The following is a 67,236-nucleotide window of genomic DNA, read 5'->3' as shown; positions in this document are numbered from 1 at the left end:
CACAATTTTTTGTACAAATTTGCTTTCACAAGAAATGCTCTGGGGACAAAGTCAAGAAACAGACAAGGAACGTGTAGTGTGAGCAGCAGTTTGTCCTTTTCCTTTCCCTCGGGTGGCAGTCCATGTGGTGGATATGTTTTAGTTTGTGGTGGGCTGTAAAAGCTCTGCTGTGCCTGGTGCCCTGAGTGCGGGTGCTTGCCTTGCAGGGGACTGCCGGGACGCAGCAGGGCAGCTCCAGAGCCACGCAGAGGTAGGTCCAGCCCGGGTCCATCCTGTTGGTCCCATCCACGGGATGGAGAGATGCGGGTGGCCACAAAGCAACGGCGCCTTGGTGACTCAGCCTCTCTTCCCCTCTTGTCTAAGCAGCAAGTTGATTTCAGCTGGAATGTGTACGCAGATGGAAAGTTCTTATTCTATGATCACTATCTGATAGAGCAAATAAAGGCTGGAAAGGAGCCAGAAATCCAGAAGTTCTTTTTTCTGCTTGCTATTTGTCACACAGTCATGGCTGACACTTCTGATGGTGAGTGTGGCTTTTGCTTAGTTTGTTTTCCTTGTGTAGCAGAAAACAATAATTCAAATTCAGTTCCATGAGGGAGACATCTGCAACTAATGCTGATACCATAAGGAAGGAGTGTTAGGCTGCCTTTTAAATTAAACAAAACTAAATGTAGAGGTGATCAGCTATTGAATTCATGAATTCATGGGTTGGAAGATTCAATTACAACATGGAATATGAATATTGCTTTACTCCCATCTTTGTAAAATCTCCATGAAACCAACAGTGTCCCATCCTTTCTTGTTCTCAATGTTTTTGGGGTTGTTTCCACTCACTGTATTGGTGTCTCTGGCCAAGGATTTGTGTTTTGGAGCTTCTTTTGAAAATGTTTAAATGACTGGACTGAGAAATTAGGATGTTGAGGTGTAAAACGTGGAGTTTTGCTTTAGTATGTGAAGGGAAGCAGGCTGAGGACTGCTCCTGTTTGGGCAGTACGGTAACAGACTGGGGCGTTGTGGTCGCTGCTCTCGGTGTGCCCTGCTGGTGGGTGCTGCAGCAGTGTCCAGCTGCACCCTCAGCTGTGTGCTGGCTGCATCCTGCAGGTCAGCTCCACTACCAGGCAGCCTCCCCGGATGAGGGGGCGCTGGTGACGGCCGCGCGCAACTTCGGGTACGTGTTCCTGTCCCGAACGCAGAACACCATCACCATCAGTGAGATGGGCGTCCAGAGGACCTACGATGTCCTGGCCATCCTGGATTTCAACAGCGACAGGAAGAGGATGTCTGTCATTGGTAAGCTGGCTGCCACCAGCCTGTGTGGAGAAGGTCACTTGTTTAGGGGTGAAAAGGGATGTGCAGAGGAAGCTGGGGTCAAGAATTACCAGTTCTGGGGCACGTTTGAGCTCACTGGAGAAGAAACACCATCTTGCACTTTGGTACTTGGCAGTAGGCTGAAAAATCCAATCTGAAATGATTCCTCCATGTAAGGGTGCCACCTCTGCTGTTTCCCTCCACAGTAAGAGAGTCCGGTGGCAATATCAGGCTGTATTGCAAAGGGGCTGATACGGTGATTTATGAGCGGCTGCACCCCAGGAACGTCAAGAGAGAAGCCACAGAAGAGGCCCTTGATGTATGTTTGTATGCTCTTTTTAAAACAAAAATTGTTTCTTTCCAACAGTAGTGTTACTAATTTCCTTTTCCTAAGCTATTAAGACAAATGGAAACCTGCAATTGGTTCTGAAAGTTGGACTTGGTCTGTCGAACTTGTGAAATGCTCATGTTCTTGCCCTCGTGTTTGGATTGGAAATGAAGAGTTTTCTTTTTTGATATATGTGGTTTTAATTATTTTTCAGGTCTTTGCAAATGAAACTCTCAGGACACTCTGCCTGTGCTACAGAGACATAAGCCAGGATGAATTTGAAGAGTGGAATAAAAAGTTTCTGGAGGCCAGTTTAGCTACAAGTCACCGGGATGAAGCTCTGGACAAAGTGTATGAGGAAATAGAAAAAAACTTGATTGTAAGGAGCTGTACATTTTTAGTACATTTCAATTCTTATATTAAGAGAAACATGTTTCAATGCTACTAACCACCTGTGTTTCAAATGCCTTCCAGCTGCTTGGTGCAACAGCTATTGAAGACAAACTACAGGATGGAGTTCCAGAAACTATCTCCAGGCTCTCCAAAGCAGACATTAAAATCTGGGTGCTTACTGGTGACAAAAAAGGTGGGGGTTACTTACAGCCTAACAGCTAAAAACAGGAGGATGTTTGCCTGTTCATCTACACTGTGGCATTGAAAGGGAATTCTCATACTGAAATGTAAATCAGAAATTACTTAAGATCACTTGAGGTGATCTTAAGATCACTTCTGGCTGCTCCTAACAATTGCTTGTGGCAGAACTTTCAGTAAATACTTCCCTCTCTTAATTTTTTTTGTAGAAACTGCTGAAAATATTGGATTTTCTTGTGAACTCCTAACAGAGGAAACAGCTATCTGCTATGGAGAAGATACCAGGCAAGTAAAAACACACAGGAGTTAGTAAGTTTTCAGGATTTTCAGTCTGGGACTGACCTAGTTTAAAGTTTATCCTTGACTTTTCAGTACAGTATCCCCCTCTCTTTCCAGTGCTCTCCTTCAAACGAGGCTGGAAAACCAGAGGAACAGGGCTGGATCCAGTCCACATTCCTCTCTCAGAATGAACGAGCCATTCTTCCAGGGCAGCAGAGACCGGGCTCTGATCATCACTGGTTCCTGGCTGGTATGTACAAAGGCTGTTCTCCCGAGTGTTTGGGGTTTTGGGGCACCACCAGCCTGCAGTGTCTCTCACTGAGGACTCTGTTCCTTTGTCTGCACAAGCAGTTCATTAAAATGCCAGAAATGGATGCTGGGAGCATCATGACCTCAGGTGTGTTGTCAGGCAGTGCCTGGAGTAGGACTGGGAAAGGTGCAGAAGAGAATACAGTATGTTTTATTTTTTTCACAGAATGAAATCCTGCTGGAGAAGAAGAAGAAGAAAAAGAAACTTAAACTGAAATTCCCCAGAACAGCAGAAGAGAAGAAAAAACAAACTGAGAAAAGGAGAAGGGCAGAGGCCTACAAGGAGCAGCAGCAGAAGAACTTTGTTGATCTGGCCTGCGAGTGCAGGGCTGTGATCTGCTGCCGTGTGACACCCAAGCAGAAGGCCATGGTGGTGGAGCTGGTGAAGAAGTACAAGAAGGCCATCACCCTGGCCATCGGGGACGGGGCCAATGATGTGAACATGATCAAAAGTAAGGCAGCTGTCAAGCTCTCCCGCTAGGACAGATCTCCTCTGGCCTGCTCCTGCGGTCTCTCCACTGTCCCTCTCTGTCAGAAGACTCTTCCATCTGCTTTGCTGCCGTGGGCCTTTTAGCTTCTGTGCCTGTTTCCCTTTCTGAGGAAGCACTTTAGGAAATGGTTAGTGATTTTTCCTGATCTATTTTTTTTTCTGTAGACATTCCCTGAGCAGGAATCTGTTCTCATGCTGTGTGTTACAGAACTGTAACGTAAAGACCAAAGCAGTAGCTTGGTTACCCCCTGCCTGGTGGCATTAGCCATCCCAGATTGTACCTGCTCTGCTTTCCAAGAGATGCAAGTGAGGAAAAAATGTCTAGGATAGGGTTTCTGTCCCAAGGGTGTTTGTAAACTGCCTGCCCAGTTTGTTCAGCACTTTACTCACTGTCTCATCGCTTGGTTCTCCTTTGGTCAAATTTCCCAGGTGCATTCTGACAGAACAGGCACCGACAGACAGTCCAGGTGACAGTAGAAATGGCCCTGGTGGTGTTCCTGTCCCTCTGTCCAACCTAGTGTGTGGTGTTTGTGTCCCTCACCCAGCTGCCCACATTGGAGTTGGGATCAGTGGCCAGGAGGGCATGCAGGCTGTCATGTCGAGTGACTACTCCTTCGGACAGTTCCGCTACCTCCAGCGGCTGCTGCTGGTCCACGGGCGCTGGTCCTACATCAGGATGTGCAAGTTCCTGAGATACTTCTTCTACAAAAACTTCGCTTTCACGCTGGTCCACATCTGGTACTCGTTCTTCAATGGCTTCTCTGCCCAGGTAGGAAGGTGTGCTCATGTGGGATAACAACAGGTTAACAAGCAGGTGCTTCTGTCAGTGTGGAACAGCAAAGGCTTAACCTGGCAAGTGTCAGGAAGGTGAAGTTGTCACCAGTGATTTCTGCAAGAGGATGTGATGAGTACTGAGCGAGTTAGTTACAAGCAGTTAGGTATGATTCCAGAGCACTGAAGTCAGGATCACTGTTGTACAGGGAGGAACATTTGGAAGGAGTGGGGCAGCTTAACACAGACTAAAGAGCTTCAGCAGAGCCTGAGCCAAGGTGCTGCTGCCTTTGGGTGAACACCAAGAAAGGGAACTTAGAGCTGTAGTAAAAGCACATGTGAGTTTTCTCAGGAGCTGGAGGGGAAGGATGTAATCAAATGAAATCACCAAGACCTGCAATTGCCCCTGTGTTGCAGACAGCTTACGAGGACTGGTTCATCACACTGTACAACGTGCTGTATTCCAGCCTCCCGGTCCTGCTCGTCGGCTTGCTCGACCAGGTATCCCCATGTTGTTACAACAATGAATCCAAGGCACCTGTCACCAGATCTAAGTTACACTGGTTGTCCATGAAACGAGGTTTGGTTTTGTGGCTTTTAAGAACGCCTTCCTTTTGCATTACTCTGTGCAAATCCCTGCTATTGGAAAGAGAAAGGATCTGCCATTCCCTTTGGGACACTGTATAGTTCAGCTTCTCACTCTCCAAACCTCAGGTTGAGAACAACAATTCACAACTTTCTTTTTTCTTTTTCCTCTTTATTAAGGATGTGAGCGACAAACTGAGCCTTCGTTTCCCCAGACTCTATATTTTGGGTCAGAGAGATTTACTTTTCAACTACAAGAAGTTCTTTATAAGTTTGCTCCATGGAGCTGTAACTTCACTGATCATCTTCTTCATCCCGTACGGAGCCTACCTTATATCTATGGGACAAGACGGAGAAGCCCCTGCAGATTATCAGTCCTTTGCTGTCACAGCAGCATCCTCTCTGATATTTGTGGTCAATTTTCAGGCAAGTAAGCTTAGTTCCCTGAGTTCTGGTGTTCTGAGAACGCTTTCTGCTCACTGTTCTAAATTTCTCTACTAGAAAGGTAACAACATGTAAGAAGTAATTGACATTATTTGGAATTAAGAAACTCATTTGGCACTTTTGTTTGCCTTTAGATTGGCCTGGATACATCATACTGGACTTTTGTTAATGCTTTTTCAGTATTTGGGAGTATTGCAATTTACTTTGGGATCACGTTTGACTTTCACAGTGCCGGAATCCATGTTCTCTTCCCTTCTGGCTTTCAGTTCACAGGTCAGTCCTGGTGCTTTGTGGTTCTCAGTCCTGTCTGATGTAGCGTTGTCATAAATTAACTTTTGCTCCTTTTATTCCCAGGAACTGCTCCGAATGCTCTGCGGCAGCCATACCTTTGGCTTACCATGATTTTAACCATTGCCATTTGCTTACTGCCCGTAGTGGCACAGCGCTTTCTATCCATGACAATCTGGCCTTCGGAGAGCGATAAAGTGAGTGAAATCTGGTACTTGGGTGAATGTGGCAGGTGTTTATTTACAGGGGCTGGTGTCAGTGCTAAGGTGTGGGCTCGTGGAAGAGCCCATGGCAAGGGGTAGGACGAGATGGGCATTAAGGTCCCTTCCAACCCAAGCCATTTTGGGATTTTGTGATAATGTTAGAGACAAGTGAGTGATGGTGCCCTTCAGAGAGTGACACAAGCCTGGCTTGGGTCCCGTGAGCAGAGTGGCTGCAGGGCTGGCCAGAGGCAGCAGCTCAGTGGGGGCTGTTTCCTCGTGTGCCTGGCTGAGATCTGGTGGTGCCCCCGAGACCCCATGAGGCTGCTGAGTGCCCTAGTTTGGGTTTAATTTAGGCTGGGCTGAGTGCCAGGGTTACAGTTCAAGAGTGTAGGGGATGGATTTGGCTACCTGCTCTGCCTTGAGCCAGCACACAGCTATGAGAACAGATCAGCTGTGGTGATGCTGCCTAATGCACGCCCCGCGGTGTGTTTGCGTGCGCGCAGATCCAGAGGAACCGTCGGAAGTACCTGCTGGAGGAGCAGCAGTGGAAGCGGCGGCAGAGCGCGTTCCGCCGCGGCGTGTCCGCCCGCCGCTCCGCCTACGCCTTCTCGCACCAGCGCGGCTACGCCGACCTGATCGCCTCGGGGCGCAGCATCCGCAAGCGGCGCGCCCCGCTGGACGCCGTGCTGGCCGGGCCGGGCTCCGGGGACACGCGCGACACCAGCTGAGGCACTGCCCGCCTGCCGGCCGGGGCTGCTTGTCACAGCGACTGCACACAACTGTTCCGGGCAAACTCAGCGTCTCGTTCAAACACCTGGCATAAGGATGTGAAGATTTTTATGTCTTATCACAGGAGTTTCTGGGTTTGGACTCCTGGGAGCACAGAGAGGCCAAGAGTTCTCCGTGGAACTACTGATCCTTGTGTGAGTGCTCTGTATGACAGTGAAGGATACACGTGCTGGGAATGGAAACCCAGCAGTGTCTGTTTTTAGTGATGCCTGGAATTGCAGACTTTTCACTTTTGAATACTATGCTGGTATAAAACTGTATCTACATTTCATCCTTGTCATTGGAAGCGATTTCGCTTGTGTGCTCCATTTCATTAACTGCTCAGACATGATGGCATGTGGGGTGCTCGGCCCTGGAGAGGGCCCTGGATGCTCCCATCCGAACTGTCACCGCTGAGCCGGGATGTCTTTGGTGATAAACTCCTGACCGTGTCGCATTGGATTAGGAATCAGGATAGATCTCAGCTCTGGAAGCTGCCCCTGGAGCTGGCACAAGCGATTCATTTCAGTTCTGGACAGTCAGTGATGGATAACTAGAAATCAGTCACTTTCATTGGAACGTATTTCAGTTGCTGGTGCCTCAGTTCTTACAGTGTAAAAAGTGGTTTTATCAGTCTCTTTACATTTGCACATTCTTTACAGGAGTTGATGTGTTTGAATGTTTCACTTTTATCTACTTCCCCCTCCCGAGCTAAAAGCTAATTATTGAAATGGTTTTATAGTAACAATTATGACCTACAGCTCTCATTCAATGGAATGTACATTTCAAAAGTGTAATGCAAATAAATACGCGATAGTGCACTTCCTTGCAATGGCTCCGGGGGTTAGACCGGACCGTGCCGACGTGTCAGCACCTGGCGGGGAGGAGACGCGGCCGGCTTTGCCCGCCCGTGTGCGGAAGGAAGGAGCGGAAGGGCAGGGCCGGCTGACGCAAGGCGGCGGCGCGTTGGCTCAGCCCGCCCGTGATGCAGTTCCTGCGCCGCGGCCATGGCGGGGGACGTGCTGGGCAGGACGGCGGCGCTGGCCCTCGGTGAGAGCCCGGGCCCCGGCCCCGCACCCCGGCCCCCCATCCCCATCCCCTCGCAGCCCCGCCCGGGCCGTGTCCCGGCGGGCCGGGCCCGCAGCGCTGGGAGGGCCCCGGGAGCGGCCGCGGCGCCGCGCTGGGCCGGGCCGGCCCCGGGCACGGGAGGGGTCGCTGCGCTTCTCGTTCGGGTCCTGGCTGGTGCCCAGGCCCCGTCTCCTGCTTACCTGCTCAAAGCTGTGCCCGGGAAGGAAGGGCTGCTCCTTCTGGGTCCCCATGTGCAGCTGGTGGCTCCCGAGGGTTCGGTACCTCGGGAACCCTTGAGATTTTAGCGAACGCACTGCATGGATTGGTTTTTTTAATGAAATATAGGATACAATTCTTATCTTGACTGACCGGGTGGTGCATTTGAAGGTTTATCACTGCTGATAACCAGCAAGATTTGGTATAATAGAAAGGGTTGGGTTGGAAGAGGCCTTTAACGATCACTTCTTCCAGCCCCATGCAGTGAGTAGGGACACATCTGTGTGTGTCCATTTTCTTTCTCATAATCTTTTGAGTAATTGCCCGTATTTGTCACGTATCCCAGAAGAGCTGTATGTGTCTGAACGAGAGGGCAACGACTCCACTGGTGATGGAACGCAAAAGAAACCGTTCAAGACAGTGTTGAAGGTGAGTCTGGAAAACACATGCTTTGTGTGGAGTGTGTTCTGGGGCAAGTGATGGCCCTTGTATTTTTAAATCTGAGTTTCATACCTGTTTTTGCAACCTGAGCAGGAGCAAGGTGCCTGCTCAGGCTCTATAAGGATGATTTTGGTTCATTTTGGTTATTTTTTCCCCTTTTTTAGGCATTGATGACAGCAGGAAAAGAGCCATTTCCTACAATTTATGTGGATTCCCAAAAAGAAAATGAGGTGCTGTGGCATTGAAGGGTTTCCTAGTGGGAATTATTCTCTGCATCTTGGTGTGAAGGGACACATTATAATCTGCTGTCTTTTGCGCTCTCCTTGAATTCTTTAGAGATGGGCCATCATTTCCAAATCACAGATGAAGAATGTCAAAAAGCTATGGCACAGGGAGCAGATGAAAAATGAAGCTAAGGAGAAGAAGGAGGTAGGTTTCAAAAAGAGCAGAGCACCATTGCTTTCAAAAAACATTACAGTGTCATCATCATTCCTGCCCCTCTGAAAAAGCTGCAGGTGGTTCCTCACTAGTGTCATTGTTGCACGTGTTATTTACAACTGGCCTGGTTACAGCTATTTAATAAGTAATTTTATTCCAACCAGGCAGAAGATCTCTTGAGAAGAGAGAAGAACCTGGAGGAAGCCAAGAAGGTTGTTATCAAAAATGATCCCAGTCTTCCAGAGCCCAAGTGTGTGAGTATGGTCCCGTGCCTTGGCATGTGGTGTGTACTAGGGCATCTGGTCAGCACAGAGATTGTGCTGCTCTGGGCTGGGGTCTGGATGAACCATTCCCCTTGTAATGGCTTTTATTCCCTGCCTCACAGGTGAAGATCAATGCTCTGGAGGCTTACAGAGGGCAGAGAGTGAAGATTTTTGGCTGGATCCACAGGTTACGGAGGCAAGGTAAAGCACAAGCACGGTTGAGCTCGTGCAGGGAGATAGAACAAGAATGGTCGCCTTCAAAATTTGGAAACAGAATGAGTGTGACAGCACCTGGTCTCAAATTTTAAACCAGTCAGGTGCCTTCTTTGGTTGTTCTCAATGATCACTGCAGCACAGTTCCCCCTAATGTGTGGACATACACACATTTCTTAGTTCAAATCCTATGGGATTTTCAGTTTGGAGGCTAGTCCTGCAGAATTTCCTTAACTTCTGTGTTTTAAACTAGTCCTGCCAAATGAGGAACTAACCAGCAACTGCTCATAGTGAAACCAAATTCCTTCTCTTTTTAACTAGGAAAAAATCTGATGTTTATTGTCTTGAGAGATGGCACAGGGTTTCTTCAGTGTGTCCTTTCTGATGAACTGGTAAGTGGTGATGATTGTGTTCTGTTGTGAATTTAAGAGTTCAGACCTCATCTGGTGTTCTCCTCAACCTACTGACTCAGTTGTGTTACTGTTAAATTGTATGTCCTGCCACTGCAGTTTGTCAGTGTGAGAGCTGTTTGGAAGTGACTGTGTGCTAATGTGTGACTCCAGTGGATGCTGTAGGAAAGTGAGGAATAAAATCTTGCTCACCTGTGCCTCCGTCTGTCTCGCTGCAGTGCCAGTGCTACAATGGGCTGGTGCTGTCCACGGAGAGCAGCGTGGTGGTGTACGGCATGCTGAACCTCCTGCCCCAGGGCAAGCAGGTACGGGAGCTCCTCGGGCTTCTCCTCCTCCCTCACGGGTCCCTGGTGTCCTGAGGGAGGCACAGGCAGAGGTGGGAGGAATCATTGCGTTATTTCAGAGGGAATTAGGGCTAGAGAAAGAACAAAGCTCCCAGAGCTGTGCTGTCTAGTGTGAGACAGATGAACTGTGGGACTGTTCTGCTTCTGCCTGAAATGATTTTCCACTGATAGACAACTCCTAGACTATAACATGGAGAGCTATATTAAATAAGTGGCATGATTTCACTTTCCTTAACAGGTTTATTCAGTTTTTACTTTGTGAGGCTAAGAATTTTTTCACATCTCTTTTACCGGGGTGTGTTTGTAGGCTCAACCCAAGGTTAGGTAATGTAAGCCCCCACTATCACACTTTGGTAAAAATCTGTGGGTTAGCCTTTGAAAATCTGCATTTCTACCCTGAAAATTGCAGTGAATAAACTGGTTTCAGTTGAACTTAGAGGTGGAACTGCAAATGCCGCTTGTCGGGGTGGAAGGCGGCTGTGAGCACACGGGGGCGCCACTGAGAGCAGAGCTCAGTCGCGCTGTTTGGGTGCCGGGACCTTATGGCCCGAGCAGTGCCACCCCTGCCATGGCAGGGACACCTCCCACCATCCCAGATTGTTCCAAGCCACATCCAGCCTGGCCTTGGGGGCGAGGCAGCCACAGCTGCTCGGGGCACCCTGTGCCAGGGACCTCGCCACCCTCACAGGGAAGAATTCCTGATACCCCATCTACCCTGCCCTCAGTCCATCGGAAGCCATTCCCCCTTGTCCCATCGCTCCAAGCCCTTGTGAGAAGACGTCCAAGGGGCGAGCAGGGGACTTTTTCCCCAGTGTTGGTTTCTGTCCCACTGGCAGGCTCCAGGAGGCCACGAGCTGAGCTGTGATTACTGGGAGCTCATCGGCCTGGCCCCGGCAGGAGGGGCTGACAACCTGCTCAACGAGGACTCAGAGGTGGACGTGCAGCTCAACAACAGGCACATGATGATTCGAGGTGAGAACATGTCCAAAATCTTCAAGGTGCGCTCCATTGTCGTGCAGGCCTTCAGGGATCACTTCTTTGCCAACGGATACTATGAAGTAAGTGTGTGTTCCCTGGTCAGCAAGTGACCGCTCTGGTGCCCTGACTCACCATGTGCTCAGTTCTTCACTCAAGCAGTGACAGCCCTGTTCTCCTGCAGGTCACACCACCTACCTTAGTGCAGACGCAGGTGGAGGGAGGCTCCACCCTGTTCAAGCTGGATTACTTTGGTGAAGAGGCGTACCTGACCCAGTCATCCCAGCTCTACCTGGAGACCTGCCTGCCAGCTCTGGGAGATGTCTTCTGTATTGCTCAGTCCTACAGAGCTGAGCAGTCCAGGACCCGCAGGCACTTGGCAGAGTATGGACAGTTGTCCTTGGTTCTTTTTAAACAGCTTGATTTCCTTTATGCTGTGGGAGTAAAAGAGGTTTGGGTTGTCGGTTTTTTAGATGAGTTTGTTTCATAGCTGAAGATGTGTTGCTTGTACGCGACTTTGCAGTGGTGTGGCTTTGTTCCAGGTACACTCACATCGAAGCTGAATGTCCTTTTATAAGTTTTGAGGATTTGTTGGACCGTCTGGAGAACTTGGTGTGTGATGTCGTAGACAGAGTCTTGAAATCACCTGCAGCGAGCTTACTGTACGACCTCAACCCGGTAGGCAGCAGCAATGGGATCAGCCAAGAAAATAGGATTTTAAGCCTTTCCTACTCAGCACATTCCTTTGGGAGATGCAGGGCATGGCAGTGAGCTTACTTACTATTTGTAATGGCAAGAAGAATATTAAACATAATAAGAATGAAAAAACTGCAAGGCTGGTAAAGACCCAAGCAGGGAACTATGGGGGAAGATGCTCCTTGCTAGCACGCTCCAGAAGCCAGCAGTGTGCCAGGATTTGTGGAAAGCGTGTGCTGTGCCAGTGGAATAAAACCCTCCATCCCAGAGACTCGATATCAACCAGCTGGTGCTTGCTGATGGAGCATGAGGGAGTGATGAAACAAGTAGCATTTCAGTTCCTCCCCTGGAATATGAGCCTAAAGCTCTGGAAATACTTCCTTATCTTTTCTCCCAGGTGATCTATGGGATTTACTGGGCTTGAGATGGTTGTGTTTGGTTCTAGCTTTGTAGTTCTGAGCTTAATTTGTTAATTTAAGTGGTAATTTAATGGCCTGTGAGCTGGGAAAGGTTATGGACGTGCTGATCAGCTAGAAAAGTATCCCTTTTAAAATGGTGCTCCTGCACCTGTGTTTGCTCTTATCCCCAGGGTTTCCAGCCCCCCAAGCGTCCCTTCCGACGCATGAACTATGCTGAAGCCATTGAGTGGCTGAAGGAGCATGATGTGAAGAAGGAAGATGGCACTTACTATGAGTTTGGGGAGGTATGTCCTGCTGGGATGTAATGTCCTATAGGAATGCAGCTGTGGGTTGGGATTTGATCTGATGTCCTTCAACATTAGGATAGAAACCTGTGTTGTCACCTGTCATCAATTCCCTGGCCACACTTCTCCAGCATGTGAGACAGTTGTTTGAAGGAGCTCAGGAGAACTTGACAGCATAGCCAGGATTTTCTTTCCCCTTGGTTTTCTGTCCCATATATTGGAGAGACTTAGGTTTTAATGGAACAGATTTTTTTTTCCCAGACGTGTGGGTTTTTTTTCCTTCTAAAATAAGTTTTAAGAGTTTAGGTATGTTAGGATGAAAGCGTGGACATGTGCAGTGTGAAACTGTCTCGTTTCATGCGCGCTTCATGTGGGGCTTGTGTGTGGGCATAGTTTTGGTGCTGAATAAGAATAAAGCCTGCTCTGACCCTAGGACATTCCCGAAGCTCCCGAGAGGCTGATGACAGACACCATTAACGAGCCCATCCTGCTGTGCCGCTTCCCTGCAGAGATCAAGTCCTTCTACATGCAGCGCTGCAGCGACGACTCGCGCCTCACCGAGTCTGTGAGTGCTTTTACCTGCTGGGGTAGTTGGAGCATGCTTGCTGTGAGGACACGAGCGCTGCAGGAATCCCTGCCGCGTTTCGATGCGGGTGCCTTGGCACGGCTGCCTGGGCCCAGTGCCCTCTGCGGTAGCTCAGCTCTAAGTGGGCCGTGCTGTGGTGCCCTGCAGGTGGATGTGCTGATGCCCAACGTGGGCGAGATCGTGGGCGGCTCCATGCGCATCTGGGACAGCGAGGAGCTGCTCGAGGGCTACAAGAGAGAGGGCATCGATCCCACACCCTACTACTGGTACACGGATCAGGTCAGTACAGCACCCCTGTGCTGGGCTCACACGGCACCTGGGGCTTCTCCCCTCCTACAGGGCTTGGCTGCTGCAAATTACTAGAAAATGTGTCATATCCCTCCCTGGATTTCACAGAGGAAATACGGTACGTGCCCTCATGGAGGATACGGTCTGGGATTGGAGCGGTTCCTGACCTGGATTCTGAACAGACACCACATCCGAGATGTCTGTCTCTATCCACGCTTTGTCCAGCGCTGCAAACCTTAGCCCTCCTTGGGAAAAACTCCTGGAAAACTGAGCAGCCGATGCTTGGGAAAGAATGATACACGCTGCTGTACTACAGCCTGTCTGACAACAAGACTTCCTGCAACCTGTTGCTAATTCAAATACCAGTTTAGGATGTGAAAAGGAAAAAAAACCAAAACCTCTTTTTTAAAACAAAATACTAGTAATTAACTGGAAAAAGCATTAGAAAAATTGTTTAGGTGCATTTATGCTCTTGAGTCATCACAAAACAAAGATCCTGATAAGTTGTCATTTAGAAAACAAGATACACTTCTGCTTTTAATTTCTGTGACTTAAAATATGCTGGGCATTTGATAATTTTATTTGTAAATTTGCTTTCATTTTAATCTCCTTCCTCTTGGGGTTTCTTGTTGGGGAAGTCAGGAGTTCAAGCTCCTGAAATTCCCTAAGAGTGTCCTGCGAGAACGGTATGGAGAGGCATGAACAAATGATAAAAATAGGAATAAGTACCTTGAGCACTGCACGTTTATAGTTCCTGCTGATTTTAATGGGGTTCTCTGAGCTGATTCAGTAGCAGGGTGTGTAGTACAGTGCACAGGACTCCGCTGTGAGAGGGGCGGGTTGGGGCTGGGGCTTTGGGGTTTTTCCAGATTATTTATTATTGCTCAGCGGTGCTGAGGCTGGCGAGGCAGGCTTTGCTCCCTTTCCCCAGGCTGTGGGGGCAGCTGCCGTGGGTCCATGCATGCCCAGCTGCACGTGTCTGTTGGCTCCTGGGCACGGGGGCTTGTGGTGCCTTTTGCTCCCTGTGTGCAGCCAGAAGTGACTGACTGAGACCCGGAGGAATAGCAACTGAAACACGCTGGGTTTCCAGACTGTAGTCCCAGCAGGGCTTTCCCATGTCATGTTCATAGAGCAGCTCCCTGTTCCCTTGTGCTACTGCAGCTGAGCAGCTCCCCTGGCTGTAATGAACTTATCAAATAGGGATAATGAAATACTTCATGTGTTCAGTCATTGGTATTGTTTCTAGTCATAAAGCAATTCCTTTACCAGAGAGAAGAAAAAGGTAGGTGCATCGTTTGCCACCTGCACTGAGACTTGGGCTGCATTTGCCATTCACTCCTGGAATTGTTGAGCTGTGGATACCCACATTTTTGTAATAAGTGATTGGTTTTCTTCATCTTGCATGTTATATAAACTGGTCTAAATCAGCAACCAATAAATTATGGCAACAGAAGCTGGTGTGCAAGACAGTACTTGAATGCTTATTCCTTTTACTGAGTCTGTGGAGCTTGCTGCTTGATACAGTGTGGACAAAATCCCACTTACCCAAGAGCAGTAAATGTATCCCAAGAACTGGCATGAGCTTTTTTCCCTTTGTAAACAAAATCCCCACTAATCAACTTAAAAGCATGAATTTTTCTAGTTTGGAGGGACCACCTCAGCTGCCCAGTGAAATGTGCTGGAGAGAATCAATGTGGTGCTGATTAAGGCAGCAGTGCTGGGAAGAGCAGCCTGGACTTTTGGCACCAGGTAAAGACTTTATAAAATACTTTCCTTTTAGTGCCTGAAGTGATGGGAAGGCAGGAGTGTCAGGAAAAGATGCTTCTAGAAAAACATCCCTTGTTTGGGATGAGTTCTCAGTCCTTAAACCTGACAGGGCTGAGCTGCTTTGTAAAGGTTAAAGGCCTCCTTATCAGGGGAGCTGCTAGAGGAAGGGCTGAGGACTTAAGAAGTGCTCAAGGAAGAGGCAGATCAGATAAGGAGCTTAAAAGGTGACCAGATGAAAGATGCTGTGGAACTTACCAGAGACTGCTGTGCAATTCCCTCGGCAACTGCTGGAGAGAGGTGGGCTGGGATCTGGGACAGATGCTGCAGCTGCTTGGAACACAAGAACCTGCATTTATTTTTATTAGACAGGGAAAACAAGCCTGTAGAAGAGAAAAAAATGTGTAGTCAGAACTTGGATCTCATCCTCACTTTCATTTTCCTTCACAATATCTCCAGAAAGTGAGATTGGTAATTGGATTAGGAACTGGTAAACAGGACTGGCAGCACTGGTTTCAGGACCTTTCAGCTATGTCCCTGGCAACTTTGGGATGACTATCCTTTAGCTTTGATTAGATTACCACTTCTGACATGCACTATTTTATATTTATCTGTGTTAAAGTTTACCTGGCCCCGCTTTGTAGGGCACTTTTGAGGAGAACGTGGTGCTGCCAGCCTTTGGCACTGAGAACTGGCTCTGCCCTCGGCCTGCTGAGACGTGGGATGCAAGCCACCCACATGTGCAGGATAAGTGCTGTGGTGTTTGTTCCTTTGTGTTTAAATTGCAGTATCCTTATCATAGAATCATCAAGTCCAACCACCAACTTAGCACTACCTCTGGAATTCCTAAGCCACTAAACCGCATCACCCACTGCCAGATCCAGATGCTTTTTAAGCACCTCCAGGGATGGTGACTCCTCTAGCTCCCTGGGCAGCTTTTTCCAGTGCCTGAATTCCAGTGCCTCAGTTTCTACTGGGAATGGAGGTTACCAGCTGAGCTCCGTGCTCCTGTGCCCTTGTGTCTGACGGGGCGCAGAGCTGAACCCTCATCTCTCATGAGGCGCCCGCTGAGAAAGCCCCCAGCATTTTCTACAATAACATTTTAAATCTCTTTTTAGATTTTGCAGTTTTGCAGTTTAGAGCGTCACTTCAAACCGGGGATCACTCGCCTTTGTTCCGTAGGACTCCACGGGGGCTACTGAGGGGAGCCGGGGCAGCGCCCCCTGCGGGACACCCACCCCGGGCCCGCCGCCTGCTGTCCCCGGCCCGCCCCCTGGGCCGTGCGGGTGCCGAGGCGGTGCCGGGGCGGTACCGGGGCGGTGCCGGGGGCGGTGTGAGGCGAGGGGCGGCGGCGGGGCTGTCTGAGGGAATGCGGGCGGCCAAGATGGCTGCCGCTGCCGCCGCTGCCGGGCGTCACCGTGAGTGTGAGGGCGCCGCCGCAAAGGCGGGAACGGGGGCCGGGGGCAGGCGGGCGGCCTAAGGGCCGGCCGGACACCGCGGGCGCTGCGCGGACGGGAGCGCCGCGGCACCGGCGGCACCGCGTTACACAACGCCCGAGAGGCGCCTTTCATAACGCTGACCGCGCTGGGGCCGGCGGGGGCCGCGTGGCCGGCGGGCTTACCGGGGCTGCGGGAGGGCTTCGCGGGGCTGCGCGCGGTGATGGCGGCTTCCTCCCCCTGCGCTGAGGGGGCCGCGGGCGCGGGGTCTCCGCGGGCACCCCGCAGGGCTCTGTCCGGCCGAGGCCAGCGCGCCCCGGCCCCGGCCCCGCCGCTCTCCTGTGCGGCTCTTCTGTGCGGTTCATTCTGCTGCCCGCCGCGGAACCGCGCTCTGAGCCAGCCGCTCTCCTGTGCGGCTTTTCTGTGCGGTTCATTCTGCTGCCCGCCGCGGAACCGCGCTCTGAGCCAGCCGCTCTCCTGTGCGGCTTTTCTGTGCGGTTCATTCTGCTGCCCGCCGCGGAACCGCGCTCTGAGCCAGCCGCTCTCCCGTCTGTCTGAAGGGGCTCGTGCGGAGATGCTGCCGGTGCCGGTCGCTGCCGGCCGGTGCGCGCTGTGAGCCCGGGCTCAGCGCTGCCCTCCCGCTGCTCAGCCCCGGCCGCGCAGCGCTCGCCGTGTCCCTTGCCCGGAGGCACTTTGGGCTTACCCACCCCGCTACTCGCTTTAGACTTTGATACCGTAGTGCCGTTTCTAAAACATGTGAAAGAACGCTTTTATCAATGCTCCATCAAGCTGGGAACGTACTCGTTGCACGTCTCACTCTGCGCTGTGTCCTTCATGATGCAGGTGGAAACGTGCCTAAACCTCAGCCTAAGTCAGACACTTGCAGGATGTCCTGAGTTGGAAGGGGCTCCTGGTCATTGATTCAGCTCCTGGCCCTGAGCAGGACACCCCAGCAATGCCACCCTGTGCCTGAGAGCGTTATCTGAGTGCTCCTGGAGCTCTGGCAGCCGCGGGGCTGTGACCATTCCCTGGGGAGCCTGGTCCGTGCCCAGCCACCCTCTGGGCCAAGAACAAAAGTCTAACTGTGCAGAAGTATCAATGCAGCCATTGAAACTTCCCTTTTTATTGTTCTCTATAATTGGCATATAGTGCCAGCACCTCAGAAAGTAATAACCCCAGAACTGGAAGTAAAAAAAATGATTATTTGCAAAGGACCTTTCAGGCATCAGCGATGCTTGAAGTTCTTTAGTTTGCAGCCTTTTGTATCAGTGCAGACGCAGGCATCCACAGCTAGGCACTCGTAATCCCGAGTAAGAGGCTGGATTTGCAGGATGCGTTTTGTTGTCATTGATTTCAGCAGGTTTTGAGGCTGTTCAGCATCTGTTCAGGAGGTTATTAGAGAGCTGTGAGCTGTACGATGCTCTTCCCAGCGGGTGGGTCGGCTGCTGAGGAGCTCTGTGCTGTTGGGGCTCAATTGCTGCTGAGCTCCTGTGGTCTGACAGGGGAAATGTCGCACTGAACAATTGCCGGAGGGACGGGGATGCAGAACTTAACCTTATTTTTCTTTTCACCGTGAGCAATTCACACTATTTCTGCACTAAAAGAATACCATGTAATGACGATGAACTCCCGAGGAGAATGAAGTGTGCTCTTGAAAAGGCAGGCTGTAACCAGCATGGAATTGTATGGAACTGTATGGAATGGGTTGGAAGGAGCCTTAAGGATAATCTAGTTGTGTTCAGCTGCAGGGCTGAATAAGGAGATGCTGGAGTGAGTCCAGAGAAGGCCATGGAGATGCTCCAGGGCTGGAGCCCCTCTGCTCTGGAGCCAGCCTGGGAGAGCTGGGGTGTTTAGCCTGGAGACAAGAAGGATCCAGGGAGACCTCAGAGCCCTTTCCAGTGGCTAAAGGGGCTCCAGGGGAGCTGGAGAGGGAGGGGGATGTGCGCAGACTTGTGCACGGATTCTGGAGTTGCTGCTCGGCGTTCAAACAGGAGCAGATGTCTAACCTACATTGCAGACACGGTGTGGAAATCCTGTCCTGTCTGGGATTAGCCCAGGTGTGTCTCACCCACGAGGAGTGACACAGTCTGACGCTTATTCCTCAGGGTCAGCCCCGTGTTTCTACTGGTTATTTTGGAGTTATGATTGGAACTCACAGATTAGCAAGGCTTTGCTTTGGGTTTTGGTGTGCCTGGGGGAGCTGCCCGTGCTGGGGGTTTGTGTGGTGTGCCTGGGGGATCAGCAGGGCTGTGTCTCTCCGCAGTGCTGAGGAGCTGCAGCCAGCTGCGGGTGCCGCTGCGATGGAGAGGCCAGGCCACGGCGGCGGCGGTGACGGAGAGCGCCCGGCCGCGGGAGCAGCCCCAGGAGCGGTGGGTGTGTGTGTGCACCCTGTGTGTGTGTGTGCGTGCCCTGTGTGTGTGTGTGTGTGGTGGGTGTGTGTGTGTGTGCCCTGTGTGTGTGTGTGTGTGCACCCTGTGTGTGTGTGCACCCTGTGTGTGTGTGTGTGTGCCCTGTGTGTGTGTGTGTGTGTGTGTGTGTGTGTGCGTGCCCTGTGTGTGTGTGTGTGTGCACCCTGTGTGTGTGTGTGCCCTGTGTGTGTGTGTGTGCCCTGTGTGTGTGTGTGTGTGTGTGCGTGCCCTGTGTGTGTGTGTGTGTGCACCCTGTGTGTGTGTGTGCACCCTGTGTGTGTGTGTGTGCCCTGTGTGTGTGTGTGTGTGTGCACCCTCTGTGTGTGTGTGTGCCCTGTGTGTGTGCGTGCCCTGTGTGTGTGTGTGCGTGGTGGGTGTGTGTGTGTGTGTGCCCTGTGTGTGTGTGTGTGTGTGTGTGCACTGTGTGTGTGTGTGTGCACCCTGTGTGTGTGTGTGTGTGCCCTGTGTGTGTGTGTGTGCCCTGTGTCTGTGTGCACCCTGTGTGTGTGTGTGTGTGCACTGTGTGTGTGTGTGCACCCTGTGTGTGTGTGTGTGTGCCCTGTGTGTGTGTGTGCACCCTCTGTGTGTGTGTGTGTGTGTGTGTGTGCACCCTGTGTGTGTGTGTGTGTGCCCTGTGTGTGTGTGTGTGTGCCCTGTGTGTGTGTGCACCGTGTGTGTGTGTGTGCACCCTCTGTGTGTGTGTGTGTGTGCACCCTCTGTGTGTGTGTGTGTGTGTGTGTGTGCCCTGTGTGTGTGTGTGTGTGCACCCTCTGTGTGTGTGTGTGCCCTGTGTGTGTGTGTGCCCTGTGTGTGTGTGTGTGTGCACCCTGTGTGTGTGTGTGCACCCTCTGTGTGTGTGTGTGCCCTGTGTGTGTGTGTGCCCTGTGTGTGTGTGTGTGTGCACCCTGTGTGTGTGTGTGCCCTGTGTGTGTGTGTGTGCCCTGTGTGTGTGTGTGCACCGTGTGTGTGTGTGTGTGTGCCCTGTGTGTGTGTGTGCACCCTGTGTGTGTGTGTGTGTGCCCTGTGTGTGTGTGTGCCCTGTGTGTGTGTGTGTGTGTGTGTGTGTGTGCACCGTGTGTGTGTGTGTGCACCCTGTGTGTGTGTGCACCCTGTGTGTGTGTGTGTGTGTGTGTGTGTGTGCCCTGTGTGTGTGTGTGTGCACCGTGTGTGTGTGTGTGCACCCTCTGTGTGTGTGTGTGCGTGCCCTGTGTGTGTGTGTGTGTGCCCTGTGTGTGTGTGTGCACCCTGTGTGTGTGTGTGTGTGCACCCTGTGTGTGTGCGCACCCTGTGTGTGTGTGTGTGTGCGGGCCCTGCCCGTCCCGATAGCTGTGGGGCAGCCCGGGCTGGGCTGCTGTGTGTGTGTGATTATGTATCTGCCTGCCTGCACTCACCCTGCTGGGCAGGGACAGCCCTGTGTCCTGCACAGCCCCTGAGCCAGGCCCTTGTCAGGCCCGAGGTGCTGCAGGGACATTCATTATCATCACAGTTCATTGTCATCCTGCTTCCTGGGTTTCATTCAGCAGCCTGCTGATACACACTCCAGCAGAAAGGAAATGGAAGCTGAGGTCCTGAAACATTGGGGCAGGCCTGGGCTCCTCTCAGTGGCCTGTTGTGAGACTTTGGCCTTAACAAAAGGGCAAAGCTCCCTGTGCAACCTGAACCATCTGCTGGGGAAGTGAGGGACTGGTCTGTGGGCTCCCTTGGGCAGGGGAAACAATTCCATGGGGAAATTGGCTGCTGATCACAACTCTCACCCATTCTGTAAATGCTGATACCACCATCTGTGCTGCTGTGCCCTGTGGGACGTTATCCTTACAGCAGTGTGCCAGACCTGCACCCAGATATAAAATCCATTCTGAAAAAACCCAACCCAAACACAACTGGCCCTGCAATGAATTTGTGTGTAGAAAGGCTTCATGCTGCTGTCACTGCTGCAGGAGATGAGACGTGTCCCCACAGTAATGAAGACAAAGACTTGTGTGAGTGGCTCATCTGCTTTCCGGGGAAGCTGCTGCTTGGTTTGGTTGGAATGCACAGCTGAGACCCTGTTTTATAACCTCCCTTAGAGCCAGCAGCTGTGAGACAGCTTTCTTAGCGTGTTTCCAGCTAAAGTTTGTGTTACAAAGCGGCTTCCTTTTAAAAAAGCAAAGATCATGTAGATACTTGTGTCTGGCCATTCCTGTTGGTAGTGCAAGTGTTTACATAAGCAGGAGGAGCCTTGGGATAGGAGCTGCCTTTGCAAAAGGCAAATGTGGGAGGGTGAGCTGGTTGTTTGGTCACTGTAATAAAAATACAAGCAGTAGGTCACTAGGATTTGAAATGTCTCTTGCTTCTCTAGGAAACCTAAAACAGGAATCTTGATGTTGAACATGGGAGGCCCGGAGCGGCTGGACGACGTCCACGATTTCCTGCTGCGTCTCTTCCTGGACAGGGATCTGATGACCCTTCCTGTTCAAAAGTGAGGAGCACTGGGATCTCCTGCGGTACCGGCGGTGTTGGGTGTTGCTGTAAATATTTACTTCTGTGGAGGGCAGCACTCCCCGAGAGTGCTTCCTCGTGGGAGCAGCCAGTGCAGGGGACAGTGCTGGAGCCCTCTGGATTGGGTGTGCCGTGGCTGTTCTCTTGGAACTGCAGGCCGAGGGGTGGGGAGGGTGGTGGAATAGAGCATCAGACGAGCCATGCTGCTGGGCTGCAGCTGGCAGAGGCTGCAGAGCAGGGCTGAGGAGGGAGTGTGGCTGTGCTGGTAACGCGCCCCTCTGCCCCGCTGCAGCAAGCTGGCCCCGCTGATCGCCCGGCGCCGCACGCCCAAGATCCAGGAGCAGTACAGCAGGATCGGCGGCGGCTCCCCCATCAAGAAGTGGACGGCGCTGCAGGGAGAGGGCATGGTGAAGCTGCTGGACAGCATGTCTCCTCGCACTGGTACTGCTCTGCTCGGCCCCCACGGCTGCTTCTGCTCTCTGCCTTGGGGCCGTTTGCTGCAGAGCAGCTTTGGCTGCCTGGTTTCCCTTGTGGGGCGGTGTGCATTCCCTCCCTGCTGGGAAATCTCATGGCAAAGACAGTGCAGAAGGGATTCCGTTCATTGTAAGGTTGCTATGGAAGGCTGGGCTCAGGGAGCCACCTCTGTCTCTCCTGTGATCATGGGAAGATGGCTGTGGCAGACTAAGTGTGTTATTTTCAGGTGCCAGGAGTGTCCCTTGGTGTGTGGCACTGCCAGGCACCGTGCCTTGCCCTGTGAGCCCTGCTTGGGCCTGAGGGAGCCTGCACTGAGGACAAGTGGCCGAGGCCTAGAGGGGAGGAAAGGGGAATGTTTTCCATGTGAGCACTAAGGTGGGTGTGGGAGGGGGCTCTCAGCAGCTGCTGCAGGGCTGAGAGGAGCACGGCTGGAGAAAAGCCAAGGCTTTGTAGATGAGCAGTGCAGGGCAGGCTGAGCGATAGCAGCGAGCCCCACCCGGGGGCACAGCAGGAGATAAGGCTGGGCAGCTTGGCTGGCAGGGAAGGAGATGCTCTCTTTGCCAGTGCTTTGTGATGGAAAACCTTCAAACGTGAGTACAGCCTCCTTCCCCTGTGTCTGTGACACAGATTCCCTCCCAGCAGGGAGTGCTGGCTGGTATGGGATAGCCTGTGCCACTCTGCCGGGTACCATCAGTTTGCTGTGGGCCCTGCAGGTACAGTCAGAGGCCTGCTGTGTCACTCAGGGCAGGAGTGCTCTTGGAGCAGGAGCCCTGAAGGGTCAGCCTTGCAGCAGGTTCTGCAGATAAGGCTTGGAAGGTTTATCTGCTTTTCCCAGTGTCCCGCTCCCACTTGCTTTTGTTTAGTGACCACTCTCTGTGCAGTCACGCCCTTCTCTGGGCACTTGTCCCACCTGATAAGTCCTCTGGAGGCTGCTTTTTGACTTGAAAGCAGCTGCAGTTTAACAGTAGAATGTGCTGAGCACTATTATTTAAACAGCCCGTGTCCAGACACCAACACCTCTCTTCGCTGCCCATGGCCGTGGACAAAACCTGGCACTGGGAGGGTATTGCTTCCAGGCTGGCTGTGCTCTTCCCAAAACGTCCTTTCCCAGGTTAAACTCCTCCAGTCCCTGCTGAGGTCGGTCAGACTTCTGTCTTTGGTGCCATTCAGAGATGTTAATGAGGTTACTGGCTCAAGGGCTCCTGAAGTTGGGTCTTTATTTGCTGCTGCTCCCAGCTGGGAGCTCCTCTGCCTCCTGCAGAGAACTGGGGCTGACTAAACCTGTTTTCTGAATCCTGCACAAATGTACAGAGTGGAGCCCAAGCACGGGACATCTGCTTCCTTCAGAAACCTGCTAAATGTTAGTTCAGAGCCACTGACCTGGAAACCCTGACAAAGAAACTTTGCTTTTGTTCTCCTAAGAACCTCTGTCCTCCACTTAAAAAACAAAACAGCAAACCTCCCCGCCTGCTTCCCACCCCCTAACCAAGCCATGCTCCCAAAGCTGGCACCCAAAAGATTGGAAATAAAAAAGGAGGAACCTGGGATGTCCTCAGGGAGAATCACATTGCTGCCAGAATTAGGTGTTAAAGCCATGAAGCTTTTTATAAAAGCCCTCCAAAATCAGGATGGGAGAGCACGTGTCCCTGATTCACTGCTCCGCTGCCCCAGACAGCAGTGCTGGCCCTGGGGCTTGGGTGCCATCAGAGCAGGCGTGCAGGGCAGGGAGGCCAGCTGGAGCTGGGAGGGCATCCGGGTGTTCATTTAGCTTCTGCTTCTAGTGACACTTTTTTACCTTTATGTCCTTAAAATCAGGACTTGCTCAGTGAGACACTGGGGCTCTGTCCAGGCTGGGAGCTGTGCCTCTGCTAAGTGCAGGAGAAGCAGGCAAGTGATGTTCCTGCAGAAGCAAACCATAATATAAATCACTTTTAAATTCTAATCACAGCCCAGTGAGGTACCAGGAATGTGTTTCCATGACAGAGCTTTACCAAAGCAGCCAGAAAATACCAGCAAGTTAAGTTAGTTTCAGCAGTTCAGCCTGGCTGTTCTGTGTGTTTGACACGCATGGTGTGTTGCTGTGTTTCTCCCTGTGCCTGCCCTGCTGCGTGTGGCAGCCCCTCACAAGTACTACATTGGGTTCCGCTACGTGCACCCGCTGACCGAGGAGGCCGTGGAGCAGATGGAGAGGGACGGCATCCAGAGGGCCATCGCCTTCACCCAGTACCCCCAGTACAGCTGCTCCACCACAGGTGAGCCCTGGGAGCGTGGCTGAGCCAGGGGACCTCTGACCAGCCCGCAGTGCCGTGTGAGCTGCGATCCAATTGTTCCCACTGGAGACTCTCAGCTCTGATTTACAGCTGTGCTTTAATTATGTAGCATTTTAAAATATGATTATACCTTGCTGCAGAGCTGTTCCAGTCTGACAGCTTGCTGGTGGCCTGGCTGAACTTGTGTTGTGAATTCTCTGTTTCAGGAAGCAGTTTAAATGCCATTTATCGCTACTATAACCAGAGGGGGGAGAAGCCAAAGATGAAGTGGAGCATAATTGACCGATGGCCCACACATCCCCTTCTCATTCAGGTGTGGATCTGAGGGCTTTGGGGTTTATACTTTTTCTTTTAAAATATTGAAATAATACTGAGGAAGGATAACAGGAAGGCTTCAATCTGAGGGTGCATTTTAGTTGTGTGATGAAATGGGTCTTGTCTACCATGTCTGAAATTGCAGGAGAAGGAGAATTATTTCATGCCCCATGCTTTGGCAGGATAGTGTGTGAAAGCAACCACTGTGCACCTCCTGTTTTAAAAGCTGGGGGATGTTACCCTAATGGTGGTGGCTGGAAGGAACCTCTACAGGCCATTAGTCCAAATTCCTTCTCAGAGCAGGTCTGTGACCAGCACACACACAGATTATGTTGGTTTGTCAGATTCCCCTCTGGCAGCACCGAGTAATTCCTGGCTGTGGCAGGAGCAGTGAAGGGAAGCTTTGTGCTGCTCTCTTTCCAGAGAAAGTGGCTCTTCGGTCTTTATGAGGGAGCTTTTGTGTGGGTTTGCAGTTTCTGTGGTGTGCTGAGCAGGTGAGAAAGCACCAAGGGCAGGCAGGGAGGGGCTGCCTGTGCTGGTGACTCTCCTGACACACTGCCCGAGTGTGGTGCACACTGAGGGAATTTGGGAGTGCCTAAGGCAGCAGGGGCATGGGAGCTGCCTGTGTGCATCTCTGAGAGCGGGGATGCCTGCAGCGTTCCCCACTCAGGGCTTTGTTTGTGTTTCCCTGAGCAGTGCTTTGCTGATCACATCCAGAAGGAACTGAACCTGTTCCCACCAGACAAAAGGAAAGAGGTGGTCATCCTCTTCTCAGCCCACTCGCTGCCCATGTCTGTGAGTTACCCAGGGCAGGGTGTGGGCACACAGCTGTGGAAGTGCCAGGCAAACCTGGTCCTGCCCAGGGTGTTCCCCATGCCAAGGGTGTGCTGTGCTTGGTGCAGGTGGTGAACCGTGGTGATCCCTACCCTCAGGAAGTGGGAGCTACTGTCCAGAGGGTCATGGAGAAGCTCAACTACTCCAACCCTTACAGGCTGGTGTGGCAGTCCAAGGTAAGTGCTCAGTGGGGGCTGAGCAGGTAAAGCCTGTGCAGGGTCTCACTGGACTGGAAAAAAGACACCTTTACTTACATTTTTGGTTATTTTCTTCAGTCTTGTTCAGGCCAGCCCAGGTTCTGTTCCTTTGAGATGTAACGGTGGGAAGTGTGTCTTCATTAAACATTCAATGGATAAAGTGAGAAGTACAACCAGAAGCAGGGAAATAAAAATAACTGTTTGTATCCCATCCATAACCTGCTCTGTCATGCTGCCTAAGGAAATGTGGGTGCTCTTTGTAAGAAGGATTTAATGAGTGTTTTCCCTTTTTTTCTGCTTTTTTGTTCCAGGTTGGGCCAATGCCCTGGCTTGGTCCCCAGACAGACGAGACCATTAAGGGCCTGTGCCAGAGAGGGAAGAAGAACATGCTGCTGGTCCCAATAGCATTTACCAGTGACCACATTGAGACTCTGTATGAGCTGGACATCGAGTATGCCCAGGTTTTGGCCAACGAGGTCAGTGCTCTGTGGGTTTGGTCCCTGCTCTGAGATTATTTCTCCTGGGTTCCAATTTGCTTTGTAGTTGCTTCTTGCAATAGTATTTGGGGTTAGCTTTATTTTCCTGTAAATCAAAAATTAATCTGAATTGGCTTAACTACAAAATGGGTGGGAGTTTGTCTTTCTAGATTTAGGTAATTAAACCATTACAAATATTGCTCAAAAACAACGAGTCATTTTCATTCATTCAGTGAATGAATGGCAACAAAATGTAATGTTGCCCCATAGTAATTTTTGCTGTGATACTGCATTTAATCCTGTCATTTTGGGGTGAATGAAGTGGGAAGATTTTGGAGGCTACTCAGTGAAGGATTAGATGAACAGGTTTAACTTTTGTCTCCTTATTTTTGATTCAGTGTGGAGTTGAAAACATCAGAAGAGCGGAGTCTCTCAATGGAAATCCACTGTTCTCCAAGGTATCTCCTATGTTGCAGTGGCTGTACAGGTTTGCAGTTGCGTGTCCTGCTGAGCGTGGATGTTTTCAGGTGGTTTTAAGGCATTTTGAGTTTCAGAGCAGAAATGGAACCCTTTGTACCTGATCTGCCCAGCACTGAGGAGTTCGTCGTGCCGCAGTTTGTGCGGTTTTGTCAGAAGGGGACGCGGGTTGGGCTGGGGGGATTGCACAGCTGGATTTGCTCCCTCTGACCTTTCCCGCCCTCCCCGCAGGCCCTGGCAGACCTGGTGTGCTCCCACCTGCAGTCCAACGAGGTGTGCTCCCGGCAGCTGACGCTGTGCTGCCCGCTGTGCGTCAACCCCGTGTGCCGGGAGACCAAGGCGTTCTTCAGCAGCCAGCCCCTGTGAGCAGCCCCGCGCGGCTGCGTCCCCTCGGCACGCGCGGCCTGGCTCGGGGGATCCTTCTGCTGTTCTCTTTGCTTGACAAGAGTCCTAGGAAGTAGGGAGATAAGGGCATTTATCCTGTCAAGTGTGAGGAGATCTCCTGTCATCCGACCCCCATGGGACTTGGTGTGAGCCCAGCAGGACGCACTGAAAATCCTACACAGCTTTTTTACAGTTAGCTTCTACTTCTATGCAGGGATTTACTTGTGTGCAGGGTGGTCAGGAGTTCCTTAACTTGGCCAGGTTGAAGGTACTCTTATTTTTGTTTTGCTTGAGGTGCAGTGTGACCAGCACAGTCTGTTGTCTGTTCTGAGAGGGACTTTGCAGCTGGCTTTGGAGACTTTGGAGATCAGGTTACTTCTAATGCTTTTTAATAAGGTGTGTATGTAAATTTTTTTTTTAATTTTTTTTTTTTTTTTTTAGAGCATAAAGATAAGGCTTTGGTTTGGTTTAGTTTTCTCCTGCTGGAAACTTCCTGTGAAAGCTTAGCTGGAATAGTAGAATGCACAAAACTTGTTTACATTTTCTAGGAAAAACATTTTCATTATCTGCAGGAAAGTATTTGTTGAGCATAATTTGAAAGGAATTAGCCTGCTTGGGTAATACTGGAGAATTTGCTCCATTGAAACTGTGTGTTTCCAGTCTAGCAGGAGCATGTGTGGAAACATGTTGGCTTATCTGTTAAGCAGAATGGCTTTTTAAATTCTTCTTATTTTTATTTAAAAAGGGCTTTTTCTGTTTGGTGAAGTAAATTTAGGAAGTCAGGCTTGTTCTGCAGGAGGGTTATAGATCCACTCTGTGCTTTCTACTGTGCCACAGTACTGTGGTTTTGTGGGGTACCTATGGAGTGCCATAGGTAGGACTGGTCTGGCTCCATGGCTGTTGTTTAAACGGAGATGATGAGTCAGGGGGATTGAGATTTCACGCTGCAGATGCCTGAGCACAGGCAGCCCTGTGCTGGGGCTCTCCTGGGAGGCTGCCAGCGCTCAGCGGGGCCGTGCTGGGCAGGGCCCTGGCACCGGCTGTGCCCCCGAGGCACAGGGTCCCCTCCTGCCTGCCGGGGCAGGAGCAAAGCTGTGACAGTGGCACTGAGCCCTTCGTGTGGCGGCCCCGCTGGCACCCCCTTGGGCACACGTTTACTTGATGTCCTTAGCACTGAAATGCCAGGACCTGGGCACTGCAGGCTGCTTCCTGGGAGCTGCTGGTGGCTGGGAAGCAGGTGCCCTGCTGCTCAGCCAGGCTGATCTGCTCAGCAGTTTGGACCTCAGGTCCTTTGGGAACAGGGTGTTTAAAGAGAGAAGAGGCCTCCTGTGGTGTGTCAGGGGTTTGTCCCGTTCTGTTTGGTTGTTGGAATTAAGGATGGATGGGGTACTAAAGGAACGGATGGATCCCGTGTTGAGCACCTATGGAGTGCTGTAAATCCCAAATACCTCTGGAGAGCTGCTTGCTCCACTGCCATGCCTGCTTCCCAGGCTGAGACACACTGAGATTCCTCCAGTGCCAGAACCTCCTGCAGCACCCTGTTCCCCACAGAAAGTCTTCCTTGACCCTTCATGCCTGTGCCTGTTTCAGTGGCAGGGAGCCAGGAGCTTCTCTTCTCCCTCCTCTCCCTCTCCCTGGGCTCTGCTCGCTGCCTGGGCAGGGAAAAGGAGCACAAATGTCCAGGATATCTGGGAACACTGGCCTTACACCTCTCCTTGGACAAAGAACTTCCTTGTTTCGCTTCTCTGCGTGACACTTTGGGATCAGTGCAAAGCAGTCTGGTCTGTCAAATCTTCCTGCCCACTCCTGTTTCCTCACAGCTGGAGGGAACGTGGACCTTCAGGTGGTCCAGGCTGTGACCACCACATTTACAAGTGTGGAAAGCAAAGGTTAACATCATATGAACCTTGTGGTATTATAAATGCAGATGGCTTTTCATTTTCATACTGGAGAGAGTCCTGAAAATACTAGCTGGCACTGATTCTGAGGCATTACATTTGTCCCCAGTAATAAAAGGTACTTAAAATTCACTTTTGAGTGTTCTAACCACAAGCAGGATAATTACTCTGTTGCTGCTATTACACCATCATGTGGAAATCACTTAATTTTCCAGCTTTTAGCAGATGGAGCCTGTCTCACAGAGCTGGTGGTGCTGTTTGCTGTCAGAGGGTAGTTTTCTCAAGGTTTCTGAGGAGTTCCTCATCTCCCAGGCCAATGCCCAGCGGTTGGGTGAGTGTGTGCCCTGAGGAGAGATGGATCCATGGTGCAGGTGCCTTCCCGAGCCCTCTCAGTGCTGTGTCCTCCGCGCTGGCAGCTCACCCTGCCCCACAGGTGTTCTGAGCTGGGCTGGAGCCGTGGGGGCCTGTGGGGCTGGCAGGGGTCACTGTGCTCCTGCCCCAGCAGTGAGCAGGGCACAGGCTCTGCCCCCAGAGCTCCCAGCACTGTGGAGCTCTGGCCTCAGGGTATCGACTGGAAATTGAGGAGTTACGAACAGCCCGTGGTGTCCTGAGGGAAGAAATGGGAAGGAAAGGGGTGAGCTTGTTTTCCTGCTTTAACACTCTGCAGTTTGGCTTATTTTTTCATTATTGAGTGAACTTTTCTTTTTGAGTTTCTTTTTAACCTGTCCCTCGGTCCTCGCTGCATTTCAGAGAAGGTGGAAGCTTCCAGAAGGTGCTGTGACACCAAAGGGGTGTGGGTGGTGTCAGAGCTGGCCTCCTGCTGTCCCCTGGAGAGGAGGATGGCACAGCTGAGTTCAGTGGGGCCAGGGTTTCCCTAGGAGTACCTGAAAGCTCCGTGAATTCTCCCTTCCCACCACGATCACCTTGGAGTGCAAGCTGCAAGCCCGAGCAGCTCCTTTGGTTTTGTTAATGCCAGATGTGTACAGATCCTTGCTTTTGGCCCAACATATGCATTTCAGATCAACCAAGGACTTCCATTTGATGTAACACAGCAAATTTGGATACTCCTTCTGTGTGTCATTTGCCATAAGGATGGAATTCCAATTAAAGTTCTTTTGAGGAAATACCTGAGCTGTGTGTCTTTGTAAGAGCCCTCATGCTGGTGTCTGCAGCTCTCTGCACCTCTGGTGTCAGGCTGGGGTGAGTGACACCCCCTGAAAGGACTGGAGAAGAAGATGAATCAGGGACTTGCCCTGGTGTGGGATCCCACCTGTTGGATAATTTATTCTGTTCCCTGTTAGCGGTCTCTGGGCAGCTCCTTGCTGATGTTGCTAATTAAGTGCTGGATTGATTATTTTCTAGAGCAGGGATTGGAGATGCTGGATACTTAAGCTGATCCATTAGTGAGCTCTTGTGACTGGGTTGTGATGGGAGAGAGCGGGATGCAAACCCAGCACAATGGAAGGTGGGAAATGTGGAGGAGAGCAGTGGTGGTGCCTCTGTTCTTCTGGAATCTCAGTCCAGGCTTTGCTGGGTTACCTTTGAGTGGGGATTGGCTGTGTGAGCCTGGCAGAACTTTGGCAATGTCATATTTGAATCCAGAACAATCTCTGACATTGTGGAAGCACTTTTCCTTCCCTCCCTCTTTCTGAAGGGCTCATTCTCCACTGCTTTCCTGCTTGGCTGTGGTGTTTTTGTGTTTCCAGGAGCAAATTCCCGAGGATGTATGGGCTGTGCTGCGTCTCTTGTGCTCTGTGGAAGGACTTGTGTCCACAGCACATCCTGGGTGAGGGATTTAGTTGTCAATCAGCATTTCAAGCCTTCGGGAGCAGGTTCTACTTCTGCCTGCAGAGGACAGGGATTTGCAAATTTGGGCCAGGTCTAAAACCTGCCTTTTGTCTTCCTGCTAAATTTGTGCTCAGCAGTAAGTGCCAGGAAGAGGTTATTTAATTTGAGTCCATTGGCCTGGCTGACGAGCATCCTTCCCGTGACTCTGGAGATGGATTGTCTGTCCAGAGAGGGATCATCTCCACACACACAGCCTTTGATCCCTGGGCTCAGAGGTTGCTCTGGTGACACCTGAGCCCCAAAGGCCAGCAGAGCACCAGGCCACGAGGTGGGGAGGGAAGGAGGAATTGCTGCTTCCCACCAGAGCTGTGCAGAGCAGGCTTGGAGCACTGCCCTGGTGGGAGCTGTCCCTGCCCCTGGGATGTCTTCAAGCTCTATTCCCGCCAGCCTGGGGTGCTGGGAGTCACTGGAGGTGCTGCTGTGTGCCATGGCTCACAGGGCAGGGAAAGGGATGCAGATCTGGAGCCTGGCAGTTCCTGGAATGACGCAGAGGGAATTCAGAGGCTGCAGTCTCCTGTCATCTTGAAGGATGATCCATAACGTGTGAACATCACCCACAGTTGAGGCCTAATTGCGTTTCTCCAGCGAGCAGGGGCATTTCCAAGGAAGCTTAAACGAGCACTTAAGGGATAATGCTGGGAGCACTCGGGGGGGCTCTGTGCCCAGGCTGGGCTCCTCACAGCCGGCTCCCCAGCGCTTCTATCATGCAGTTATTGGGCTCCTCACAGCCAGCTCCCCAGCGCTTCTATCCTGCAGTTATTGGGCTCCTCACAGCCAGCTCCCCAGCGCTTCTATCCTGCAGTTATTGGGCTCCTCACAGCCAGCTCCCCAGCACTTCTATCCCGCAGTTATTGGGCTCCTCACAGCCAGCTCCCCACTGCTTCTATCCCGCAGTTATTGGGCTCCTCACAGCCAGCTCCCCACTGCTTCTATCCTGCAGTTATTGTGCTCCTCACAGCCAGCTCCCCAGCACTTCTATCCCGCAGTTATTGGGCTCCTCACAGCCAGCTCCCCAGCGCTTCTATCCTGCAGTTATTGGGCTCCTCACAGCCAGCTCCCCAGCGCTTCTATCCCAGAGTTATTGGGCTCCTCACAGCCAGCTCCCCAGCACTTCTATCCCGCAGTTATTGGGCTCCTCACAGCCAGCTCCCCACTGCTTCTATCCTGCAGTTATTGGGCTCCTCACAGCCAGCTCCCCAGCGCTTCTATCCCAGAGTTATTGGGCTCCTCACAGCCAGCTCCCCAGCACTTCTATCCCAGAGTTATTGGGCTCCTCACAGCCAGCTCCCCAGCGCTTCTATCCTGCAGTTATTGTGCTCCTCACAGCCAGCTCCCCAGCGCTTCTGTCCTGCAGTTATTGGGCTCCTCACAGCCAGCTCCCCAGCACTTCTATCCCAGAGTTATTGGGCCATTACAGTTCTCTTTTACTGCCCTGGAGTTCTTGTGCTGTCAGGCAGGCGGGGAGGGAGGTGTAACATGACCCAAAGTGGTCTTGTATGTTTTAATCTGCTGGTTTAATATCTTATGGCTTCCTGCCGTGATCCCTTTCTGAGCTGGACCCTGGAGTCGCTCCTGGAGGTTTGCTGTGTGCAGAGGCTGAAGGCAGCTTCCAGTGGGTGCAGCTTGTGGCGGGCAGAGCTGGCCTTGGCTTGTTCTCTCTGTGCGTGGGCATTGGTGACAGATGTTCCCACCTGATGATCCCACTGTGGTATCCTGCCACGCTGCCTATTCCAAGGTGGTATTTTTGTCCTGGTTGTTTTCCTTCAGCACTTCCATCCCACGAGTGCTGAAAATCAGTGGCATTGCAAAAGCTCCTGCTGTTTTCCTCCAAAAGAAACCCACTTGCCTCACCCTGACTTGCTGTTGGAGTGCAGTTTTCCCTGCAGGCTGCATGCCGGGCTGTTTCCCGAGGGAATTCCCGCAGGGTTTCAAGTGCTGCGGAGTGTTGGGATCAGAAGAGCTGCCAGCACTTCATCTGCAGCCGGGAGGGAGCCGTGCTGTGCTCAGGGCGGGTCCCACATGGCAGCTCATTACTGCCGAGTTCATCCTGACAGATGCACTGCCCGAGGAGGAGCAGGAGGAGGACGGAGCGGTGTCTGCTCCCGAGGGGGATTTACAGCACTTTATCCTGGGGTAACTGTGATTCCTGGCAGGGTTAGGAAACCGTGAGCTGAGGAATGAGCTCCATGGGTCCAGAGCTGGCCCTGGAGCCGAGCTCAGGGGCACAGCCTGGCACTGGGAAAAGCTGATGCTGATGCAGCATCCCAGCCCGGCTGCAATCCTCCCACACACCCAGCTCATCCTTCAGCTTAATGAAATGGTCCCATTTCCCTCTTCCAGCTGTGCCCACTGCTAAGTGCCTGGAAAATGCATCCCCGGGGGAACAATCCTGCCGTGGCTGCATTAGTCTCGGTGTCACCACTCTCGCCTCTTTGCTGTTAAAGGGTTTTTACCCTTCCCGTGCCTGGTGGCACTGCCTCTGCAGCCCGCCCCAGCGGAGGGAGAAGGAAAGGAGGCTGCAAGAGCCACGTCCTGGGCTCTGTCACACAAAGTGCTGAGGAGGCAGCTCTGCCTTTATCTGCGCCCGTGGCCACTCAGCAAAGTGAAATGAAGCAGTGTAAATTTAATTAATGGCAGAATCGGGCTCGGTGTCGAGAGAGGGACACAAAGAGAATGAGCATGAAAACAAATTTTTCAGTGAGTTTATTAACCCCAAGGTTAGACGTTGGTGCCAAGGTTAGATCCCAGCCAATAAACCCCAAGGCAGGGCCTTGTCACTGCTCTGGGGCTGGGACATGATGCTAGGGGGGCTCTGGGGCCCCCCATGCCTTCCCCGGGCTGACCCTGCTCCAGGTGGTCAGAGGAGTGAGTTAGGGCCAGAAAGGGCTGGTTTTGTTTGGTTTTTAAAGGCACAAATACAACAAAGTGCTTTTCTTGTGCACTTTGTTTTGCTTTTTTCCGAGGAAATGAAACAAACAAGATTTGTCCACAGCTAGGGTAAGTGACTGACTGACTGACTGACTGACTGACTGAAGGAAAACCTGCTACATCCTCCTTGCCATGGAATTTCAGCTCCAGGAACCTCCTGCCTCCTCCCATAGAGCTGCTTCAGGGAAAGAAAGTGCAAAAACTAGCATAATTTTACAGTAATTACATTGCATCACATAATTCCATGACTTACACAAACACGAAGTGGTTTCTCCTGTAATATCACAGCCACACAGGCTGTGCTCGTGGGAGAAGGTGCCAGATCCTTCTCCAAGTGCTGCTGCTCACGCTTGGCCAGGCCCCTGGTCCCAGGTGGCATTTTTGGGATGTGGTCTGACCCTGGGGCCTGTGGTCAGCTCTCCTCAGCCCTGAGAGCTGTAGCAGCCGGAGCCCCCCTTGGCTCCACTGCACCCCTTGCTGTGGGATGGGCTTGTGGTGGAAAAAACCCTGGGGGAAAAATCAGGAACTTTTGATCGCACAAGGAAGCAAAAGCATTGTTTTCCTCCTTTATTGAACTTTGGCAAATAATATGTGTGTGTGGATTTTACATCAATAGCTATAAATAAAACTTTGAAAGCAATGTAATACTTGTCATTGAGATAAAGGACATCTATTGGCACAAATCAGTGAGTAAAAACCCTTTAATGATAAAATAACATTCACTCTTTAGCTACTTTATTTGTCTGAAAAACTCAGCTTACACTCAGTTCAACATACCACCTTCCACAAAGTTAAAAAATGACATAAAATGACATAATAAAATAGACCTTAAATTTCATAATACAAGTACCTTGGCAAATTCCAGCCAGCTGGAGCAGCTCGTGGCAGCCCCGCCGTGCCCTTGCCATGGCCTCCCATACCCCTGGTGGCCTCTGGGCTGAGGAATGCAGGTGTACTCGGCCTGGGTCACAACAACTGCGTGTCGGTGAGGAGTGGTGGCATCTGCCAGCAGGGCTCTGCCCAACATCCCGCTCTGCTTATGGCGGAACAACGTGGAAAGTTCTGGAAGATGAACCACTGTTACAATCATCAACTGTCTTACAAAAACCCCTGTTTAAAGTTCTTGTGTCTGTTACTGTCTTTGGCAGAGAAATCAGGAGAGAAAATAACCCGGCTATATTACACAGCTTCCATTATTATCACAACCTACCGAGTAAGGCCAAATGAAAAGGTCTCCTTGCACTAATGAGAGCACATCTCTAAAATACCCTTAATGACAGACCATATCAGCACTCAGAGGCTTCCTCAGCAGACTGCCACTGCCCCTCCCCAGGCCTGCTTTTCCACGCAGAGTGCGGGGCATGGAGCAGTTGGTTTGGCTTTATGTCCAGCACAGCCTGGGAGCAGGGCACGTCGGGCTCCGAAGCTGGACCCGGAGAGAAAACACAACCCATCCTTAAACAGGGGGCTCAAGTGTGAATCTGGACAAATCAAAGGGGGATAAAGCACCTCCACCAACCTGGCCCAGGGCAGGGCGTGGGCAAGGGGCAGCTGGAGTGCTCGGATGGGCTCGGGCCAGGTGGCACGGCTGGGACAGCGCTGCCGAGCCCAGGCTCTGTGCCCTGCCCCTGCTGGCACAACAGCTGCGATGGCTGGGCCGGGCAGGAGCAGGTGAGGGGCAGGGTGGTCCCTGCTGTGCCCAGGGCCTGCCATAAAGCCAAAGGAACTCCCGACCCTGGGAAAAACGTGCGGCAGCCTCCGAGAGGAGCAGGGCATGTACTGCCAGGGGACTGAGGGAATCGAATCGCTGGGGAGAAGCTGCCAGCTGGCCAGACTTCTCCCCAGATGGCAATTTCATTGGAATTGAATTTGGGTCTGTTTAGCACAGGGACAGACCAGAGCTGATCTGGACACCCGCCCCGAGCAGTGCTGAGCTGCGCGGGGCGAACCCGGGCGTGATTTCAGAGCGTAAATGCAAACACAACTGCGCCACGACTGCGAACAGCTAACAGGCTCCATGCATAAATAAACACCACCAAGCCAAAGAGCTCGTCCCAAACCCAAAGGAAGAAGTTGCCATTAAGAACCACGATGCATCACACTGCTAAGGGTTTGCCTCATGCATAAACATGGGAGCGCTGATTGGCAGTTGCTAATTATAATACTACACCGTCACACAGGACAATCAGCTCTTCAGACCAAGTAGCACAAATGTAGAAAATAATTTTTTTCCTCTTTTTTTTTCTTTTTTTTTTTTTTTCCAACAGAGCAAATGAACACAGATTGTTTCTTCAGCAAAATATGAAACTGTAAACTTTGGGCTCATTCTGCAACTTTTCCCCGATCCATAATAACAAAAAAAACCCAATGGGAAGAAAGACCGACGTACATTTTTAAGCGCACCTTCTCCGTCTAGTACAAAAGCACAACCTAAAACATATAAAGCTTCTTCTTCTGTTTTTTTTTTCTTTTAAATCACAGTTACCAAAAAGAAACAGTGAATAATTTATTACATACGCTATAGTAACATTACGCTAAACAGCTATTCTCTATGAGGTATATCTGAGAAAATTCGGTAAGGGATTGCACGGTCTGCGTTGCCAACATGCCCAGTTCGTAATAAAGCTTTGGAACCATGGAGAAAGAGAGATCAGGGACGGGGGGAGGAGGAGGAGGAGGAGGAGGAGGAGGAGGAGGAGGAGAGCCTTTGGTATTATCAGGAGTCTGTTCTTTGCAGGGCTGCATTGCAAAGCACCACAGTACAAAAGCCCACCAGGAACGATTCGGCGGCCCAGTCGAAGCTGAGGTATTCACAGGAAGAATAAAAAAAAGCACAGAGAGGTCTAGACTGGCAAAATCGTTGCTTTGGTTCAAGCAAGGCACTCGTCCCGTGGTAACATCACTCTTTGCAAGTGAAGCAGGAGTCGGGGGGGCCGCGGGGACCCTGCCAGCTCTGGGGACTGTCTGTGTCCGAGGGCACAGGGACAACCGGCTACCCCCGCCCAGAAGGCATCCTGAGAATTATTATAGCTTTGTATTGAAGGAACACAGAGACTGAGAGAAAAGCACACTTGTCAAGTCCTACCGTTTCCAACACAGACTTAAACCCCCAAAGAAGCACAAAATAAAAGGCAGCACGTAATTGAAGCGGAGCGTTTGTGTGGAGCTGTCGGTAACTCTGTGACTCCAAGGGCACGGCCCAGGCGATTCCTCAGGGAATCCTCAGGATTCCTCCTGCCCGGGCCCTGCAGCAGCTGTGCCAGCCTGGGCTGGGGCTCGGGGCAGGAGCAGTGCCCAGGGCTGGGCTCGGCTCCTCAGAGCATTGCTTCAGCCCATAAACAGCACAGAACAGGCTCAAACCCAAGTGCCAAAGGGCACCGCTCATTTCCCAACCAAACAACCAAACGGCTTGGAAGTAATCACTCAGGAACGTGATGCTAATGGAGCTTAATGTAGCCTCACTTCATTGCTAACTTGAGAAAAGTAATTAATTGATTTTTATCTGAAAACGGTAATTGTAAACAACAAGCAAAGGTGAGGAGAGGGAGCAGCGCCTGGATGTGTGCACGAACTCCTCCCCTGCCCCGGGCTCTGCGGCCCCACAGCGGCCCTGGGCTCTGCTCGCGCACGAGAATAATAATAATAATTAGCAATGCTAATTGCTGCTGCAAACACGCCCCATAGCGGCCCGGGCAGCGCCCGCAGATTCCCCGGGGAATGTGCGGGTGGACAAAGCCCGGAATCACCTCCAGCTCCACACAACCCGGCGGGACCTGGGTGGGAACGCTCCACGGCTGCGGACGGCTGCGGCTGGCACGAAGGAGAAAGGAACACAGAAAAGGGCATCACCAGAACTGGCAGCTTCCAGGGTAGCGTTTCTTTGGGAATCTGGGCTCTGCTGGACGTTTCTGGGCGTAGGAGAGAACAGTGGGAGTTATCAGAGAGCACAAGCAGAATGCAGACCGCACAGAGAAAGAAATCTTTGGTATCTTTGGTATCATCAACACGATTAAAATTACAAATGGAAAAGTCAGTGAGGTAGCCTCTTTGGTTCTCACTAGAAATAGAAAGGTTTTTTCTGGTTTTTTTTTCTTTTTTTCATTTTTTTTCCTTTTTCTTTTTTTTTTTTTCCACACACAGAAGTTCATTCTTGGAAGCAGCTAGTTTAAGGGTTTCTCTCTTTTTGCTTGGCATGGATTATTTTCCCCCCAGCTTAAGTTTTAAGAAGCCACAAAGTTCAGGCAAAGTATCCCACTGTCTTTTTTTCCCCCTATTTTTCTGAACGCACAGTTTTAGGTTGAATATTCATTGCTTGTCCTCAAAGTTCACTCTGCTGCTCTTACAGGAAATCAGCTGTAGTGCTTTATAGATAACTCTAATTAAAAAATAAAAACTCTACAAGGGCATCCCCGGGTGACAATGAATAAGTTAAATAAATAAGTTATATTATGAAGGCTTCATGTGCCATACTAAAGGTATGTCACACTTTCTAACAAGGAGGGAAGAGAATAACTTAAATAATTTAAACGTTGATATTTAAACAATTAAAATGAATTAAAAGAGGGAACTTAAACTAGACCTTAAGGGAACGAGTTGTTCTTCCCCTGTGTGACAGAAGCTGGCTGCTCTACAAAGCAGTAGCAGCTCTGAAGTGTATTTACTAACAGGCTTCGCATCCCCGATGCGCTACAATAGTCCTGCAGATAAATAAGCAAAGTTACTCCCAAATGAACTCGCAAATGGCTGAATTAAATAGACACAAATGGCTAAGACCAGAGCCTGACCCCCCATCTACATTCAGGCAAAACTCCAAAAGCTAAACCGAAACACAATGCGATTCAGACTGAACAGAGATCTCAGGACCTGCCCTAAGACTAAATTAAATAAATTACATTATTGATAGATAATATATTGGGTTAAAACCCACAGGTGTCTGGAAAAAAATAAAACCATTTTAAGCTTTGCCTTCTTAAAAATTTTAAACGATAAAAATTCCCTATAATAAATATAAAGGAGGCCAAGTAGAAAGTTTCCCCATCCCATACAAATACTCGGGAATTGTGACAAGCAAGGGAAGCGCCGGCCGGGTCCGAAGCCAGCCCGCTCTGCAGTCCGGGCGATGCCGCGCCTTCCCTGGGGAAGGGAGAGCCCTGCCCTCCCGCGGGCGGAGCGAGCTCTGCCGGCCGAGCGCTTCGCAGCTCTTTGGCTTCAGCTGTAGGTACGAGAGATCCACAGGAAAGCTTTGCAACCCAAGTCAGTGAGCGCACTCTTTGCTCCTGCACGGCACACCCGGCAATAGCCAAGGTTTCTCGAGAGCTGAATTCATCTTGGCTGTGCCCAAGGCTGTGGCTCCAAGTTCCTGCTCCAGAAGATGCTGGGATACTCTCTGTACACACGAGTCTTTGGCAGCACAATAAATAAAGCAACAAGTTACATGACGCAGCTCTGTACATTGATCAGCACAGGGCCCGGAGGTGGAACACAACTGCTGGGGTCTGGTGCGGTGTGGGCAGGACAAACACCTCACCGCAGTCTGGCTGCCACGCTCCTCGTCTCAGGGAGCTGCTACATAAAGGCCTAAGGGAGTGGACAGTGAAATGGAAGACACACAGGGCCAGGAGAGATGCAGGGATAACAAATGCAGCAGGATCTTCGGGTGAAAATGCATTGGGACTTGATAGGCTTGAGGCCCCAGCCCAGAGAAGCCTCGTTTTGTTGCTCCTCTCTAATGCTGCACTTGCACAATTTGGAGAGAATTTCACTGAGGAGAAATTTGTAAGTAATTCAGTGCCTGATCTAAATTCCCTTGCGTTGGGGCCATTGGATGAGCTCTGAGCAGGAGGAAAAAGGCCAGGTCTTTGCTCCCAGGCTCCGCCGGAAGCTGTGGGCAGCTCCCGCTGGCTCCGGGGAAGGTGGGAGGCAGAGCTGTGGCCATCTGGATGGCCCTCAGGGGAGCGTCCCTCGGGTGAGATGAGCCTCAGTGGGGTGTCCCACAGCTCAGAGGATGCCTGGGGCTCATTCCCTGTGGGATACACAGCAGGAAGGGGAGCTGAGGAAGGAGCACTGGGGTTTTCACTGGTCCCGTGTCATCCCCTGCCACTGCAGACTGCAGGGGGACACTTCAGCATAGGACAGCTCCCCTGAGGGCAAAGCCGAGCTCAAAATGCACCAGGGGCTGGTCTGATGGACACTCAGGTGGGAATGAAAGTGAAACTTCAGCTGGGCCCTGCTCCACAGCCTGCTGGCTCCAAACTCTGCACTCAAACATCTGGCATTTGGGTGAGAAGCCCTCAGGATACATCCATACAGATTGGGACCATTTTTGGGCAACTTTATTCCATGTCTGGCTACAAGGATTCTCCAAATCTCCTTGGAATCTGCCAAAGGATCCTTTGATCCCCAGAGCAGGCACATGCTGTCAATTTAGCTGTGAGGATCCTGAACCTGCTTTCCAGAAACTTTTCCTGTCCTGAGCAGACGCAGCTTCTTGATTTTTTTTCTATTTTAATTGGAAAGTGACTGCAGCAGTTGTGTGAAGCAGTTAAAACGAAGCCCATGTTTAAAGGCAGAGAGGAGCAAGATGTGCTCCAGCTCTGAGGATAAATTTGGACAAGTCATGATCTGGATCATCACGACCTGGATCAAAGAAGGTTACAAGGCTAATATGTCAGCAGCAGCTCCTGAAGTGCCCCAGGAACTGCTGAATACTACTGGGGTTTGGTTCAGGTGGAGGTTTGGAGCCGGGCTGTGGGGCTGCTCAGCACTCACAGTGACAGAGATGGGAACACACATATTGCAAGCTTTATCCCTGGGGAGGAGAGAGAAGGGTGGGGGTCACTGGGCCGATGTCACGTGCAGGAGGGCGGCTGTCCACGGCTCCAGACACACAGGAGACCAACACACACGTCACAGCCAACCCACGAGTGTTTCCTGGAGGGAGGAGATGCACCAGGGCAGTCTCCCAACATCCTGCACTTGGAGTCCATGCAGCTCTCAGAGAGGTGCCATGTGGGGCAGAAAGAGGGAAAACATAAATGAACCCACCCTTCTGGCTGCACAGAGACTCGCGAGTGGTTACCTGTCCAGAGATCGGTGGGGTTATGTGCATTAGTCGTGCAAGAGGAGAAACAAACTGAAACACAAGTAGTGAGAATCCTCATCTTTGGTATTGTAGCTGTTGAGGTTTTGGTTGCTCTGTTCCTTGTTCTTTTGAAAAAACTGCATAGGCACAAATTAAAGACAATCTTCAACTTTAAGAGGACTTGAGTTGTCAAATGAAGCAGCAATTGTACTGGCTTTGCTTTGTTCTCATTCTTGCCAACCCTTTCTTTGAGATCTGCTTCCGAAAATGTCCGAGATGTTTGTAGAACACAGTGTGGGGACTCGTTTGCTTCCTGACATGCTTCCTTGTTTTTTTTTTTTTAAATTTTAATTTTATCTTTCAATGGAATAGTTTGTTGCAGAAGAAGTAGGTGCAGAAAACGTTTCTTTGGTTTCGATTAAGTAGTACATAAAAAAAGTCTCAAGTGTCTGTGGTGGAGCACGGCCACGCAGGCCGGTCAGCAGCCGGCGGCCGCCGCCAGGGCGGCTCCGCTGCGCGGAGCTGGAGAGAGGCCGTGGGGCTCGCAGGCTCCCCCGGCGCCGGCCAACCACCCGCACCAGCGACCGCAAGGAGAAATGGCAAGGTATAAACATCTTTGGCTTGCAGAAATCCTGTCTCTTTGGTGTGCTGTGTTCCTGCCGGCTCGGGGAGCTGGCAGGGAAAAGGAACTTAGGGATGCGATAGAGCTAAACGCGGCACATCTGAAACGGTCAGTGGCATCTGAAGGGCTTGTTTCTGTTTCTTTTCCTGCTTGAAAGTACCATAAAATACTGACAAAATGAACAAAAACACACTGAACGCTGAAAAGGTTTCGGTAACAGCCGTTGCCGAGGAGAAACCAGATTCCCAGAAACTAAAAAGGATGTAATAATGTAAATTAATCTACGTCTTCCAAAACATTGTGTTTGCTCCATGAACTGTAGCAGTTCCATCGACCTCCTGAGTGTGCATTAGGTACAAGCACAGAGCTTGTGAGGAACTGCCAGCTGTGCTTGAGGCTCGTGCGGTGTTCCCGGGATGTCAGGCTGCAGCTGGCACAGCCGCCCTGGGCAGCCCAGGGCCGGGCCGTGGCTGCAGCTACCGGCTTTGTGCTTGATACTTTGAGCTCAAGAGAACTGAACTTTGCTGATCCAAGAACAAGCTGATTAAATTAAACTAAAAAACCGACCAAAAAAACCTTAAATCTGATTTTTCCCTAAAACACTTAACAAAAAACCATGCCTGAGTTTAAAAACAGGGTCTTGGGTTTTTAGTATCCGACTTTGTGCTCCGTTGTCGTGTGGCCGCAGGGTGGTGTGGCCAGCACACGGCAGGCGCCGGGCACGGGAGGCTGCCGGGCCGGCAGCGGCTCCCGTCAGCCACGGAAACCTGGGGCTCAGGAGAAACCTGCCTCAAGAACGACTCCCCTACGTTTCAGACCTGCTTCGCCTGTCCTGAGCATAGTATTGTGTGGAGAGAGGTTGAAGTGGAGCCTGCGCCTGCCAAGACTGAGAGAAGCCGTAGGAATGTCCTCGGGACCAGCTGGGCTGGGCTTGGTTGCGGGGGATTGTGCTTTAGTCGCCGGAGAGGGGCCGCGCTTCTCTCCGCGCTGTGCCGGCCGTGCCGCGCCCCTCACGCCTTGGTGCAGGTGCTGGGGGCCGAGGAGGAGCCCCCGGAGCTCAGGTCGTCCTGCCACTTCTCCAGGCTGCGCCGGCGCGCGTTCATGAAGAAGTTGCTGACGGTGGTGAGCTCCAGGCCCAGCTGCTGGGAGATGGTGATCTGCATTTCTTTGGAGGGACGCTTGTTCTCCTTGAAGATGGCGAAAAGCGTTCGGCGCTGGAGGTCCGTGAACACCAGGCGGGATTTCTTCTGGGAGTTGTTCCGCTCTTTGTTGGGCTCTTGCTCTTTGCGTTTGCAGGCTGGGAGGGGGTGGCAGAGACAGAGAGAGAGTGTCAGGGTGGTGCCCACAGAGCCCGCCAGCCACCCCGATGGCAGGCACTGTCACACGGTGCAGGCAATGTCACCAGCTGAGCCAGCACCACGCTGGCACTGGGACTGGAGAGCTGCCAGAGGAATCCAGGGGCTGCATTGCTTCTACATCCCCAATACCTCTCAATAGCCAGGAATAGCAGCTGTACGTACACTCCAAAGCAAAGCCCAGTCAAAGCTCCAGTAGCAGCAACTTTGTGTGAGCACCAAGGGGAAAAAGCACCGGGGAGCTCCTTGGTGGAGCAGGCACTGGCTCACCCGGCCCTGCCCTGCTCCTCCCCTGCAGCGCCCCAGGGCACCGCTCCCATGCCTGTCCCCTTCCCGGGGCATGTCCCGAGGGTGAAGCCAGCCTCAGAGCTCAGGTCACGCAGGGCAGCAGTGCTGGGCCATCGCTGAGCCCTGCTAATGGATCCTAAACCCCATTCGTATTAATAGCTGCTCTGTATTTATTAGCAGAGAGAGAACAGCAAGTGCTGAAACCAATACCGCTGCCGGAGCACACCCACACTTAAAAATAGCCTGCCCAGGCTGTCTGCAGCGGGCACAGAGAGAAAATCCATATGTTGACATGGTTAGGTAATGTGCTGGGACAAAATGAGCCCAGAGAATTGATAAGCGGGCGGGTTTTAAGCAGCCCTGTTAAATAATTCTGCAGGTCTGGAACGTGAAATAAGGCTGGCCCAAAAGTAAAAGTCGGACTGTGGAAATGTCTGTGATTAACCCAGTCAGGGCTGTACCTGTGTGGAGCCTGGCCCAGCCACTGTGGCACTGACTGTCTCCTTCTGTGCAGGGACCGGACCTCACAGCATTTCTGCAGGAAACAGGGCTATTTTCTTGGGGTGCCTGACCCTGACCCCTCCCAGCTGCCAAATTGCAGTTGGGGCTGCAGCAGAGCTGCCTCTGGGAGGGAGGTGAAGGTCAGACCTCAAGGCACAAGAGAAGGCTGGTCCTGGAGCCGGGCTGAGCGCAGACAGGGGCTGTGGTGAACGCTCCCAGCACAGCCACGGCGGCAGCAGGAAGCAGCAGGGGTGCTCCTGGGAGCACCGAGGTGAGCCCGCACCTGGCCCCAGTGGCCAGACCCGCCTCTCCGAGGCCATTATCCCAGAGGAGCAGGAGGGGAGGGTTTGGGCTCTCTGACTGCACCCCTGACGCTGCACAGATAACAGCCAGCTGCCGGTCTGAGCTGAAAAAGCAGATGATAAGCTGGGTTCACTTGGCCACGTGTCCAGAATCCAGGAGGTGATGTCCCTGGTGCTGGGGACATGACGAGCAGCAGCATCTTTGCTGCAGCTCCTAATCGGTTCCGGGACACTGGGACGAGTGGAGTGTTTCCTACCATCACTAATTTATGTCCTGAGATACTCTGCGTTTTACAGTTATTGGTATCTGATAATAAATAATGCAGAGGTATGTGCTTTTTGATGCATTCAGTAAATACTTTCCTTGAACTGTTGAGTTTGCTCTTGAAAAGGCCCCACAAAGGCAAACGCTGCACCTGACGTGCATCTCTCAGCAGAGAAAAATGGGGTGAGCACTCTAATAAAATCAAGTGATTTTCCGGGAAGAAAGAGAAAGGTTTTAACAGCAGAGGGAAGGGAAGAGACCATCTGGATTCTAAGCACAATTTGATTTATTAGCTGTGGTTAAACCTGAACATATCTTATGGAAGAAAATGGACAACCAGCAAGAACTGAAAACCATAACTGTGGAAAAAAATATACATAAAAATATAAAAGAAAAGATTTTTCTTCTGCATTGGATTAAAGATGCTCTTCAATAGAAACAACACAGGAACTGCTCAGAACTGGGGTCAGTGCTGCTTCCCTTGGCATGGACCAAAGTGGAGCCCCACAACTTGAAGGGCATTAAGAGGGTGCAGGGACCCAACGCTGCACTGTGACACCCTGAGTATCATCACACTGAATTTCCCTACTAATAGTCCATTTGCCTGACTTTCTGCAACAATAACTCTGATTTGCTATTTTCTTCCCATAGGAGAGGAACCTAGCCAGCCCAGGCATTCCAAACAGCCAGAAATCCTGAAAAATGCCTAGAAGCTCTAGTGCCCAGCTCAGTCCCACCCTGTGAGCCCTCAGGCATGGGGCAGGGATGCTCCGGAGCCCCCCTCAGCTCCTAGGAGGGAGACAGAGATGAGGACACGAAGGTCACCAGCATCAGAGGGAGGAAGAGGCCCAGGAGGGGTCCCGGGGGTGGAGCAGTGCCCAGGCAGCCCCGGGAAAAGCGGGATACGTGCCGGGATACTGGAGACATCACCAACACAGCTCCGGTGCCTCTCTGGCCCTGGGTGCTTTAACCAGCAGCAAAAGCGACTCTGCAGCCACGAAACAAAGAGCAGGGGCTAAGAAGGAGCCAAGCAGAGACCGATGTTCCCTTAATCCAGCAGTATGTCCTCAGTCCCCACTGCTCCTAAGGACAAGCGGTGAATATTGATCCTGCCCGTGTGGCTTGTGTGGGTGCAAAGTCACCCAAACCCAGTTATCTGTCTGATGGAACTAAAACTGCTCCTCTATTCGATTTTGGAGAGGACTCAACGTGAGGGAAATGTAATTACTCTGGTAATACTGAACACAATGAAATGACCATCAAAACATTTTCTAAAGATTTAAAATGTTTTTCTTTTGCTGTGATTCACTTAAAGCAACCCCTTGTATATCCCTGTTACTACAATCTTTTAAAAACTAGGCCTCAGAAATCAATTTGATTACCTCTCTGAATTAAGTATGCACGAATGAGAGCGATTGAGATCAATACAAATTAGGTTAAGTACTCCGCTGTGTACAAAATCATTATGGAACAAGGAGCAATCAGAATGAAGATGCAAATAATCACATTGTCGGGGTGGGCAGCCAGTGCTGCTCATCCCTGCTGCTGCACGCACACCAAACTCCTAATTTTTGAAACCCTAGGAATGCCCTTGATGGCATTTATCCAGAAAAACAGATTGGATGCGCAGCACAAAGTTAATTCTGTTCTTCCAGGGAAGATCTGCTTGCTCATCCATTGCAATGGTGAGGTGCTCCCTGTTTGGAGACGCAGGATCCCTGCAATGCTCTGAGAAAGGAGTTCACAGCTGGCTGTTTCCAGCCAGGAGGGTGTTCTCCTGGTACCCCCCTGATTTCTCCCTCTCAACACAGAGGAGAAGGTGTGTGGGAAGCCCTCCAAGGAGACCTGCTCTGCTCTCCCTTCACCTCCTGCCAGCCCAGTGCTGCTTGCCAAAGCTTAATGCCTCGGCACAGGCCCCGTGCTCCCATCCCATTATGAGGGGATGAGAACTGCTGGAAAATCACCGCTGCTCATAAATATGTTCCCTGCTTACTGAGAGATATTTTGGTCTTGGAGACAATTTGTGTTTTGAGAACCTGCCAGCCTCTATCGCTTGTCTAATAATTCCTCTGAGCAGCATTTACCAGTGGTTTGAGTCCCTTTTTTCACAACGGAGCAGTTTGATTTTATAGCTCAAAACCCCCAAACAACCCCAAAACGCTCCAATTTCTTTTTTGATTGCATTTCTCTCTGCCATCAGCGAGTTGTCTGGCTGATGTTATCACCAAACCCATTTGAGATTAGTCTGTTTGGTATGATTTCTGTGTGAAAACCCCTCTATAAATCAGAGAGCCTTTTATGTAAAAGTCTGCAAGATTGATAGAGCTGGATAGAAAATCTTTTACCTTGGAAAAAGAGATGTATTATCTGTCCCGTTGGATATAGTGCTTTCTCTGCATATTCATTGCCCAGGTATGATGGGCTTTTTCCAGAGAAGACAGGAGCCAGGATGGGAGCCTTAAATACAAACAGATTGCTATCAGAAGGAAGGGAGTGCTCTTCTTCGCTGTGTCTAGTGGGGATAAGATGAGAAGCAAAGGGTTTAAAAGACAAAAAGTGAGATTAAGGCCAGTCATTAAGGGTTTTTTTGTACCTGTAAGCCCTGGAAGAGATCGCTTAGGTAAAAAATCCCCCTCTGGAGATCCTGAAGAAGGGGGCAGACTGTCAGGACAAGTGAGGCCTGCAGTCCCTTTCAGCCCTGCCTTCCCTCTGCACTCCATTCTCTGCACGCCTGCAGAGCCCCGTGTGCACTCTGAAGGCAGCTCCAGGGGAGCTGCTCTGATGAGCAGGCGGCTGCTTTAGTGCTCCGAGGCTCGGCACAGCCGCGCTGGGGACTGCAGGAAGCTTGTCATCTCCCTGTAATGGCTAATTGGGAGGGAAGGAAAAGCTCCTGCAGCTGCTGGATGGCAGCAACGTCCAGGACAAGGATTTGTGAATAATACCAGGGAGGAGCACCAAGGATGAGCACCCAGGGCCACAGCGCAGAGCAAAAACGCTCCTAACAGAGGGTGGGTGGGAAGAACTGACACCAGTGACTGGGAAATAATCCTGTTGGCAAGAATGTTCTCCCCTCGCCACAAATAAATTGTGGCAATTTTCAGCCAGAGAGGAATACTTGAGATTGGCATATTTAGGTTCAAACAGTGATGGGCAAGAGGTACAGGGAAAAAAAAGAGATGCTGGGGGGAAAACTCTTCTAAGGAAAACAGCTTCAGAACGAGTAACACTTGATGACCAATTAATTGTTTCTTTTAAAAAGCAGGGGAGAAAATACAGAAATGCATTTAAGCCAAAATGTACTCAGAATGAACTTCATCAAATAATCAAGAAACTGATAAAACTCATTTGCTTTGCAAAAACAGGATTCAGATTTCTGTGTGGCAGAAATGCCTTCGAAATGATGTGGAACAAAGAGCTGGGGCAGGGGATGATTTCGGAAAGTTGGTACATGAGAAATACAATTTATCAGCCAGCACCACAATTTACCGCATGGATTGTTCAAACACAACCACTAATCTATAGCTGAAGAGAGCACCAATATTTCAAGCCACCAAGCACCTTTCAAAGAACCTTTACATACCTGTATATTTAGTTCAATGCTAAGAAATAGCTTTATAAATAGGTGACGTGCCTGATACAGATGTTATCATGCCTTAACTTTTAGCTGGGGATGCAGACAACAAAAAACTCTCCAAATCCAGGGAAGGAACATTTGGTAGGGCACAAAGAGGCAGAGGATGGGTGGACAAGTGTGCGCAGCCCACTCCTCACTGCGAGACCCCTCTCCTTGGCTGGGGCACCTGGGGGTGCAGGCTCAGCGCCGGGATGTGACACTGCCGCCGCCCGCTCCTGGTACTGCCACCCACGGCTCGCCGGGCGACTCCGCGGCCTCGTCTCGCTCCCGCTCTCCTCCTCCCCTCCCTCCCTCCGCCCCTGCTCTCGCCCCTCTCCGCCGCTCTCCGTGGTACTGACAGCGCAGAGCACGGAGCGGGGATCGGGCAGCTCTGCGCTAATGAGCCGCGGACGGCGTTTCGGTACAGAAGTGTTTAATCACCAATAAGGCACCGCAGAAGGTAAAGCGGCGGCGGAGCGCTCTGCTGACCCCGCAGAAGTGCAGGGCTTGTGCGTTCGGGGCTCTCCCGGAACCTCCCCGCGGCGGCCAGGGAGGGAGCAGGGAGGGTCCCGAGGGCGGCCCCGCTGTCCCGGTGCAGCCGCAGCCAGGCACGGGCACGGGGAGCCCGGCAGGGCCGGTGCCCGCGGAGCTGCCCTGCACAGAACCCCCAGCGCCGCCCCCGACAGAGGACTCCGACGGACCCCCGAGAAAAGACAACAAGCACAGAAATAATAACATTACACTGGATGACGTTAGAATAGGATAGGCAACACTATATATCTTCTATAATAAGAAAAAATACTGATCACACCCGCATTGCTACTGCTCCCACAGGAGAGGGGGATTTCCCTCCAAGGACGGCAGATTTGCACCACACTTGGGGTGGGTAGCTGGTGGGTATTTTTTGTTTTTAAAAACCTGAAATACTTGTGGCTTTTTCCCCATGCTCAGAGGGATTTAAGCAAGCGAGCGAAGGGGGAGAAGGAAGCACTGAGGCGATGGGGCCGCATATTCACACGTGGTAATAAAAGGAAATTAAAATAATCGATTTCCTGAAGGGAAAGGTAATTTGCAAAGGTCTTTCCCGCTCCATGGGGAGTCCATGGCCACTTAGCACCTGAGCTCTCTCCAAACTTTACTCCTGGATGCAGAGGCATTCAGGGGACCTGGTAAAGCAGAGACCCAGAATTATACAGGCATAACTCTGCATGCAGCTGTGATTCCTGATTTTCTGCTCTATATGCAGGACTCCACGGGGAACCCCCACCCGGGACCAGTGCTGGGAAGGAAAAGCACCAGCCACGTTACTGGAAATGAGCCGGCTCAGGTTCCAGATCAATGAAAACTGGGTCCACGCGTTGATGCTCCTGTTGCCAGCATTAATGCTCTTTTAATCTTCTAAACATTATCTGCATCGATTTCCCTCTCGATACACGTTTGCTTGTGAAGGCGACATCGCCGCGTGCTCGGCAAAATCCCCGAACCCCTTGTGTCCCTCCGAGGCCCCTGTCAGACCCCGGCACCTTCCTTTGGCTGCAAGCACAGAAGAGCCGGATGCCCGCGGGTGCTGGAAGGGACAGACGAGTTTGCAGTCGGCGTTAGAGCCGAGCAGGGCATCTGCGTCTCTCTCCCGAGCCGGGACTGCCCCGCACCTCAGGAAAGCCCGAGCACTCTCCGCGGGGGTTCTGGAGACCCCAGGCCGCGGGTGTTTAACCCGCAGCACCTCTGGTTAGAGGTCGGCCAGGGATTAGGGCCATCAATCATCCGTGGCCCCTGTTCGCCCTGCTCCGCCGCATCCCAGCCTCTCCGGCAGCTGCCCTTGTGAGGGAAATCTCTGTGCCCATTTCCCCACCGCAGAGACCCCCTCAGACCCCTCCGGCTGTGCCGGCAAGGCGGGCAGCCCTGGGAACAGCCCGCTGTGTACCTGCCCACTGGGAAACGCTCTGCCCTCGTCGGGATCAATTGAACTAAAAGAAGGGCGGACTCGGTGGCACAAATATCCCGGGATTTTCGTCGCTGTCAGAGCAGAGCGCCCCGGCCCCTGGCCCCCACCCCATGCTGCGGTTTGTCCCACGCGTCTCTGCCCGTGCCATAGTCCCCCGTGTCCTTCTTCACCCACGTCCACGGCATCGTGGTTTCCGGGGAGCGGGAAGGCAGCCCCGGCCGTGCTCCACGGCAGGGCCCGGTCCGCACCCTCGCGGGACCGGCCGGGGGGCCACCACCGGGCACGCACCGCGCCGCGGGCGCGCCCCGCACGGCCTCAGGGCAGGGACAGCTCTCGCTGGGTCTGTGCCGCTCACCTCGGGTGCGGGCGCTGCCGGGGGCGGTGCGGGGTCGGTGCGGGGGTTGGTACCGGGGGTCGGTACCGAGGGTCGCTGCCCGCGCCCCCCCCCGCGGCCCCCGCAGAACAATGGGGGCTGCGGCGCTCCGCGACCGCGCCAGGGGGCGCCCGCGCGGCCTCCGCGGACAATGCGGCCGGGCCGGGGCCGCGGGGGCCGCGCGGGGTCCGGCCCCCGCCCGCTCCCACCGGCCCCGCCTGTCCCGGGACGCGGAGCCCCCGCCCGGCCCCCCCGGTGCGCCCGGCAGCGCCGGCAGCCGCAGGAGGGATGCTCACGGAGAGCGCGGTGCGGTGCGGAGTGCGCACCTTCAGCACCCGGCCTTGGAGAGCAGCCCCGGCCCCGCCGCCCGGCGGTGGCAGCGGAGCGCGCCCCTCCGCCGCCCCCGAGCCCCTCACCGCCCAGCCGGACACAGCCGGGGTGCGCGGTGCTGCGGGGACCGGCTAGCTCCGCACAGCCCCGCGGTTTTCACGGCGGAGCGGGGAAGCGGCCGGGCCGGGCCGGCGGAGGACGCACTGAGGGGCCGGCCGGCCGCTCGGCGCTGCGCTCCGAGGGTCGCGCTGCGCTCCCCGCCTGGCACCGGCTTGCACCTACCTGCTAGCCGCAGGGCAGACATCCTCTGGAACTCCGGCTCCTGCAGCCACTTCCACATCCTGCGGAACGTCTCCCGGCCGGACTTGAGTTTACTCCAAGGCTTGGGGTTCCGCAGCAAGTCCGAGAGGGTCCCCTGGGAGCGGCACAGCACTCGTTGGGCGAAGATGGCCTGCGGGATGCTGTAGCGCTTCAGCTCCGCCGTGATCCTTTGTGCCACCTCCTTGGTGTTGATCTCCTCCAGCTGCCCCGCGCCGCTCCCCTGCGGGCCGGCGGCGGGGGGCGGCCGCTCCCGGCCGGCGGGCAGCGCGGGGCCGTGCGGCGGCGGCGGCCCGGGGGGCGCGGGGTGGTGCGCGCCGTTCAGGGGCGGCAGCATGGCCGGGGGCGTCCCCAGCCCCCGGGGCAGGTGCTGCTCCCCCCGCGCCAGCATCGCCGCGTGCGCCTCGAAGTTGGGGCTCAGCATCTTGTCGTGGCCAGGCGGCCCGTAGCCGTGCAGGCCCTGCTGGGAGCCAGGGAGCGGGCCCAGCCCGTTGCCCAGCGGCGAGAGGCTCTGCCCCACGGCCGGCACCTCCTTGTAGGGCCCGTAGAGGCTGTTGACGGCCGGCAGCCCGCGCTCGTCCCGCATGAGCGCGAAGCCGCCGCCGGCGCTGCCCGGCAGGCGCTGGTGGTGGTGGTGGTGGTGGGCGTGCGGGTGGGCATGCGGGTGGTGGAACTTGTCGGAGACGGCGGAGATGGGCGGCAGGGGCTGGAGCGGCGTCAGCGTGGTGTAGGTGCCGCTCATGCCCATGCCGGGCGGCGAGGCCTCGCAGGGCACGCTCATGGCGTGGTGCAGCGGGATGGAGAGCTCGGGCCGGTACTCGGCGGCGCCGTCCAGCAGCGAGGCCATGCTGGGCACCATGGCGGGCCGGGCGGCGGGGGGCAGCTCCTGGTGCGGCGGCGGCGGCGGCGGCGGCGGTGGCGGCGGGGGGGGCGGCACCCGGAGAGGCCCCGCGCTGCGGCCGCCGTGGTGAGGGCTGGGGCTGCCCATCATCTCCGGTTCGTGCCCCGCCGCCCCGTGCAGGCTGCCCAGCGGCTCCATCGCCAGCTCGGGGTTCATGGCGCACGCACCCGGTTCCCCGCCCAGGCACCGCCGGCCGCCGCGCCCGCTCCTCATCCGCTCATCGGGGAGGCGGCCGCCGCGGCCCGGGGCCGCCCGCCCCGCGGGCAGCGGCGGCTCAGCCGGGCCCGCCGCGCCGGCCCCGCGCCATGTCCTCGCCTCGCCGCCGCCGCCGCCGTCTGCGGGCGGCGGGAGCTGTCCGGGGCCGCTCCGCCCCGGCCGCGCCCGCGGGGCCGGGCTTGAGCCGCGGGCGGGCGGGCGTGAGGGCGTGAGGGCGGCGGGAAGGGCGGGAAAGGCGGGCGCGCGGGAGCATTGGTGGGCTGAGGGTCGGGGGGCGTGGCCTCCGTGAGGGGACGTGAGGGGACGTGAGGGGACGGCGGGGCCGTTAAAGATTCCGCCCCCTTTGTAACGTGCGGTGCCACCGGGAGCTCCCGGGATCGGCCCGGAACCGGCCCCGGCAGCGGCCGGGGCTTCTCCCGTACCGCCGCCACGGGGATCCGCGGTCCCGGCTGCGCGGCGGCCGCAGGGCTCTCCTCCTGGCAAGCGGCTCCGCATCCCCCGGTCCGCAGCCCAGCCCTCAGCCGGCGGCTCCCAGGGCCCCGCTGCTCACAGCCGGCCCTGCTGCAAACCAAGGTACAGCGCTGATCTGTGCTGTTGGTTATTGGTTATTAGTTGCCTTAAAAGCGGCTGAATTCGGGCTCATTAATAAGGTGCGATGGACGTACCTCACCCTGGGGTGGATGGTGAGTCCCAGGAGCCCGCCGTCCCCGTGCCACCCCGCTGGCACACGGCTGTGGGGTCCCGCTCCCGGTGCACACACACACGGCCAGGCGTTCTCCCCTCATCCCAGGGAAGGGCCGGTTCCCGGGCCGCCCCTCAGCCCCGCGGCTGGCAGGGGCAGCGCACAGCTCCGCAGGGCACAGGGCGTGCGGCTGGCAGCGCGGCTCTGTGGGCAGGGGCAGGGCGGATGGGAGCCGACAGGGACGGGGGCCCCGAGGGGACAGCACACCTTGGCATGTCGCTGGCAAGCGGGGATTTGCCTGCTATGGCGCAGCCCGTGCGGGGCACCCGTGCCAAGACACACCGGGTCGGGCTGTGCCCGCTGCTCCCAGCTGTGCAGTTCACTGCTTCTCCCCGCTCCTTAAATCAGCAGCAGCAACAGCAGCCTTGAGTGTCCTTGAGTTTTGTATCGTCCTTATCTCGGCTCTGATAACCGTCTCCGTATTTGTGAAGTCCCACCTCCACTGGGTCTTTCCTAACTAAAAGAGGGAAGTGGGGAGAAATGTCATCTTTTGGACCCTCGATCATCAGGTCACTCACTCTCCAGAGCACTTGGTATCTCCTTGCAAACAGGTTGTGTATGACAGCACCCAGTTTCCCTACAGATTAGATCCCAAAGGATAATGATCAATTCTTCCCATGCTGTCATCACAGCATCTCTGGAGCTCACGATGTTTTCTGAGCTGCTTTTTAGCACTATCAGGCGGGTATAAAGTGGAGTTCCCCCCACCCCAGCTACTCCTCCCGCTGCCAAGCTTGTGGTGAGGGAAAAAAAAGGAAGACAGAAAAGAAAGCTCTGGCGTGAGGTGCCTTTGTTCAGGGCAACTTAGGCGTGAAATCTTTTTGTCCTTCCTAAAGGAAGGCAAAAGTTGCGGTTGATTTGGGGAAGAAAGAGGCGAGTGCAGCGCTCCTGAGACGGAGGTGCCTCTGTGGGCAGGCGGGAGGAGGGTGGGTGGGCAGGCCCTGATGGGAATCTGGTGCCGCAGATGAGCTGGTGTTTGTGTCCTCCCTTTTCCTCTCTATTCTTCCCTTTTCCTCTCTTTTTCTCTTGCCTTGCCTTCTCCTTCTCCAACAAATTCATCAGGTCTTTGACTTTTTCTTTCCAAACCTGCACCCGATGGCTGTGTCCCCTGAGGATGTTTCGTTACACACCGTAGTGTCTGAGTCTGGTGTCTTTCCAAGTTAATTTCAAAAGTTTCCTGGGAATCAAGGTGTAAATATTCCTGTGTGGCGCAGCTGTACCGCTCTGATGGAGCAGTGCCTGCCTCAGAGGCAGGAGGGTGCCGGGTGTCCTTTGTCACCCAGGCAGGACAGGGCGCAGCCGAGCTGGCAGCTGGGCACGGTGGGCAGAGCAGTGCCACAGCCGGGTGCCTGCTGCTGCTGCTGCTTCCAGCCCAGCGAGCTTGGGCTGCCCAGCGGGACAGCGTTCCCTGCCTGCATGGCTGCCTTTGCCAGAGGCTTTCCCTCTGCTCTTGGGGGAGGGAGGAGGGGGTTTCTTTGTTAGCTTTCCTTCTCCTGCCTGCAGCTGGGCCTCCCCCTGCCACAGCCCTTGCTCCCCCCAAAGAGGCAGCGGTGGGGTGTCCAGGGATGGTGGGTTGGGACAAGCCTGGACATTGACCTGGCCTGGCTGAGCTTTCTTGCCCAGCATCCCTCTGGTTTGGGCTGTGGCTCCCCTGGGAATACGAAATTTAATTCCTCTCCTCTTTTGTTCTCCGGGGTTCTCTGTAGTGTCCTGCAGCACCCGCACCTGGCACCTGACCCAAACCATGCAGGAAAGAAGGGGTGACCCCAGGGTGACTCCTCAGTGCAGGACACGGCACAGGGAGTTCTCCTCTAAAGCAGCTGGCCAGGGCCTGTCATTTTCACCTGCTTTTAAACAAACATTGCAAGTGTTTTCTTTGGCATTTTGAAGCTGCTGTCACAAGTGCATTCTCTGCAGAGGGAGCAGCTTCAGCCCCTCAGGACAGAGCTGGACATGGGGCAGGGGGTTCAACCCATGCTGGCCACTGGCACCCTCCAGCCCCAGCACCCATGGTCAGCAGAGCCTTCCTCACATTTACCAGAGGCAGAGGAAGGAAAGGATTTTTCCTATCCCATCCCCATCCCCAGATTGGGTTATAGGGCAATAAATCCCTGCCTCTCTGCCAGGATGGTCTCAAGGATAAATATATGAGCTGTAGTGGGTATTAGTGGTGGGAAGCACACAGCACAGACTGAGGATCTGGCATGGCTCTGCTCCTGTGCCTGCCAGCCTGAGGGATTCTGTCCTGGGAGTTGATGTGAACTCCTAAAAACAAGAATTCCTGCCAGTGAGGACACTGCAGTGCTGGAGCAAGCAGCAGGTCACCTGGAACAAGAAACAGCAGTGGGCTGTAAGATGTTCCTGGGGATGTAATTCACCTTAATGAGCAAACACCCTGAGCCAATCAGTGCCGAGATTCCCACACTTTTTATCTTCCGTATTTTACAGGAGTGCAGAATTTGATCCATCACACCAAGCTTGTTGCGCTGCATAATTAAATATAGGCAGCATTAAGCATCACTTTTGGCAACTCCTCTGGTGAAGTTTTCCAGTAAAACCTATCAGTGGCCCTGAGCAGTTTGGGAAATAATAATAAGGAAGAGGCAGAGGCAGTGGAGTTTTACAGACTCCCAACGCACAAGAAACCATTTTATTTAAAAACAATGCATTCAATATCAGGTTATGGCACATGAGTCAATGCTGCAGGCACATCACACCACGGGATCACACTGAGAGCTCCCGAGCCCCGATGCTTGTGCTGAGGGGAGCCAGGGCACCAAGGGCTGTGCAGGCACGCTGCAGCCTGGGCTGGGACACACACAGCCTGGGGACACTCACAGCCTGGTGCCAGCCCTGGGGACACACACAGCCTGGGGACACACACAGCCTGGTGCCAGCCCTGGGGACACACACAGCCTGGTGCCAGCCCCTGCCCCTGTCCCAAGGCTCTCCGTGGTCATGGGGCTGGAGCAGCTCCACGTGCAGCGTCCTTCCCGCCACTCACCTGAGAGGTGCCCTGGCCCTTTATGAACATCAGCCTTTTAAAAATAAATGATGCTTTTAGTATGGCCCTTACTAATGAAACCTTTATTACAATTATGGCATTTTTCTTTTTTTTTAAAGTTTATATTTTTTTATCGAAAACAACTCCATCAGGCATTGAACTGTAGAGCCATTGAAATAAAGACACATTCATTTACAGAAAACCTGCTTTTTCCTGTTTGCCCTGTTTTTGCAGCCTCCATTCACAGTAGCTCTGTTTCACAAACTCTTGCTTTTTGGCTTAGTCCTACAATTAAACCTGGTAGCCCAATGCCTGTTTTCGTGTGCCTTGCTACCATTCACCAAGGAGACGCAAGCAACAAAAATAGAGACCCAAGATGTATAAAAGAAGAGAGGAAACGTATTCCCAGTCCTATGTACACCCCCAGCACCTTGGCAAAGGGGCTGGAGAGGGATGTGGCTGCCACTGGATACTGTCCTGGCAGCCCAGGGCCAAGCAGGGTCTCCCAACGGAGGGAGCTGCTCAGGAGAACTTGTCTGGATTTTGGAGCCTCAAATGTTTTGTACTTACAGGTATTGACCACGCTGCATTAGCTCTGTTGGCTTGTCCAGACATTCAGTCATGGGAAGGAGAGTTCTCCCTGAACCATCAGGAATTCAGGCAGAAGGTTTGGGCCAAAGAGAGGGAAGGAAGAGCCCAGCTGAGGTGATGCCACTTGCAGGGGCCACTGGCTGTCCTGAGCAAGGAGGGCAGCCCCAGCACCTTATAAATAACTATTAAATAAATAATAAAGATACTTGTTTGTTAATGCAAAGGCATTTGTGCTGGAGAGAGGCAGCCCCAAAGAGCCTCTCCTCCTCAGCCACTCTCTTGTCCATCCCCTGCCATCCTCACCTCTCCCTCAGACCCCACCTGGCAAAACGAAAGCTGCACACTTTGAGATGGTTTTCCACCTTGCATAAGCTTGGGCAAAAGAATATTGATACTAAGAAGCAATTTACTTTGGGCTGTGCTGTGCCATCGATCACGGGGCAGAACTCCCCATTAAAATCAATGATTCTGAAATGTTCAGTGTGGGTCTGGAGCATCGATGGGGAGTTTTGCTTAAAAATCAATGATGTAATATGGCGTTCTGTCAATAATTTTTCTGTATTCCCATTTCCAAATATTTGCAGTCAGTTTTGTGCTTCCTTCTCTGTATTTGGTGCCTCTTTGTGCTTTTGGAAAGTTCTGGTGGTGACACCAGGACTGGCAGGGGGTTCTGCCCCTCTTCAGGGCCATGGGAGGTTCCAGAAACTGTATGGAGCACACTGCTCCCCGCTTTCATGCCAATATAATGATAATAGTTCTCATTTCTTGAATTTGCTGAGGAGAAGTGATGGGTCCCCACAGGAAACTGGTAAAAGGCCTCTTGATAAAAATATCTGGCATTCAGAGAAGCCAAGAAGGGTCACTCAGGCTTTGGGGTGACCCTTCTGCCCCCGTGGGCTCTTTGTCTTTAGGATTAGAGTTGCTGGGCACCGCTTTACCGTGGACCTCAGTGACCAGCACAGCTGCTGTACAGCTCCATAGGAAACAATGTCAGAAATTATTACATTCCTGCACTTCATTAGTGCCCAGAGCAGAGCTCTTCTTTCGCTGTGCAATTTCTAGTTTGGGGCTAAACCATCTGTGTGCTCCAGCACGTGGAGAAGGGTCCCTGCAGGCTTTGTTGGGACCCGTGGTGCCCGGTCACTGCCAGCCCCACCGCTCGCAGAGGCAGTGATCCCACAGCCCTTGCTGGCACTGGGGGGACATCACCACTGTCCCACTGTGACTCCAGGAGCACAGGCACTCCAGCTGGACCCTGCTGAGCAAGTGTGAGGAGCACAGGACTGGCCAGAGCCCCAGCAACAGTGGCTGGGGCAGCAGGGGGTGATCCAAGCCCCAGCTCAGCCCTAAACAGCCTTTGGAAAAGCGAGGCGGGGAAATGTGGGATGTTTCCAATGAAGGAGAAGGCCACCAGCTCCCTCTCCACCCAGGGGTGTGGGGGGACAACCATCCTGGCTGCAGGGCCAGCAGAGCTGGAGTGCCACAGTGGGCACCAGGACATGCCTGGGCTGCTCAGCTTGGGTGCGTGCTGGAGATCTCCTTCCTCATCTCCTATGTCTGATCACAGGTAAAGAAGCTAAGGAAAATTAACCTGTGCCATTTTAAACACCGGATTTTGCATCTTCTGTCATTGTGGGGTCAGTTCTCAGTTAGAACAGTAAAAAATTGTTAAATACTTGCCAGCATACTCATAAGAAACCCAGTTATTTCCCAGGCTCCTTTATCCTGAGATGTACTGGCCAACACTTCCCAACTGTAAGCGACCCTACTGTTTGTCCTGTCCCCAGACAGCTGGATTTCCTGTGGTGCCAAGGAAGCAGCTGCCCTGTCTGCCTTGGAGTGCTGCTGGTGACGGGAAAAGGGGGACACTGCTCCAGCTGGCTGACTGGTGAGTTACACACATAAATGGGCACATTTGGTCATGGCATTGCCTCTTCCCTGCACTCCAGCTCTGCTCACTTCCCTACAAAAACTGGTTTTAAAAATCCCAGCACCTGGCTTCCATTTTTGCCCATCCTGCCAGTCCCTGCCCAAGCAGAGGGATGAGGTTTGGGGCTTTTCTCACCATGTCTCCAGAGAAGCCTAATTCCATGTATTGTGGTGGTTTAAGTATAAAATCAAATGACAGAATAGCATCAGCTGGATGGGAATGAACATGCCTCCATCTGTCTAGTCTGGACTAGGATCTGTCCCGAAAGGAATTAAAACACTGAAGTATTCCAAGAGTGATATAAACACCTAGCTAAGGTATGAGCCACTTTGTGACCTTCTTCTTGTTATTCTTTAAAAAATGTAAAATTCAGTAAATAGGAAAATACCCAAGCGGTGGAAATCAGGATCCACACTGAGGAACTTGCGTGTGACGACGCGCTGCAATTCCGAGTGGCTTCCTCCAGCGGCCACGGCAACGCTGAGCTATTGACAGCAACAGATACAAAAGAAGCAAAACCTTTTAAAAGTAGCATTTCTAGCTCTAATGGCAAGGAACAATAAAATTATTTAGGGTGTTTAGCAGAATGCTAAAATATGAACAGATATTAAAACATACTGAGTGGCTTATCTAGAAATGCAAAATGTTTCAACTTTGCAGCTGCACAAATCGCATCCACAGAACATGATAAAAGCTTCTGCACCGCTAAATACACTGAAACCCTGGATGAGCAGTAGCTAAAAAGCATCTTTAAATTATGGAAAAGATTCTAGGGTGTGTTTGTTTCCTTTTTAGAATTCTATCTGAAGAATGTTTAATTTGGTTTTGGGCACTTTTTTAGACAATTGTTTGGCACTTCAAGATTTAGGTTCTTAGGCACAATGCGACAAGGTGAGTTTGGCCAGTCCTTCACCGTGCATCCTGTAGAGCAGCTGGAACTCTGCAGGCAGCTGGTGGGACTCCTGCCACTTGGTGGTGAACTTGGTTCCCTTCTTGTCGTAGTAGTGGTACGGGAGGTCCTCCCGCGTGTTGGGGTCGAAGGCGAAGGGCCAGAATCCGTACAGGTGGATCTCATCACAGATGGCTGAAGCCAGGGTGTACATGAGGATACCTGTGCTCAGCCGCTTCGGGGACAGGTGCTTGTTCCGCCAGTACCTGGGAAGACAAGAGGGAGTCAGAACCAATCTGCTCAGAAGTAGCTGAAGGCTGTTCTGAAGCAACCACAAAACGGCAGTGGCTCTGACAAGAAGTGGTCCTGACTAGCCAGATGTGCCTCCCACATCAGGCACGAGGGGGGAATCAGTTAGGAGATATATTTGGCCAGTTAAATGCAAGGCAAGCCCACCCACCTGTTAACGTGCTGCATGATATTTCCTGGCCAAGCCAGCTGGACCTTTAGCTGCCCTCTGTGCTCAACAAAGAAGTCAACCAGTGTTCTCGTGACTGTTGCCGATGTGTGGAAGAAAAAAGCAGGGATCCAAAGAATGGCCCCATCGAGCTTTTTCAAACTTAAAAAGAAGTTGTTGCGATCCTGAATGGTCAAGAGGTTGTTGTAATACTTCTCCAGGATGCTGGGGTTGAAGGTGGTAAGGTTGGTTTTCCTTCCAACATCTTTCTGGAAAGCCTCGGTTGGAGCAAAGTTGCAGCGAAAGACAAAATCCGATTTATCAATTTCCTGCCCGCACTGGCTCCCGGTCAGGATCCCGCTGTTGCCGACCACAGCACAGATGTTGTAGTGCTTGTTCATGATGGGAGACACGTCAGGAAGCAGAGACCTGAAGTTATTGCTGATGGAGAAAACATACTTGTGGCTGGAGTAATCGTAGTGCATCAGCTGCCCGATCCGAACGCTGCTCTTGATCAGAGAAAAGTTTTTGATGACGTCAACATGCTGAAGGATTTCTTGCCTAAAACAAGAGCAAAATAACAGAAAACAAGGAGTTCTAATTGCCCTTTTTTGCAGTGGATTTGTTTTCCACCTAGACTTATATTTTTTCTTTTTTTAATTTAAAGTGTACTGAAGTAGTTTCCTGAGCAACATGATGCAGTGGCTTTTCAATCAATATAAATAGATGGGAATGAGGGAGCTGGCTCCTCGCTTAGAGCTCCACTTGGATTTACCGGCTGGTCCCTACTGATGCCAGCTCAGGCTGTGCCTGTGCCTCTTGGAATAGTGTCAGGATTAAAATATGGGATTGGCTGCTTAGGGCAAGGGGTGCAGCCCGCATTACACCCCCACAGCCACCCAGCACTGCACTGCCCTGTCTGGGCTGTGACACAGCGTAGGGACAGCTTTCTGCTGGGGCTGTCTGTGCCTCTCATTGCTGGTGCAGCCGCAAGGCACGTGAAACAAACCCAGGATATCCAACTGAATTAACAGGAGACAATTTATATATATATATATATATATATATATATATATATTTATGTTTTCATTAACAAGCTTCCAATCACAAAACCAAGCGACAGTCACTGTCTCCATCTATGCAAATATAGTTCCTTAATTCATATTTGGGCAAGCACAGCAGCACTTTTAAGAGGGTTATTAGGAATACTTAGAAAGCAAACAAAACCAACCCTGCTTGGGAATTTCCCTTGCAGGGCATAAAATTAGAAACTGAATAGGACTTTATTTACTTATGTTTATGGAAAACAAACAACCATTCCTCCAGCTCACATCCTCCAATGTCTGAGCATTAATGGAGTCCCACTGGGTGCCCTAATTATGGGTTCTGGCTGGCGGACAAGTGCAAAGGCAGCTCCTTGAGGCATCAGCTAAAATCATCGGAGGGGTAGCACAGGAGCAGGCCTATGGAGCTGCTGGTGCCAGGGATGGAGCAACGCTGAGGGTGGCCACTGTCACTGTCACACAGCCTGGGTGGTCCTGGGAAAAGATGGGACTAAGTGCCCCATCCTCGCTGCAGCCCACGGCTCCTGAGAGCAGGTGTGGCAGCACTGGAAGGGAAGTACTTGTCCTGCTGTCCTTGCACTGCGGCCTGAAGGGAGGAGAAGAGCCCAAACCCTGCACTGAGAGGTGCAGCAGCCCCATCCTGCCTGGCCACAGAGCCAGATTCCTGCTCCCCAGGTGGGACATGTGAGCAGAGCCATGAGGCAGCCCCTAAAACAGCAGGCATCTGGCAGGACAAAATTACGTCCAAGATGGCAGTAGCTGTCCTAAATGGCTACATGGTTTTATTTTCTTTTATAGAAATGCTGAATATATGCAATCAGCAAATAGATGTATGTATAAAGAGCACAAAGCTCTGCGCCTGCCCCCGCAGCTGGAGCGGAGCTGGAGGCAGGAGCAGCACTGCACTTGCTCAGAACTGCCAGCAGCTGGGAAGTTTCTCTGTGTGCCTTCGGCCTCCATGAACACAGCCTTTCATGGCTGTTACAGGCCAAATGTTTCCACTCTTAAACCACAGCTATTTATCCTGGAGTAATGACAATTCCACTTGCACACCAGGAAACTGGGTCACGTTCTAGTACAATAATGTGTGTTGCAGCCTGGTGTCCTGCTCTGAAATAATCAAGTCTTTCGGGACAGCTGCAAGTGTCTGGGGGAAAGCTCTGGTTCAGCCTTTGTCTTTTGCCGCTGGCAAATTCCTCGGAGCTCAGAGCACTTAGCAGGGTGCTGCATTCCCTTAGCTGCTGCTGGGAAGGGCACAACTGGGCCCTGCCCATTGCCCAGGTGCTGGCTCACCTCTGGTGGGCGAAGGCGCTGCGGTTGAACACCCACTTGGAGGGCTTGTCCTGCAGCTCTTGGCCCAGGGAGTTGGTGAGGGGCACGAACGAGGGGTCCAGGAACTTCAGTGCAAACTGAGACCTGCAGGTGGGCACAGACACCAAAACACGCACACACATGGGGACACGTGGAGTCACAGAGATGGCAATTTACACACCTGTACACACATGGAGACACAGAGACACACATGCACACACAGGGGACACGTGGAGTCACACAGACAGCAATTTACACACATGTACACATGTGGAGACGCAGAGACACACATGTACACACATGGGGACACATGGAGACACAGAGATACCCATGCACACACATGTACGCACATGGAGACACAGGGACAGCCATGCACACACATGGGGACACATGGAGACACAGAAGCAGCCATGTACACACGTGGAGACACATGGAGACACGCACGGATAGACATGGGGACACCCACACACACACATGGGGACACCCACACACACACATGGAGGCACCCGTGCACACAGATGGAGGCACCCGTGCACACACATGGAGACACCCGTGCACAGATACGGGGACACACGGAGACACCCACACCCACACACATGGAGACACATAGAGACATCCATGCAGCACCCATGAGGACGCCCACGCAAGCACACAACACACGTGCACACACAAACCACACACACACACCGCAGCCCCGCAGCCCGTTACCGGCCGTGCCCGACCCGCCCCCGCGGCCGCCGCCATCAGCACCACGGAGAGCGCCCGGCGCCGCCGCCGTGCCGTGGCCGTGCCGCCGTCCCCCGGCCGCCCGCCGCCCCGCAGCCCGGCCCGCGCGGTGGCCGCTCCCGGCGCTCCGCGGCCCCGCTCCCGCGCCCCCCTGGCTGCCCGGCCGGGCCGGGCCCGGGGCCGCCATGGCGGGCCGCGCCTCACCGGAATCCCGCGTGGAACATGTACATGCGGGGCCCGGCGGCGCCGGCGGCGCGGGGCGCCCCGAAGATGTTGTCCTTCTTGAGCGAGACGTAGCTGATGAGGGACAGGATGAGCAGCGCCACGCTGAGCATGACGAGCCCCAGCACGCTGGCCACCCGCACCATCTTGCAGCTCCGCATGCCGGAGGCGGCCCCGCGGCTGGGCGGGTGCGGGGCGGCCGCGCCGCTACATTGGGGGCGGCGGCGGGGCCGGGGCCGGGCCGGCTCCGCCGCGCTCGCAGGAAAATGGAGGGACGGGGCGGTGAAATGGCAGCCGGGAGCGCCCGCACGGCCCCCCCGCTCCCCCCGCGCCGGCAGCCGCGGCGGGACGGCCTCGGGCACAGCCCGGCGCCCCGGTGACCCCCGACAGGCCCGGCGAGCCCCCGTCGAGGCCCTGTGCCACCCCCAGCCCCAGCGGGCCCACCGACAGCACCAGGTTTCCCCCCAACGTCCCCAGTGTGCCCTCAAAAGCCCCAGGGCCACCCGGAAAGCCCCAGCACCCCGCAACAGCCCCGGGGTGTCCTCCACAGCAGTTCCCTCCCCACTGTGCCCACCCTGACATCCCCACTGTTTCCCCAGCAACCCTAAGGTGCCCAGACCACCCTTCCCACTGCCTTGGGGTGCCCAGATGACCCCCTCAAAAGCCTTGTGTGTCCCATTCTGGCAGCCACAGGCATACCCCTGGAGCCCACGGAGCCCCCAAATATGCATGAGGGCTGAGCATGGCTCAGCCATGGGGGGCCTAGGCTGCTGGGGACGCTGTGCTTCTGCTGGGGACGCTGTGCCCCTGCTGGGGACCCTGTGCCTCTGCTGGGGACCCTGTTCCTGTGCTGGGGACGTTGTGCCCCTGCTGGGGACCCTGTGCCTCTGCTGGGGACCCTGTGCCTATGCTGGGGACGCTGTGCCTCTGCTGGGGACGCTGTGCCCCTGCTGGGGACCCTGTGCCTCTGCTGGGGACCCATGTCTGGGTGGGTGCACATCATGCCCAGCTCCCATTTCCCTGTGACACCGTAGATCCCGGGTGGCACATACGGAGCTGTTGGAGCCTATGCTGGGCAGTGCATGCTCTGAGCTGGCTTAGAAGACCCCTTGCTCTTTAAAAGCCTGGCGTTTGGAGCATGGGTCATTAAACTGCCCCCTATACCACAGAGCAAATCCCATGTGAACTCCAAGAGAGCCTTCTGCACTCCCAGGGATGTCTGTCATGAGCACGACCCCTTCATGCTGCATCCCTCTCAGTGTTTCTTCAAACTCCATTTTTCCCCTCACAAAGGTCTCCCCCCCCAGCCCACTCTGCCTCCAAGCCTCGAGTTCACTGAAGTGCCTCATAAATAATAGATCCTGTCTTTGTAGCCCGGTCCTTGCTCTGGGCTATTTCCTACTGCTCTCCATGCACGGAGCTCTCTTTGAAGAGCAGGAACACGAGGAGCTCACAGGGCTGGGGTTTGCATCAGTGAGGTTCTTCTGCCTGCAGTGGGAGTTGGGTCAGAGTACAGCCTGAGGTCTATATCCAACTGCTGTGGGATGCCTGTGGCTTTGGTGGAGCGAGAGGAAAGGCTGGGAATGCAGAAGATATCAGTGGTTTAAGACAGGACATAGGCATTTTATGTGGCTGTCACCTGACGTCCCTTATTGTCCACCCAGCGCACAGTGTCCCCAGCTTCAACATGGATAGTGTTGTCCCAGTGGAATCCAAGGCTTCCCAGGATAAACCAACTGCAGACTTTTGCTTTAAATATTTTAGGAATCAGCTCTATAACATTTAATATTGTCTCCTGTAGTTTCTGACCTTGAGTCCTGGGGGTGGGAATAAACCCCAGACTGAGACTGTGAAGCCCTAGTGTCACAGTCCTGTTCACTCTCCTGGCTTTTCTCTTGCAGGAGAGTTTGCAGCTGCTGGACTGGGAAAGACCATTCAGTTCCAAGCCCCTGCCATGGACACCTTCCACTGGACCAGGTTGCTCCAATCCAACATGGCCAACAAGAGAAGCAGCACTGCTGCAGTGTCACTGCTTTTGGGGACAGCTTAGCCAGAGCAAGGACATTGATGGCACTCTGGTCCTGTGTTTGGACCCATTTTTCCCCTGATCCTGCCCATGCCAAAGAGATTTGGGAGGACCTTGGGAAGGTGTTTTGGTAAGAAATGTTTAAACCCTGCCGTGTGCTGCAGCCTCTCCCCTGACCCTCAGTGAGCTCCAGCCCCACCAACAAGTTGCAGTGGAAACAAAGGCAGTTCTTGCTTCAGATTCTTCAGAGATAGCAATATGTCAGGAGCCCCTGGAGAGGCCGAAAGTAAATGAATCAGTGCTAGAAAGTGAAGGATATCATCCGTGCTGAATGGTGAAAAGGAGTCCTGAACAGTATCTTCATTGATTTTCCTGTAATTGACACAGAGCTCGGCTCGCCGGAGGCTGCGGCAGGAGCGGGGAGGCCCAGGTACCGCTCCCGCCTCAATTAGGCAGCTCGGGGCTGGGGGCAGCTCCACAGGAGCCAGAGGGCCACAGGCTGCTCTGCAAGATGCCTTGAGGACGAGGGGCAGCTTGGAAGGACGTGTCCCAGGCTGTCAGCAGCTTCCCACCAGTTCCTGGGACAGCCCCAGGTACACCGAGCCCTCAGCTGGTGAGAAACATCGGCCCTAAGGTCAGGAAAATCCAGCAGTGGCAGAGGCAGGAAATCTGGTTAGCTGAGATCTGAGGCTCTCCAATGTGCCTCGTGTGTGAAAGCCCTCAGCTGGGCAGCAGGACAGACCCATGGACACCCTGTCCTGGGGCAGAGTCCCCGGGCACTGCAGGAGGGATGGCTCCCATCGAGGAGAAGAACAGAAGGATCCTGGAGCATCGATCACTTCACAGCCCAGCAGAGGAACCACCTGTCAGGTTGGGTGAGTGCTTAGGAAAGGTTCCCACTTTTGACTTATTCATGCAAAAGGTACACGGTCTTTATAACAGCACAGGAAACTTGTGCTTTGAAGATTTGTCCCCCCTGAAATCCACGTTTTCCAGGCTATCTTTGCAATTTCCCTCCTTCCTTTGAAGCTGGTGTTTGGGGTCTCCAAGCATAAGGGGGTCTCAGTCTGCCTCACAGCTCTCCAAGTGGTTTTAAAGTCTCTTTAAGACCAGGTGCTTGTCAGCCTGCTGGGGTGTGAAGATCCATGTATTTATTACCACGAGTATGCTGGATTACAGCAGCTCCACAAAGGTACTCCCTGGGGAAGGGTGTGAGGAGTGAGCTCCTGCAGCTCCTGCTGGGCTGAGGAACCCTCACAGGCCGGCCCTTAAGGCAGTGGGAGCAGCCAAGGAGGCAGGAGCCAAACGGGGCACAGCGGGGACATTGCCATGCATGCCTGGGGCCAACAGGACCCCAGTGAGGGCTGGGCAGGATTCAGGCTGGAACCAGGTGGGATCCCAGTGGGACCCATGCACGACCAGGTAAGACCATAGTGGGACCCAGGCAGGAGCCAGGCAGGGTCCAGGTGGGACCCAGAGGGGATCCAGGTGGGATCCAGGGGGGATCCAGGTGGGACCCAGAGGGGATCCAGGCGGGATCCAGGCAGGATCCAGGTGCGACCTCGTGCGCCTGAGCCCCGCGGTTTCCCTGAGTCACTCCCTGCCCGGAGCCCCGTGTTCCTGCTGATGCAGCGCCGGGGTCACTAAATGCTTTGTTGAACGCCTGCCCGCGTGTGCCTAAGTGCTTTCAGCCTGGGTGGCTGCTGAATCGGGTTTCCTGGGACAATTATTTTGAACATAAGTACCCAAAGTCTGCTCGAGTCCTTTTCTAAGTGCTTACGTTATTTTGTTTTAAAAACCTGGCATTGCATCCTTATCCCTGTGGTCAGAGACGTCGTAGAGATGTACTCATTTTAATTATATTTGGAAAAATGCTTGCTGGGCACAACGGGCACGTCTCTCCTCCTGACTCTAAAACATGCAGTGGTTTCTCTCATCCTGTAAGCTCTCACCCTTCTGGCATGGGGTCACATCCCATCAGGAATCTTTGGGAATTCAGTCTCAAGCCTCAGTGGGACACAATGGGAATAGTCCTGGTGTGCCCGTGAGTAGGGATTGGGGTGTGTGTTGCTACCTCCTGCACTCACTGCTGCTCTTAGTGCAGGACAAGGGTTAGTTAAGCCAGGCCTGGCCAGGCCGGCTGCCAAAGGAGGTTTCTGGGTGCTCAGGAGAACATGGCTGCTCCTGGAACAGGGAAATTGCCACTTTCCAGGTTATTATTCACTCTGCACCTGGTTAAACCAGCAGGAATTTACTAAAGGCTTCAGATTTAAGCTGATTATTTCTTTAATAGTTTATTACATTTTGAAACCATCCCACCACCTGGTTTGTTGCGCTGCATTAATGTCTGCAGTGCCAATTGCTTCACCTCCTTCCCAAGGAAGCTGGAGAGATGCCAGAGTGGGGAGCGGGTTCCAGGGGCTCCTGTTTGTAGTGGAGAAAGAGGTGATGAGGCGTGCCCCGCACTGTGGGGTTGGAGGGCACCACAGGCATGCGCAGCAGCACAGGGATGCGTGGCACCGCAGGGACTCGTGGCACTGCCACTCACCCAGGCTGCTGCTGTGGCCCCGTGGGCTGGCGCACGGCCGGATCCCTCGGGATGTGTCTGCCTGTCTGTGGCATCCGGCCCCAGCAAGGACAGCCAGCCCACTGTGGAAAATCCTAATGAAAGAGCTAAAGCTGGGAAGAGTGTGGAGCGATTAGTGGTGTGCATGCAGCTGAGCTTCCTGCAGATTACTCGTCTTTAGACCTAATCCTCCGCGCTGGAAAAAATCCCAAATCTCTTCATTTTTTTATGGAGTGATTATCATAGACTGCGGAATGATTGTGTAAAAATTAATCCTGGGGGATGAGCTCAGGTTTGGAGCTGCAGTGTGGTGCTGGCCAGGAGCTGGTAAACAAACCTTTCCCAGAGCGAGGGCATTAAGCTCCAGTGGCTCCCTTGTTTTCCCTGCTCTTTACCCCGAGCTCCA

The 67,236-nt window shown here is 53.1% G+C and overlaps 5 protein-coding genes across 5 annotated transcripts in view; 3 read left to right on the top strand and 2 right to left on the bottom strand.

Annotated features, from left to right (window-relative positions):
* Positions 1–7,189, top strand: part of ATP8B1 (ATPase phospholipid transporting 8B1) — a 22,620-nt gene extending 15,431 nt beyond the window's left edge. Inside the window, exons 16-30 of the mRNA XM_036402520.2 lie at positions 207–250; positions 367–523; positions 1,102–1,290; positions 1,515–1,627; positions 1,851–2,015; positions 2,111–2,222; positions 2,437–2,512; positions 2,624–2,756; positions 2,982–3,267; positions 3,851–4,074; positions 4,494–4,577; positions 4,842–5,087; positions 5,240–5,378; positions 5,460–5,590; positions 6,100–7,189. Of these exons, the coding sequence (XP_036258413.1) occupies positions 207–250; positions 367–523; positions 1,102–1,290; positions 1,515–1,627; positions 1,851–2,015; positions 2,111–2,222; positions 2,437–2,512; positions 2,624–2,756; positions 2,982–3,267; positions 3,851–4,074; positions 4,494–4,577; positions 4,842–5,087; positions 5,240–5,378; positions 5,460–5,590; positions 6,100–6,324 (2,324 nt within the window). The 3' untranslated portion in view covers positions 6,325–7,189. The remainder of the gene's footprint in view (positions 1–206; positions 251–366; positions 524–1,101; positions 1,291–1,514; positions 1,628–1,850; positions 2,016–2,110; positions 2,223–2,436; positions 2,513–2,623; positions 2,757–2,981; positions 3,268–3,850; positions 4,075–4,493; positions 4,578–4,841; positions 5,088–5,239; positions 5,379–5,459; positions 5,591–6,099) is intronic.
* Positions 7,190–7,331: 142 nt separating this feature from the next.
* On the top strand, positions 7,332–14,458 carry NARS1 (asparaginyl-tRNA synthetase 1). Its single transcript, XM_036402512.2, has 15 exons — positions 7,332–7,414; positions 7,995–8,077; positions 8,254–8,319; positions 8,426–8,518; positions 8,692–8,781; positions 8,913–8,991; positions 9,325–9,395; positions 9,632–9,718; positions 10,594–10,815; positions 10,917–11,116; positions 11,275–11,410; positions 12,018–12,131; positions 12,565–12,696; positions 12,865–12,996; positions 13,114–14,458. Exons 1-15 carry the CDS (start codon positions 7,372–7,374, stop codon positions 13,243–13,245), a joined length of 1,680 nt encoding a protein of 559 aa, XP_036258405.1. The 5' UTR covers positions 7,332–7,371; the 3' UTR covers positions 13,246–14,458.
* Positions 14,459–16,112: 1,654 nt separating this feature from the next.
* On the top strand, positions 16,113–28,078 carry FECH (ferrochelatase). Its single transcript, XM_036402508.2, has 11 exons — positions 16,113–16,187; positions 18,469–18,574; positions 20,952–21,071; positions 21,384–21,532; positions 23,683–23,817; positions 24,042–24,148; positions 24,847–24,945; positions 25,053–25,160; positions 25,493–25,657; positions 26,056–26,115; positions 26,366–28,078. Exons 1-11 carry the CDS (start codon positions 16,139–16,141, stop codon positions 26,498–26,500), a joined length of 1,233 nt encoding a protein of 410 aa, XP_036258401.1. The 5' UTR covers positions 16,113–16,138; the 3' UTR covers positions 26,501–28,078.
* Positions 28,079–33,744: 5,666 nt separating this feature from the next.
* ONECUT2 (one cut homeobox 2) lies at positions 33,745–51,299 on the bottom strand. Its single transcript, XM_036402510.1, has 2 exons — positions 50,150–51,299; positions 33,745–42,192 (listed from the first exon to the last, which is right to left on the bottom strand). Exons 1-2 carry the CDS (start codon positions 51,297–51,299, stop codon positions 41,906–41,908), a joined length of 1,437 nt encoding a protein of 478 aa, XP_036258403.1. The 3' UTR covers positions 33,745–41,905.
* A 3,363-nt stretch (positions 51,300–54,662) lies between these two features.
* ST8SIA3 (ST8 alpha-N-acetyl-neuraminide alpha-2,8-sialyltransferase 3) lies at positions 54,663–62,443 on the bottom strand. Its single transcript, XM_036402507.2, has 4 exons — positions 62,221–62,443; positions 61,273–61,395; positions 58,919–59,476; positions 54,663–58,724 (listed from the first exon to the last, which is right to left on the bottom strand). The coding sequence occupies exons 1-4, from the start codon at positions 62,397–62,399 to the stop codon at positions 58,442–58,444; spliced, it is 1,143 nt and encodes a 380-aa protein (XP_036258400.1). The 5' UTR covers positions 62,400–62,443; the 3' UTR covers positions 54,663–58,441.
* Between the last annotated feature and the right edge of the window lie 4,793 nt (positions 62,444–67,236).

Source organism: Molothrus ater, chromosome Z, assembly GCF_012460135.2.
Source record: "Molothrus ater isolate BHLD 08-10-18 breed brown headed cowbird chromosome Z, BPBGC_Mater_1.1, whole genome shotgun sequence".
NCBI classification, from domain to species: Eukaryota; Metazoa; Chordata; class Aves; order Passeriformes; family Icteridae; genus Molothrus; species Molothrus ater.
Note: the sequence above shows the minus strand (reverse complement) of the source record. Positions and strands in the feature narration are given on the sequence as shown.

Coding starts and splice junctions, on each gene's coding strand:
- NARS1 (XM_036402512.2), top strand. CDS start 7,372: ATGGCGGGGGACGTGCTGGGCAGGACGGCGGCGCTGGCCCTCG. Junction 11,117..11,274: donor ACCCGCAGGCACTTGGCAGA/GTATGGACAGTT, acceptor GCTTTGTTCCAG/GTACACTCACATCGAAGCTG. Junction 12,697..12,864: donor ACTCGCGCCTCACCGAGTCT/GTGAGTGCTTTT, acceptor GGTGCCCTGCAG/GTGGATGTGCTGATGCCCAA.
- FECH (XM_036402508.2), top strand. CDS start 16,139: ATGCGGGCGGCCAAGATGGCTGCCGCTGCCGCCGCTGCCGGGCGTCAC. Junction 21,072..21,383: donor ATGACCCTTCCTGTTCAAAA/GTGAGGAGCACT, acceptor GCCCCGCTGCAG/CAAGCTGGCCCCGCTGATCG. Junction 24,946..25,052: donor CCCACTCGCTGCCCATGTCT/GTGAGTTACCCA, acceptor TGCTTGGTGCAG/GTGGTGAACCGTGGTGATCC.
- ONECUT2 (XM_036402510.1), bottom strand. CDS start 51,299: ATGAGGAGCGGGCGCGGCGGCCGGCGGTGCCTGGGCGGGGAACCGGGT. Junction 42,193..50,149: donor GTCTGCCCTGCGGCTAGCAG/GTAGGTGCAAGC, acceptor ACCCCCTCCCAG/CCTGCAAACGCAAAGAGCAA.
- ST8SIA3 (XM_036402507.2), bottom strand. CDS start 62,399: ATGCGGAGCTGCAAGATGGTGCGGGTGGCCAGCGTGCTGGGGCTCGTC. Junction 61,396..62,220: donor ATGTTCCACGCGGGATTCCG/GTGAGGCGCGGC, acceptor GCCCACCTGCAG/GTCTCAGTTTGCACTGAAGT. Junction 58,725..58,918: donor ATCATGCAGCACGTTAACAG/GTGGGTGGGCTT, acceptor TTGTCTTCCCAG/GTACTGGCGGAACAAGCACC.